Source organism: Cornus florida, unplaced genomic scaffold, assembly GCF_030987335.1.
Source record: "Cornus florida cultivar Cherokee Brave unplaced genomic scaffold, ASM3098733v1 CherokeeBrave_3.0.0_Hap2_Chr11, whole genome shotgun sequence".
Classification (NCBI taxonomy): domain Eukaryota; kingdom Viridiplantae; phylum Streptophyta; class Magnoliopsida; order Cornales; family Cornaceae; genus Cornus; species Cornus florida.
Window position 1 is genome coordinate 38,771,067 of NW_026775581.1, and position 72,089 is coordinate 38,843,155.

Sequence of the window (72,089 nt, forward strand, 5' to 3'; positions counted from 1 at the left end):
TTCCCACTCCTCCATCGTGGGCACGTTTCCGGGCTTCATGAGTTGTATTTTTCGTGGATTATTTCCCACCTTTAGCAACCTATTTGTATAATCTGACTTGTGTTTGCGCCAAGCAGCTCCCATCATTTGAAATGCGGCACTGGAATGGCTATCATCAATATCAAATTGAGTCTGCAATGAAATGACAATATCAAAAAACAATCAGCCCTTCTCAGCATTGTCACTAGTGTGCCCATAGGTTGATTAATCTTTATCTCACCACATAATTGAACACTCAAACCAGACTCTAATAATACATAAATTTGAAGGAAGCATCAAGCAAGAATATTTTAAACTAAATTATGAATATGAAAAAGATTAGTGAACAAAAAAAAAAATGAAATATACCTGTACATTCTCCTTCCATATCTCTTGAAGTAGATTTTTTGGCACTTTCTTCCATGTTTCAATAGTTACGGGCACCATCTCTCGTGCTAGTACTGGAAGGGAAGATTTGTATTTAGTACCAATTTCCCCAGTTGGTTGTCTCCTGTAATTAAACTCCACACGAGCCCTCTTCGGTAATGACTTTGTAAGACCCGCAATAGTTGACTTCCCCCTGCCTTTTCTTTTATCACTTGTTGCTTGGTCGTTGTGGTAAGGGACTTGATCGTCAGAAGTAGGTCTATGAGCAGAGTTTGAACCCCCATCAGAAATGACTAAGGCTGAGGGTGTATGCTCTAATGAAGCTTGAATTGATTGATACTCCCTTTGTTGTCTTTTCCCAGCCCCTCTGGATGACTTCATTTCAAGTACATGCAAATCAATTAAAAAAAATATAAAACCAAAACACACCCTAAGTATATTGTTAAATGAAAAAAACTCAAAAATCTATTGATGCTTACCTCAGCACATCCAGACATATTGAAAGAACCTGTTTACAAGCTTAAAAATCTGCAATACCTGGAATGACCAAAATCAGCAAATCACATTTTTTATTATCTTAAAGCAGTTGCAAATAATATAAACTTCATTCTACAAGACATAGAATAAATTGTGTACCAATTTAATATCAATAATAACTGCAAAATGTTTAATCTCATGAAATAATAAGAAAACATTAGTGATAGAAAGAAAGAACCCTAGACAAAAGAAAAATAAAAGCCACTAGTTCAACTCCAGCAAGTAAAATCATATTTCATTAATAGATTGATAAACCATATTACAAACAAAATAAGGGACATAAAAACCAAAAAGTAAAACCAAATTCTATACTATTATTTCCTCACAATCATCCGGTACATATGGACAATCGTCGTCACAAACAACTGACTCAAGCCCTGATATATCTAGAGGAGGATAAGGCACATCAACATTGCCTTCAAAATCCTCCATGTCATAAGATCCCCTAGGTGGTGCTTTAAGTACAACATACCAACTTGAAGTTTCGGTATCCCTAGAATAAAACACTTACTTAGCCTGTGATGCAAGGATAAACGGATCTCTTGCAAATTGACTTTGACCTTCTTGAAGGTTCACCAATGTAAGCCCTTCCTCAACTTTGATGCCATTTCTAATATTTGCCCAATCACAGTGAAATAACAGCACTTTAAAAGTGCGATAGTCCAACAAAATTATTTCTTTCAGAACACCATAGTAAGATATTTTTTGAACGACTTGATTTGTGTCTCTTGCACTAGATCGACAAATAGTTTCAGCTTCAATTGTAACCCCACTATTTTGTGTGCTTCTCTCGACATCCTTGGTGTGAAAACGTTGCCCATTCACAATGTAGCCAGTATAAGAAATTACTTCCTCCCTAGGCCCACGTGCAAGCCACCTTAACATACTTGAAACATTGCACATTGTAGGAATCACAGCTTTTAACCAAGAACTGAAGGTCTCCATATGCCTGTTTTGTAGTAGGTGTTCATACCTTGCTAGACGACCGTCAGAATTCTTGAGTTCCGCCAAATGCTTTCTAACATTTCAACAATATGGTTATGAATGTTTCTAATTAATTGTTATAAATAAAATAAAATTTTAGTAACATCTTACTCTATGTATGGTAAGACCTCGTCATTGTTGAATAATACATAACGGTGAGCAATGGCTAATAGATCAGCACGATAGGTTTTTGAAATTCCTTTAGATATATGGCGTCCTCCTTCCATACCCTCACATTCAATATCTTCGTTCCGAGATTGATGAACACCTATTTCAGCTAGTTTATTCATATGCTCACTACAAAATCAAACGCACTCTTCGACCAAATACTTTTCTACTATGCACCCTTCTGGTCTTGCTCGATTCCTAACATATCCTTTATAAACCTTCATATTCCTGAATACAATGAGAGAAACTTATATATATATAAAATAATAATTCCAAGTACATATTAAAAAAAAGTTATAAATAATATTACCTCTCAAATGGGTACATCCAACGAAATTGTACTGGTCCACAAAAAATAGCTTCTCGTGCAAGATGAATGGTAACGTGTACCATCATGTCGAAGAAAGACGGTGGAAAAAACCTTTCAAACATGCATAAAGTTTCCACAATTTCATTTTCAAGTTTTTCCAATTGTTTCCTAACAATCACCCTTTGGCATATTGTATTAAAAAAGGAGCATAAGCGAAATATGGCATTCCTTGGACCTTTTGGTAGTGATCCACGCAAAGCTACTGGCAATAATTGTTGCATAAGAACATGACAATCATGAGATTTTAGGCCAGTAATTTTACATTCATCCAATGCTACTCGTTGCCCAATATTTGAACTATAACCATCAGGTAATTTCAACTGTTTTAACCTTTTACAAAATTTGACCTTCTCTTCCTTCATTAATATATGGATTGCTGGTGGCAAGTGATATTTATTCCCTTTCTCCTTTGGGTGCAAATCGCACCTGATGCCCATTTCTACCAAATCCATACGAGCTTTAAGTTCATCCTTTGATTTTCCCTTTATATTTAATAAAGTGCCGAGAATACTCTCACAAACATTTTTTTCAATGTGCATTACATCCAAATTGTGACGGATAGGTAATACCTAATATTAACAGCAAAAAATAATTATTAGCAAGGAGTGTGAATTCCTAAAAGAAATATTAATGGCCAAAGAAATTAAAGGTAATAATGAATTCAAATCTGGTACCTCCCAATATGGCAACTCAAAAAATATAGATTTTTTCTTCCATGGCCAAAATGGGTCTTTTCCTTCTTGGGATTTCTCCTTCTCTTGGGGAGGTTTTCTTTGGGACCTCTTCCGCTTATTGGAAGATTTTTCTTGGGATTTAGGACTCTTTCCCCAATTATTTTTAAAATTCTTTACACGATAAAAAATTTCTGAACCAGATAATATTCTAGGTGGCAGCTTGAATTCTTCTTTTCCATTAAACCATGCTCTCTTCTTTCTAAATGGATAATTGTATGGAAGAAATCGCCTGTAATCCCTGTACACAGTCTTCTGACTACATGGCAACTGCTGAGAAGATGTGTCATTAGCACACACTAGACAACCACACTTACCCTTTGTTGCTTGGCCAGCAAGATTTGAATAAGCTGGTAAATCATTAATTGTCCACATCAAAACCACTTTCAAATTAAACATGGATTTAGTTAATGAGTCATAGATCTCAACACCTTTTTCCCACAACTCCTTTAAATCTTCAATGAGTGGCTCTAAAAACACATCAATGTCATTCCCTGGTTGCTTTGGTCCTGAGATCAACAATGTCAACATCATATTCTCTTTAGACATGCATTGTAAAGGGTCAAAATTGTATACAACTAAATTCACTAGCTAACAACTATGTTTACTGCTAAGGTCACCGAATGGATTAAACCCATCGGCTGCCAGCCCAAGTCTCAAATTTCGAGGATCTGATGCAAAACACGGCCACTTTTTATTTATCATATCCCATGCAAGTGAATCAACTGGATGTCGCATCTTCTTATCTTCACTTTTGTGAGTCGAATGCCACAATATTTGCTCCGCCTTTTCTTTTGATCGAAAAAACCGCCTAAATCTTGGTACTATTGGAAAGTACCACAACACTTTAGCCGGAACCCCTTCTCTAACCACCTTAGATTGCGCATTTGTTTTCCACCGTGAAGTACCACATTTAGGGCATGCATTCAGATCCTTGTTTTCTTTTCTAAACAAGCAGCAATCATTGGCGCACGCATGTATTTTTTCGTACCCTAAATCAAATTTCTTCAATAGCTTATTTGTTTCATAAATTCCCTTAGGAAGACTGTTATCCGATGGAATCATGACACGAATAATGTCAAGAAGCTCATCATATCCTGTGTCGGATAGGTTATGAGCAGTTTTATGCTTATATAAAGTAACTATTGCCGACATAATTGTAAAAGTCGAGCAACCATGATATAATGGAGTTTCAGCGTATTCCAACGCCTGTTTGAACTCATCCTCTCTATTTCCACTGGTGGGCTCTGTATGAGCATTGTCTTCACCATCAAAATTATATGCATCTCTAAACATCTCATACGTCTCAGGTATTTCCACACCATCATCACCATCATTTTCTAAAGTTGCACTCTGATTCTCTCCATGTAAGACCCATACAGTGTACTCAGAATTCATTCCTTTTATCACAATGTGCTCATACACCTTATCGAAGCGTTGATATATTGAATTTTTACAACGGATACAAGGGCATAAAATGCTTTCTCGATTCCCCGCATTAAGTTTAGCCCAATTAACAAAACGTTGTGCTCCAGCTTTATACTCATCTGAAGCTCTACAGTTGAAAATTAATAAAAATATTTTTTATTATCACAAAAATGACAAGAACAATGTCTATGAGTAAGGTTATTTAAAGTTATAATAACCTGTCATTAAGGTGCATCCAGCATTTATCCATTGATTATCCTGAGTAGCACCATATTAGTTGACATTAGCGTTAGCATAATTAATGTGACATTAGCATAATTATTAAACCTCTCATTTCTTGATCAATATTTTTCCAATTTCCTGGATCATTAATGTAAAAAGAAGATTATCATTCTCATTCAGATATTCTTCATTTATCAAATCTTCAAGTTCATTCACATTTTCTTCATTTTGATTCTCATTCCTATCTTCATTCATTAAATCTACATGTTCATTAAGATTTTCTTCATTCCTATGTTCTTCATTCACCAAAAGATTATCATTCTCATTCATATATTCTCCATGTTCACTCGGGCTACACATATAGATGGATAAAAAGAAGACGAAGAAAAGAAAAGAAAAGAAGTTTAATATAAGAAAATTACAAGTTATTGCAAACTTGTGCTTGTTAGAAACAACTTGTTGCTAGTGTCGTGACATAATCATAAACTATCCAGAATTGACAATGAGGCCAATTTTACTGATCAAAATTTTAATAAAGAAAAAGAGAAAAAAGAAATGAGGTCAATATTACACGCTTAAACTCTCAAAGAATATAAGAATGCACACAGAATTAATGTACTATAAAAAAATACTAAATACATCATACATATTCATTTCCATAATTTATTCTCTCGTGGTAGATAATCAAAAGGATGCCATGACAGAGGTCACATGGTCTACGGACATCAGGAAAACAAAACAATAAATAAATAAATAAAAATAAAACATTTTTATAATTTCATCTAAGTCTCATTGTGGTGTACTAACACTCGTGATACTTAATACTTCTATATCCATACATTTTTAAGTGATCAACATAGCTAAACTTTGACAGGTTGTGCGATGCTGTTTTAGACTCTCTGTAACTGGCATTGGGGCCACCAAGTGATAATTGTTTAGATAAAGATTTAGTTGTGTCCTCCTTTCAAGTTAGATAGTATTTCAAGAAACCTTTTGCATGTTGAGCTGCAAAGAGTTTATGCGTATTATATACTATTTTGCAGATCAAGAAGCAATTTCATCGTGCCGAAATTGTTCCTATATGTAGGGTGGATGCGAGAGGTTTGGTTATTGAGGTAGGTTGCTACATCTGGTTATGATGAACAGGAATGGTATATTGTATTTGTGTCTAAAGCTCAACCCCACAATGATCAGGCCCCCAAGCTGGCCAAAAAAGTATATGCAAAACTTGAAGTTGATTTCAGTTCAAAGAAGAAGGAAAGGTAAGCCTACTGCTGCCAATTATATGGCTTCTTTTGTTTTTCTTAATTATAGATTGAGTTTAATTTTTGAATAATCTAGTTCACGTATCATATATCCACTAGATACTCTTCCTTTCAGAACAATTATCTTTTTCTTTTTCCCTTGTGAAATTCAGAATAGCTATCTTCATTAAGATCTGAGTGTCATCATTTAAATTTTGTAAGAGAAAAATAGGAAATTGTAAGTGTCACTAAGTTACGTAAAGGATTATTTTAAAAGGTAATCAATTTTCAAAAACTTGATTTTCATCACTTCATGGTTATTGTCCTTTCAATCATCATCATCATCATCATAATCATCTTTATCTTATTCTTCTTTTCCTTTCCGGTGTAATTACCCCTTTCTATTGCATTGCATTTCTGCTAGTTCCCTCGTTCTGCCTAGATTCCTTTCAAATTGAAATGGCTCTTTGGCCTGGATTTGAATCTCAACAGTGTTGTGTTTGAGTCATCTAAAACATTTTGGCCCACGATTGGTACAAAAAGCATCATATTTTAACTAACATAATTTCATAAGGTTGAGGTCAAGGGTGATTTTAAAAGATTTTAATAAACTGAAGGGAAATATAAAAGGAGTACTTACAAAAGCCCCTTGTTCTCCCTGATGGTCTAAATTTTATTTATATATATATATTCACTCAGGTGCTGCAAATTTGATATACATGGACCCGAAGCAAATTTCTGGGATAACTTGGAATCCAAAATAGTGGAATGCATCAGGAACATACTTGACAGGCGTATTCAGTTTTATGAGGATGAGATTCGCAAGCTCAGTGAACAGCGTTTCATGCTCATTTGGAACTTTTGTAACTTTTTCATTCTAAAGGTAGTTGCAGGGGTAAAACTATCTTTATAGTGACTAAGAGATTGTTATGTACGGGCGCTTGGCTGTAAGGAGATATCTTACTTCAGTATTGTGGATTTTTTTTTTTTTTTTTTTTTTTTCAAAAATTCGTATTGTGGATTTTCATGATCCTTGCTCATGTAAACTTAGTTGAATTATATAGCACATCTGGAGAAGTTTTCAATAGAAAAGAAAGAATATGCCTCCCATTGAACATAGGTGGTGGCCGGCAAACTAACATTAACTCGTGTCCTCTCAGCCATGTGTTCATAATTACATAACATTCTTATTCAGAGTATTTTCTTTCTAGAATATTCCGAGTTATCTAGTGTTTTTTTCTCTATTTATAGTAAAGCTTGGCTTTCATATTTAAGATGGCTCATCTTCATGAAGATTCATTACGTGAATATGACGAATTGGAACTCTGCTATTTGGAAATAGGTGCTTAATGTTTATGTTTCATCTCTTTCTGCCGTCAATGTTTATTATTGTTATTCTAATTATGTTTCCAATTCCAGTTGCTTCTGAAATGTAATAGATATCATTTACCTGTCAACTATTAATGGTGTCTCTAGAAATTTGATTGGTCTTAGCCTGTTTGTCTTTTATGCATATGACTTATGGTAGTTCTCTTAAGGGGAAGAAAATCCTTAATGACTAAATATGAAGATAAGAACATGTTCATTTCTCTGTCATTTGAAAAGAATGATAGAAGCTTTGGAAAGTAATTATGTGGGAAAAGGTTCATCTCAACAAATTAAGGACAATAACAATGTCGGGACACATTTGCTAAACAAAAAGACAGAGATAGGTGATTGGCCCAGAACTAAGAGATGCATTGTAAACTAGAATGACAAAAACCAAACCCTCTCTTTAGATTTATTGTACAACTGAAGAAAGAGCAGAGATTCACTAAACCACCAATAAAAACCTTAAAGATTGGCTAATCAAACCAATAAAACCCCAAATTCCAAACCACATTCCCCAAAATCAGAGTCAAGAACGAGAATAGAGGCGATTGGGGAGGCTGAAATTAATGATTTGCCCTAAAAAAATTTATATTGAATAATTGAAGAATGACTTACCAGGGCCTTCAGCTTGTTTAAGACTCAAATTCAACCCAAATTTACCAATTAGTCTTTCAAATCCTGCAAAGGGAGATCCTGTTTCACCAAATAGGATTTAGTTTGCAAAACAAGAATTACAGACCTTATTAATTGATTTAGAAAAAAAATAATAAAACAAAACCCATACACACAAGTTCGTAGCTGCAGAGAGATGGCTTGAGAGTTGAGAGACACCGGGACAGAGCCTGAAGCTTGCGAAAGGCGAACCCAATCGAATTGGAACAGCGGGATTTGGAAACTGAAGGATATGGGTTTTGATTTTGAACAATAATATATGATATGTCGATATGGGTTCTGATTTTTGTAGATTTTGTAGTTTACACTTGCAGAGACAGAGAGAGGGTAACTTCAGAACAGAGAACGAGAATAGAGATGGAGGCGATTTGGGATGCTAAAGTGAGGAGAACGAGAATAGAGATGAGGCGATTTGGGATGCTGAAGTGAGGAGAACGAGAATAGCGATGGAGGCGATTTGGGATGCTGAAGTGAGGAGAACGAGAATAGCGATGGAGGCAATTTGGGAGTGAGGAGAACGAGAATAGAGATGGAGGCGATTTGGGATGCTGATCGAAGTGAGGAGAAGATGAGGCGATTTGGAATGCTGATCGAAGTGAGGAGAAGCTGAAATGATTTGCCCTAAACTATGTGGTATGTGTACGTGCGAGGCTATATATATTTATGTATATAAAAAAAAAAAGATTAATTTTTTCTTTAAGAAACTAGCAGGAATAAAACCCGCCTTCTATATTCAATTTCTACCACGGTGCTCCACCGTGGTAGATTGAATTACTACCACGGTTTTCCATTAACCGTGGTAGAAAAAGCAGCACAAAGGGCGCAACCTTATCCCGCTAAAATTTAGTGAAATAACCTCACTTTCTACCACGGTTAATGAAAAACCGTGGTGAAATAAATTAACTTTCTACCACGGTGCTTTTATAACCGTGGTAAAAAATATAATTACTACCACGGTTTTAAAATAACCGTGGTAGAATAAACTTTCTACCACGGTTTTGAAATAACCGTGGTAAAATATAAATTTTCTACCACGGTTATAAAATAACCGTGGTAGAAAATTTATATTTTACCACGGTTATTTCAAAACCGTGGTAGAAAGGGTGTGGTAAAAAACTGTTTTTCTTGTAGTGATTGTTATGCAAGTTCAATATTATTTTTATAAATGTTTACTTTTATTTGATACTATAATATTGAACTATATAGTTGAATTACTTAGTGTGCATTGTAATTCAATTTTACAACATAGTTTATTTAATATGTAATATTATTGAAATTGTATGAATTCATGACTGGTTTTGTATGTAATACAACAAAAAGAAATTGACTAGTCCAACTATGTCAATTCTCCCGATAGTCAAGGGAAAAAGATCTATACTAGTGTTTCAGACACGTATAGTTGTTAATGGGTTGAATAAGAAAAGATTTTCCAATAACTCTAAAGAGCTTAATGGAAAATGTTATGGATACACTAAGCAAGCTAAATAAAGCTAGTTAGCTCTAATGTACAATTTAGTTAAAAGCTAAAATGTTACTGAGTTGCAAACTAGTGCTTAATCTAAGCTAAAAATGATAACTTAAAAACTCACTTTTAACTAGTAATAATAGCTAAGAAGTAAGTGTTCACTGTGTGGTGATATATCCAAAGCTTAAATAATAAGAGAATTATTTGGTTGAGTTGTGTGACAGATGAAAGGTTATTACATATTAATATGACTGACTTAACATGAACCTAAACATTAATAACTCAATTCATAAATAGAAGAGATGTAGAATCAAATATTAGTTAAAGCCCATTATAATTAATATCTCTAGCATTAATTCACAATAACGTCTGTGACATTTATAAGAATAAGCTAGAGATAAAGTGAATACATATACACTAGAGATTGTAAATACATGTTTGTTGAGAAGCGAATATAGAACCTTGGAAAGGCAGATGAGGTGAAATATTTAATATATGGTATTTCAAGAGTTGGAAAACCATAACAAATATATCATATATAAAATTTCAGAATTATCCCAAAGTTGTGGGGGGATATTGTCCATAAATTAAATTTGTAATGAGTTACCTCACCAGATAAGAAATACTTATAAATATAGGGTTCTTAATCCTAAGAGATTTTGGATAGAACCAAAAATCATTTATAGTATTATAACAATAGTGCATGTTGTTTCCTATGAAGAAAATATTATGGAACAACTAGAAGAGTTCTTTTTCCAGCCGAAGAGCTGAGTTATTTGTTCTAGTTGAAGAGTAAAGTGTGCAAGGTTATAAGTCCTTGAGTGGATTAAAGCTGGTACCAAGACAATGACATAAATGTGATGTATAAGTCATTGTATGCCTTAAAAAAAAAAAAAATGATATACTAATTAATATATTTGATATAAAAGATTTAACATCTGATAACATAGTATATTCTCAATAGAATGAAATTGAGATAATACTAGTTATGATAACAAAAGCCTAACTAACTTTTATAGATGTAAATCTCAAATATAAATACTAGTCAAAGTATATTGTTTGTTTAGATTGTAAGGCATCTTAATAACTGTGTTTAATTGTACATTTTCAATCCAGGATCGAATCATTGAAAAACAATAAATTGGGTAGTTGAGATACACCCTAAATCCAATATTGCATAGATCGAGTATCTAACTAAATTGGAGGTGTAACAGTGATGCAATCTGGATATAGGATATTAAAGACTTCAAATCCAAGAGTGAATATGTCTTTTATATTAAAGGTGTAATTGTATGTTCTTAATATAACTCAAAATTAGAAACTTTGAATAAATCAAATAGGAAAGTCAATAGACTTCACCTAGAGGACATTTCAAAGTAAGTCTACACCTGTGCTACTAAAATGATATTGCTAACAATAAGCAATTTTAGGGCACAAAGTATACAGTTGCTCTCATCTGGAGAAATCTCTGCAGAGTGTAATATTTCTAAATACAACCTTGTGGCCACATATAAAATTGAGGGTTGTATTAGAGAGCAATTGTACAGATCATCGAGGGGAATGGGGTTTAAAGCCGAAAACTAACGAGTCATCTTAATAGAAACCCAACCTAGTTGACTGGAGATCCCAAGATCTAAGTTCAAAGGGATAATAGGAATTCTGAATGGCTCACCAGAAGCACTGGGAAGATAAAAATCTTCTGCACATTTCTATGATGAGATAGTGCTACCTACAGCGAGGATTAGGATAAGCTACGCTTTTAATGACTCTTATACCTTGGAAATTCAAGTGGGGTATGGTAGAATACTCTTAATAAGAAGTCACCTATATGAGTGTGAAGTGGGGCCGCTTCTATGAGAACTCTAAAGGCTAAGTTTTCTAGAGCACTCATTGAATACTAAGAGTTGTTCAGGGCCAAAATAAACACAACAATGAGAACCAACTTTGTGAGGAAAGGTACTATGTGTTTGTTATTGTCTTGGTTTACACAAACGGCTGAACAGTTCAAGACATCGCATTCACTGGTTAGCTAGTAAATCTGATAGCAATACACTAAGGAAGGTTCAAAGCCAAAAGCTACCTATCCTGATGCAGTAACTTTCTGACTATACTCTCTCTAGTGTCTGCATGATCATCTTTTGCATTTTACGCAAATTTCCATTCATGTGGGGATTGTTAGAAACGGGGACATTAAAAACATAAACTTTGGATGAGGTTTGAAATAGATTCCACTAATAATTTTTTGAGAATCTCTAGACGAGCGCGTTTTTCTCCGCAAGAAGATGAACGTGATATATTTACTTTCTCAAATCCGTTTCCGGGTGAATGAGAAATTAGCTCCAAAATGTGGTGTTTTGATAAGCCTTAATGGGTATGCAAAATGTGGGAAGTGTTTGTCCCACATGGAAAAATTTTTGAAACTAATTGAAATTTAAATAAGCCAAATTTGGGCTTGGGCTTGGGCCTAATTGTAAAGTCCAATTATTCTTTTTACTAAATGGAATCTTGGATTGGGCCTTTAATTTTGGGCTGGGCTTAAATGGGTGGTTAGTTTTTGAATTTAAATTAAAAGTTAATTTTTTTTCCAAAGGGTTGTATCTATTTCTAAAGGGTTGCATCTGTTTTTCAAAGAGTTGTATTTGTTTCTAAAGGGTTGCAACTCAAAACCAACAGACATAACTATTCATGTAAACCATTGCAACATATTGGAGTGGATGTATCTATTGGTAAACAGACACCATGTAAACCATTGCAACCAATTATAAATGGTTGTGTCCAATGATGAAGAGACATACCTAATCCAAAAATGCATATTAATTAAAAACTATTTTTTTTTCTTTTCAAAAGGTTGCACCCAATCCGAAAAGGCACCTTGTTGCCTATAAATACCCCCCTTTGGATCATTTGCACTTAATTCATTTTTCATTTTCTTCTATCTCCCTCTCTAGACTTGAACCTAACCCAAGTGGGTTCAAACGATAGGTTAAGTGGTCCGAGCCACTTAGACCCTAATCCAATTTCATCGAATCATATTAAGATTGGTCCGAACAATTTGGTTCGGATTGCATCCAATTCAGCATTTATATAGTATAGATGCATTTTTGAGTCAGAGAGAGTATTACACAGAGGAAGTTCGCCGTATCCAAGAGTTTGTAGTGCTGCTACTGGTGGATGTATACCGTTGTATCCTGGGAGATAGACGCAACTGAGTCCGTTAGTACCATAGCGGGGCGAATCTGTCTTACGAACATAATATCCAATACTAACTTCGATCTAGGTTCTTTATTTAGTATTATTATTATTTTATTGTTTTATTTAATTAAATATAGAGTTGCATATTTAATTAATATTTTTTTAGCATATTGTTAATTATCTCATGATATATTAGTATAAGATTTGTTATATCACATAAAGCATATATTTTACCAACATAAATGACACACCTGTAAGTTTTTATTTTTCCTTTTATGGTGTTTGTCCAAAACCACTCTGAAGAGATCTTTAATAAATTCTGTAAAACTAACTAATAGAGTGCTATGTAAATATCTGTCATTTTCTTTATTTTTTGGCGTGGTGATGTTACTTTTGGCACAACGTGTATTAATGTTTCGTTTGATTCAACGCTTCTTTATTATTATTTTTTTTTGTTGTACAGCCATAACCATCTTTGCATTTAGATCCCAATATCAATATTGGTTCACATAATATTGTTTTTTTTTTTTTTTTTTTTTTTGAAGTTTATGCAAAATTGTATAAATGTAAGGAAAGTACAGTGGGCTTTAACTTGGGCTGAAGAGCAAGGCTCAATAGGAATGGGCGGAGCCATGCTAGGCCCAATAAGGGCAATTGCTCCCACTGGACTTTTTCATTTTTGGTAAATTTCTTATTTAAATTTTAATAATTCTAAAAATGCGGATATGAAAGCCTAAAAATGCCACAAAAGCCCTTTACAAAACTTTTTAAAAAAAAAAAAAAAATCCCTCACTTTTTAAATCACTACCCAACAAAATTTTTAAAAATTAACAAGTGATTTTCCTCCTCGACTGAGTCTCACAAATTTTTTTAAATCAAAATTCAGAAAAGCGCCCTCATTTGTTATGTATTTATTTTGGTTCAAAATTTTTTACTATAATATTATTAACGGTTGACCCCTCTAAAGTGAATTATTGGCTCCACCAATGTCAATAGGCCAAAAAATACATGGCCGATGGAGCTATGTAGCTTTTTGGTGCTCCCATGTGTACATAAATTGATTAACACTTTCAAAATTCATTTTATTTTACTTTGGTACTTTCAATATTCCTTTTCTTCTTCTTTTTTTCTTGTTTTTTTTTTTTTTTTTTTTTCTTCTTTGATATCTACTTAGGATTAAGCCTCTTAAATATACAACTCTGACATCAATTTTAACTGGCTTGTACTTCGTGATTAGACCAAAAAATTTAAATTATTAGGTAAAACTAATACCCAACTAATTTTTTTATAGGGTTTCATTGTGAAAAATGAGTCAACACAAACATACAAATACGTAGACCAATCAAATGTGCGTTATCACTAGCATTAGTTTAATAAAAATAATCCAACAAGTGAAACAAACACTTGAATGCATTAATTCTAGAAAGAAAAGAAAAAAATAATGATAAAAAAAAAAGGTGGAACATTTGTTTTTTTGTTAAATAATGACTTTGCTCACAGTGGTCTTCAAAGTTTAGTCAGTTTGAATTGGGTGACCAAAGACCACACTCTACAGGGCATTCACATTAATATTTTCTACAAATTCTTCACCCTACCAACAAGGAACGAATGGTCAAAAACTTTGAATGATGACTTAAATTGGTGATGACAACATCCACGACGTTTAGCATGAAACTCGGCAGAAGTTGCTGGGCTTGACTCCCTTTGACTGTGTCCGTGTAGACCTTAATTACAAGTCTCCTCAGCTTTGATCCTAGCCTTAAGTAAAATTAATATATATATATTCTATATACAAGGATTTCTTTTGTTTTAAATTTTCTTACTATAATCTTGAAAAAAAAAATTGTGTACATACATGTATTAAATGCATAACACGCCCCTTTTCATTATAGAATATAGATATTCTACATGTAACACTTTCAAATTTTCTAATTTACTTTGCTACTTTCAAGATTCTTTTTTTATTTTTTATTTTTTTTATAACACTTTCTTTTTTTTGTATTTACTTAGAATTGAGTCTGTTAAATACATAACTCTAATACCAATTATAACCCATCGGTACTTCATAATTCGAATTAAAATTTTAAGTTATTAGGTGTAATTTCAGCACCAAAAACCACACTCCCATGGCATTCACATTAGTATTTTCTGCAAATTCTTCACCCTACCAGCAAACTTATTAAACATGAGTGGACCCCAACCATTACCCACGAAGTTTAGCATGAAGTTTCGCAGGAGTGTCTAGGCTTGACTGACTTTGCCTTTTGTAATATATATATTTATTCTATATACAACCACCAAATGCATCCATCCATTGATCCATTTGTGAAAAATAAGCATGGTTTCCTTCAAATATTGTGCAGTTGTACTAGTTTGGATAGCAACTAATATTATCTTAAACGCACCACCTATTCTATCAAAATATTTATCATACACATCTATTATATCAAAATCTTCATCATCAAAAGAGGAGGCACAGGCTCTTCTCCGCACTGGTTGGTGGGGGAACACTAGTATTCCATCAGTTCACAATTCCACAAGTCACTGTGAGTGGGATGGAATATCTTGCAATAAGTTTGGAAATGTCATTGGGATAGACCTTTCTCCGTACTGCCAATACCGTTATTGGAACTTCGAGGGGGGAGAGCTGGAGAAATTGAACATGTCTTCCTTTCCAAACTTAGTAACTCTCGATCTCAGCTACTGTCGGCTCAATGGAAGCATCCCCTATGAAATCGGAAGGTTGTCAAAACTCAAATACCTTCGACTTTTTGGCAATGATCTTACAGGTACACTACCTCTTTCTCTTGCTAACCTCGCCCAAATAGTTGAGCTCGACATTTCTGGCAATAGTATCAGTGGCTCTATCCCCTCAACAATTGTATCTTCCTTCCCAAACTTAGTAAGTCTCAATCTCAGTCGTTGTGGGTTCAATGGAGGCATCCCATATGAAATCGGAAGGTTGTCGAAACTCAATTACCTTCAACTTTCTTACAATGAGCTTACAGGTATGCTGCCTCTTTCCATGGCTAATCTCACCGAACTACTCGAGCTTGACATTTCTTACAATGAGCTTACAGGTATGATGCCTCTTTCCATGGTTAATCTCACCCAACTACTCCAGCTTGACATTTCTAACAATTCTATCAGCGGCTCTATCCCCCCAGAAATAAGGAATCTTAAAAATCTAGAGTACTTGGACCTAAGTTATAACAATTTCACCGGTCCCATTTTTTCATATATTGCTAATCTCACCAGGCTACAATTTATATACCTTAATTCAAATCATTTTAACGGTTCCGTCCCACCTACCATTGCTAATTTGACTTATCTTATTCATCTAAATCTTGCTGGTAACAACTTCACCGGTGAAATCCCTTCATCATTAATGGAGGAGACAGAGGCTCTTCTCCGCACTGGTTGGTGGGGGAACACTAGTATTCCAGTTGACAATTCCACAAGTCACTGTGAGTGGGATGGAATATCTTGCAATAAGCTTGGAAATGTCATTGGGATATGCCTTTCTGGGTACTACCTGGGGGGAGAGCTAGAGAAATTGAACATGACTTCCTTTCCAAACTTAGTAATTCTCAATCTCAACTACTGTTGCCTCAATGGAAGCATCCCGCATGAAATCGGAAGGTTGTCAAAACTCAAATACCTTCTACTTCCTCACAATCGTCTTACAGGTACACTACCTCTTTCTCTTGCTAACCTCACCCAAATAGTTGAGCTCGACATTTCTGGCAATAGAATCAGTGGCTCTATCCCCTCAACAATTGTGTCTTCCTTCTCAAACTTAGCAAGTCTCAATCTCAGTCTTTGTCGGTTCAATGGAACCATCCCATATGAAATCGGAAGGTTGTCGAAACTCAAATACCTTCAACTTTCTTACAATGAGCTTACAGGGATGCTGCCTCTTTCCATGGCTAATCTCACCCAACTACTCGAGCTTGACATTTCTCACAATTCTATCAGCGGCTCTATCCCCACAGAAATTGGAAGGATGTGGAAGCTTACCTCTCTCCAACTTTCTTTCAATAATCTTACAGGTAGGCTGCCTCCTTCCATTGGTAAGATCACCCAGCTATCCATCCTCAACACTTCTTCCAATCATATCACCGGTGAGATCCCTTCATCTCTTGGTCACTGGCTTTACTCTCTAGACCTTTCCAAAAATTTGTTAAATGGAACCATACCAACAGAGATAGGGAATTTGAAAAATCTAGATCATTTGGATCTCTCTCACAATCATCTCTCCGGCACTATTCCCATTTTTTTTAGCTATAATTGGCAGTCCATTGACTTGTCATACAATGATTTGGAGGGAGAAATCCCACAAAGTTTTCAATTTCGAAGCAACTCATTCCAGGAATTAAAATTAAGGGGAAATAAATGTTTATGTGGTTCAGTCGAAGGTTTCCCTCCTTGTAGAAAGAGAAACAGATTCGTGCACTTGGGCACCATTTTGCTTGTCATCATCATTTCCCTTGCCTTCTTAATCCTTGGAACTGTTTTCTTCTGCTGTAAAAAGGTTAGAAAAAATACGAAATTTGAAGAAAGAGCAATCAAGAAGGAAAATCTGTTCTCAGTGTGGAATTATGATGGACGCATTGTGTATGAAGATATCATTAAAGCAACAGATAACTTCGACATTAGACACTGCATAGGGACCGGTGGTTATGGCAGTGTTTACAAGGCACAACTGCCGAGTGGTGAAGTTATTGCATTGAAGAAACTTCATAAACTAGAAGCCGAAGAACCAGCTTTCGATAGGAGTTTTAGGAATGAGGTGCAGATGTTAACAGAAATAAGGCATCGAAACATAGTCAAGCTTTACGGATTCTGCTTGCATGACCGTTGCATGTTCCTAATTTACGAGTACATGGAAAGAGGCAACTTATTCTGTGCCCTAAGATATGATGACGAAGCAGTGGAATTGAATTGGACCAGGAGGGTGAACATTATTAAAGGCATTGCACATGCTTTGTCTTATATGCATCATGATTGCAATCCACCAATTGTTCATCGCGACATATCAAGCAGTAACATCCTGTTGGACTCGGAATCGGAGGCATTTGTCTCTGATTTTGGCACTGCTAGACGGCTCTATCCGAATTCATCAAACCAAACCGTACCTGCAGGCACTTTTGGATATATCGCCCCAGGTGAACTATTCTTTATATGCAATTCTTGGACTATTTTTTTTTTCGTTTTCTTTCCAAAAACTACAGGTCCATGAATAATATTCTAACAATTGATTAATTATCTTTATTGTTTGCATAGAACTTGCCTACACCATGGAAGTGAATGAAATGTGCGATGTTTATAGTTTTGGGGTTGTGGCGCTAGAAACACTCATGGGAAGGCATCCGGGAGAACTTCTTCAATCACTTGCATCAGCATCTACTCAAAATATAATGCTAAATGACATGTTAGATGCGCGCCTCCCAGCTCCAGAGCATGGAATGATTGCACGGGATGTTGTTCTGGCTGCTACCTTGACATTTTCTTGTTTGCGTTCTGAACAAAAGTATCGTCCAACAATGTTACGCGTCTCCCAAGAGTTTCTTGCTTGCAAATATTCACAAACTAAACCTCTACAGAAAATTTTACTAGGGCAGTTGATGAATCAAGATATATGTTTGATCAAATAATCCTATAATCTTTGTACTACTGACTACAAAATATAGAATGATAGGGTTCGTTTCTTGCTTGTTGGATTTCAAATCTTAGGCTAGTTATTTGACTTCTTGCATTTCTATTACAATTGTCTATTAAATCAAGATTTTCATCCGTTCAATTAATTCATTAAATTTGATGCATGTCAATAAAAGAACGAAATGATACATAGAAATTAAATGTTTTCCTATAGATGATAATCTTAATATGGCAATAATGGTACTATTTATATATATATTTTGTATATAAATAATAATAATAGGCAATATTTATCTGCGGGTATGTCGGTTAAATAATAATTTAGATGATTTTTAAAATGGACTTTTCCACGTAACGGCTATACATGAAACTTCTCATTTTGGTAGGGCCAGACATTATGCTTATGCGTCAAAGTCAAAGGATAGAGACTTCAATGGATTTATGGAAAATTTACCATATAGTGTGGTCTGGCTTGAGCTTGACTTGTGAAAAATGATGAAGTTTATAAATTGTGGCCTACTTCACGAGATGGCATGGCAATGGACCAGGAGGAGGTCCCCAACAATAAACCATTTTTTCCATAATCAAAATCAGAACATTAATTTCTCTATTTGAATAGATTCATGATATCATTAAAGGCAGTGACAGCTTTGACTCAACAAACAAATAAGCCAAACCTGAATATGTAATTTGTGGCGTTTAATCGATAGAGAAAAATAAAATTAGCAAACAAGAAAACAAAAAGAGTTTTTCTTGTTAAACTCTTCGTTCACTTTTTTTTCTTTCAAAAAAAAAAATTCCGGTGGTGCTAATTAGGTAGTAAATTTCTGAAGACATGTTTAATTGAAAGTGAGTATACTTTTTTTTTGTTCACAAGAGAGCAATTGAACATTACTGTATATATGTATGTGTGTATATATACACACATTCGGAAACTAAAGGTGCAATGCACCTGTTCAAAATCTTACAATAAATTTTTTTTTTTTTTATTACACAAATTATAAATAATAAAATTACATGAAAATAGAAAAATAATACTTAGACATTTTAAAAAAAAAAAAACCAAAAGCCATACTTGGACGTTGTTGAGAAGTGAGAACAATCACCAGAATAAAGAATACGAACATAAAGTGGTTCACGTAAAATCTGATTGCATCTTCATAGTTGTAGGGATTTCATGAGAGAAATAACATTATAAAGCAATTTAGGCAAGTACAGATAAAATGTATGCTTGAAAATTAATTTTCTTTTAATTCACTTTACTTTTCCTTTTAATTCACTTTACTTTTCCTTTCAATTTTCATTTCATTTTGTTTCTTTTCTTTTTATTTATTTATTTTTTTTTTTTATCATTTTTCATTTTTTTTTTTTTTTTTTCTTCTTGTTATTTCTATCTAACCAAACAGAAATTGTAGTCTAAGTTCAACAATCTTAAATTCTACATAACAAGTAAGATTATCTCCAATCTTTTTTTTTACAACATATTTTCTGGTGATTACTATATATTTTCTGTTGATTTCAATTTTGGTAATTTAACATTAAAATGATACGTCTAGATTATGAACATTTTAGGGTGTGTTTGTTAGATGGAAGTAGCAGGAAAGGTAAAACAATAATAATAATAATAATAATAATAAATAAATAATTTTTTTAACAGTTCAAGAAGGAAAATGAAAATTTGGAGGAAAGTTAGTTTCTCGCAAATTGTTGATTTTTCTTAAAATCTTTCCCATATAAAATAGGGTGAATTGTCAAAAAAAAAAAAAAAAAAACAAACCTGACTATTAGTCTGTTGCAAAAAACTCCCTTAAGAATTATTTTGACAAAAAAAACTCCTCAATTATCTTAAGGGGATATTCTAACTGATGTTCATTTAGCAATTTTTTGAGACAATTTTTAGACCAAATTACCCTTCAACATTACGGAATTGGTCATTGTTAAGTCCTCCATTAAATCGGTGAGCACCAAATTCTGCCAAACCCATAATTTCCGTTCAATTCACCAATAATCTCTCCAACCCAAATCTCTCCAACCCATCCCAATTCACCCTCCCTGATTCTCTGACTCTTCAATTTAACGATGGAGCTTATTTTTATTAAGTAAAAATCACAAATTTGGTATTAATTCATCAAATAGAAACTCACCAAATAATAAACCCCTTATCTCTCTTTCTAAAATCAAAACAGATTTGGCATTAATTCTACAAAGAGAATGAAAGTTTTCACTGCCAAGCCAATCATCGAGTGAAGAAAGGGTGATGGCATGTCGTTCGTGTAGCAGAGAGAACACTGAAGAACCCACCGGCGATGGCGAGCAAGAAGGGCGAGAATCGAGATGATGCTTCGACGGTGCAGAGACGACCACCGATAACTAGACGCACTCCAAACGCCGGCGTCTCTGGTTCTTGACGGTGGTAGAGAGTTGATGGTGAGGGCAAAGGGCGTGAAGAACGCCGGCTTCTCTGGTATTCTAACTGATTTCCGGTTTTTTTTGTGTGATCAATTGAATTTGTGTGCATCTTTTTGTGTGTGATCTATTGAATTGTGTGTGTATATATATATGTAGAACTAGAGACTTGATTGTGTGCATATATACATTTTGTTCTTCTTGATTTCTAAGCCTGTCAGTGTATTTAATAATCTAATTTATTCTCACTACAATGCGGAAAGTTTCCCAAAAAGTGGTTGTCAATACAGTTTATTTTGGCATAAATTGTAATAATTTTAGTATTGTTTGGGTGATCATTATCGGAAATTCTGGGTTTGGCAGAATTTGTTACTCACCTGATTTAATCGAGGACTGAACAATGCCCAAACCAGTAATGTTGAGGGGTAATTTGGTCTAAAAAATTACCTCAAAAAATTGCTAAATGGACATCAGTTAGAATACCCCCTCAAGATAATTGAGGGGGGATTTTGCCAAAATAATTCTTAAGGGAATTTTTTTGCAACTGACTAATAGTCATGAGGTTTTTTTTACAATTCACCCTATAAAATAAGAAAATTTTAGTTTCTTGTGAAAATTGTGAGTCTTATTTTAGTTACTTATTAAATCCTCATCAATTAGTGATTTGTATATGTGATTAACACTCAATATGAAAGAAAATTTGTCACCTAACTTTCCAAATATTTGCGTGTTACTATATATTTTTGGAGTAGGTCTCTATATTAATGGCTAAAACTTTTCTCACATATAAACAATTTAAAAATTAATAAAAATAATTACATTTTTTATAATTAATAATTTAATATATTATTATCATTATTTATTTATTTGTCTTAAAAAATGGATATAAATAATTGGGTGTACAAATGGAGCTGGTGTAATAGAAATTTATTTATTTTGTCTATTTGAAATCACAATTGTAGTTTTGATAGGTATAATCATTTTTTTTTCTATTTTATGCTTTTCAAACTTACAAAATAATATTTTCCCACACCTTTCTTGAAAAAATTTCTTCCGCTGTAATCATCAAATAATACTGTAATACAAACCAATGGGTTACCAAGCTCTTATTGCCAAAGGAAGGTCAAGAGTTCAAGGTATGAATATATATGGTTGTCTGAGTACCAATTAAGGATAAAAAAAAAAAATTACAGTAATACAACAACTTGAAAATTCAAATAATTTAATAATTTATAAATATCAATCATAATTTTAAAATATTCTACAGTAACAAACATATCTCCTATCCTCACAAGTAAAATTACTTGTCCTTAAATAATACTATAGTACAAAATATTGAAATTCAAATAATTTAATAATTTACAAATATCAATCTTAATTTTAAAATATTCTACAATAATTTTTACTGATAAATTACCTTTAAATTTCAAAATATTTACCAAAAAGTATTACTCACCTTACTTACCAGAAATAAAAACAAAAATAAAAGAAGTACATGCCTCGGACATATTTAGTTCATTGATTCACAAATAAAAATAAATTGACAGTACCTTTTCTTTGAACATATATTTATTATGGATGGACTTTTATAGAGTTCCCTCCTTTGTTAGAAGTCCTCCTGGTGGGAATTTAATTAAAATTGGTTGACTTGCCTTCACGAACGAGGTGAATTACTTGTTTTGGTAAATGCTTATTTCGTATTTTTCTGATTTTGACGCATCTCCATTTGCGCGCCATGTGGCCGGGTCCCAATATTTTTCCTCTATTTTTTTCCATTTATCTAGTTATTTATTTGGGGGATTATGATTATGAACTGGTTAGTGTGGTTAAGGGAGAAGATGATATTTTGTGGCACTGTGGTGGATGTGATGATCATTGATGGGCACTTTAGTCACTGTGGTTCTTTTGACTGTTGACTTTGGAGGGTTCTACAAGCCAAAATGGGTTGACTTCATTTTAGTCCACCCACTCTTTCTTTTTCTCATTTTCGGATGACACTTCTTCTTCCACTTCTTTTTTTCTCTTAATATTAGTCTCTATTCTCTATTGATTTTCCTCAAGCTAGAGGAAGATTTGTGTGATATATATATATATATATATATATATATATATATATATTTGTATTGATTAGTTTTGTTGTCAAAAACAAGTCCGAATTATAATTTATTAGTTCAAAATTTCATTACTTCCAAACATAATATATGAGTTTTCAATGTCTAGCTACTTAGATTATGATCAACCATATCAGAATTCAAATTGTAATGAAATATGAGTTTAAAGGAAGGAAAAATATGAAATGATTTGAAGTCTCTGGGAAGCAATGTCCTTGTCAAAGGAGTCTCCAAATCACTCAAACTTAGCAATACTCTATAGATGAATCTCAATTAAATCTGTAGGTCCCCATATTGGCCACTCCTTCACTAGGTTTGTTTGAACCACCAAATTAACCATTTTTAACTCTGGGTAACCCTGGATACGTGTAATAAGTGCTAAAAAAATAAATGAGTTGATATGCAACACTACTAAATAGTTTAAATTTTTTATTAAATGGACAAATACTCACCCGTTACAATACGGTACAAGAAATATGCAAAATCACTTTGACCATCAATTCTTGGCTCTAGTACTGACCTGGACAGTGGATTGAAGCAATTAGATTTTAAAAAAAATAAAAAAATAAAATTGATTTACATGAAGAAAATTCATTTTTCTTGCTTTTCTAGCATGTAATATAAGAAGGCAATTTAGGTTAGCAAAAACATTTTCAAAGTAACTTTCATACTATTTATAACTTTCTTGAAGATATTTCACACTATTACCCCGTTTGTTGGGATATAAAAAAATATATATATATATATTGATATTTAGTTGTAAAATATTAATGAAGAAAAAAATATTAAAAACCTGACAAGTTATTTATCACGCCCCACCGGATGAACTCGAACTCAACCTCACCTATCTTTGTCAACCACTGAAAACTAAAGTTAAAAATATATATTTTACTTTAAAAAAAATATTTTCAGAGCAAAATATTTTGCAGGAGCACGTGTTCAAGTCTGCACAAGGCACAGCAAAAGTGAGTATTTTTAGGAACAAAAAAATTACAAAATTGCAACTAATTAATCATGTTTGAATTAGCTTTGCCCTTTTCCTTATTATCTTCTTCCAAGTGGAAAAATATTAACAGTAAACTAACACTGTCGCGTTATTTGCAACTAATGACACAATTTATTCATAGGTTAAGAAGAATTTGCAACCAGCCGGCAGTTCAGGGAGGACAATTCATGGGAATTTTCTGCAATTAACTACCAAATGCTTTTCAATTTTCATCCTAAAACACTAACAAAAGAGGACCAACCAGTGGCAAAATGCCAAATTACACAGCCAACAATGCCCAAAAAAGTTCATCTAAATCAACAAAATTAGAGAGGAAAGCATATCCCACCTTGATTATCTTCTCTGTGACAGCAGAATACCAACCAAATCTAAATGCACAAGTCAATTGTAGGGAATTTTATCTTGAAAAAGTTCTCATCATCAACTTCTCTCCGTGCATGAATCAGTATTGCCGCTTTTCAAAAGAAGCTTGGCTACCTATCTGGGCTTCCTCCATAACTGATCTTCATACTGTGCCGCGGCCACTTTAGGACGCTCACAATCGCACTTCCGGCAGACCATGTTCCTTCTGTAATTCACAAAATCACATCTGCACAAGGAAATTGATTCGTTGATTGATATTGTATATTTTAACTTCCAAGTTTGAACTTCAAAACACAGAGACCGAGAGACTCACTTGGGGCACTCCCAATCTCCGGGAACCAGCTCTCTCTTGGGACGTGGCCCACGGCAACGCAAACACTTGGTGTTGCTTGCAAAATTCATAAACTCACACCTATACACAACTCGTTTTATAAGAACAAAACAAAATGAAAATACATTAAACAATTAACAGAACGCACACTCCATGTTAAAAAAAATAATTATATTCCCGAGCTGGGCAAGGGAAAAAAAGGTTGTATGCATAAATGTGCATCACCCAATGAATGTCCCATGCAATATGCTAGGGAAAAAAGACTCAAGACATAATATAAGCTTTTGGTATTATTTTACCTAGACAAATATAAGCTTTTGGTATCTAATAGACCACATGTTAGACCAATTATAGATATATAATACAACTATAAGCTTTTGTAGAAATCGTCAGATTAGTTTTATAAATATATTCATGATTAAACCCCTTCTCTGTTTGGAGAGTGTATGAGAGAAACAAAGTGATGGATCGAACCCGTGAGATAAAGGAACTTATAACTGATATGGATGATATAGATGAACATAGACTGAATCTAGAGACATAAGCAGTTCATACCCAAAATCAAAACAAATTGTACAGCCTTTTTTTTTTTTTTTTTTTTTGGGTACCACAAATTGTACGGTACAGCTTCATTGTCCAGAAATTTACAGCTGAGATGGGTAATATAGATGCACAGTGAATCAATAGAGATATAAAGATAAATAAACTAAGAAAGAAATATAGAGAGAGAATTACAAGGGGCTATATATGTGTGTGCATATATAGAGCGCAAATATATAGAGAGAGCATTGAGAGAGAATCCGTTTTTTAGAAAAAATATTTGTTTTAGGATGTTTTACTGAATCTGACATGTCCAAGCCACGTCATGTTCGGGTCCTAATTTGGTGGGAAACTTTTGGGTTTCTATCATTATTCCAACAGAAATAACAAAGACAGACTTGTATTTGAAGAAGCAGGGTAACACTTCTAAGAAGTTGTCAGTGTCAGAAAAATTTTATACACACTTCTAACACATTCCCAAACATATTTCGGACGTATCTATAATTTTGAAATATATATATATATATATATTTGTTTTGGATACATGACCAACATTTTATGGGCATGGAAAAGGATGGCACGATTATATGCAAATTCAAATTAAAGGTTCAACAAAATTCATATAAAGTACAACCATTTTTTTTAAAAAAAATTAGACAAAAAAACTACCACGTAGGAAGGTTTTATAGAAGGGTGGACATTGCATGTAGAAAACAAAATCATCAAATTTTGTGTAGCAGATATACATATACATATCCACATGCACACACAAACACACGCATACATAGACATTACATATATATATATATATTACAAGTCGTAAACTTCATGTTACGATCATAAAATATTTATTAGTCGTGTATAATAAATATAAAAGATAATATATTTTATTTATGTCATCGCCTTATGCGTATCCATTTACGATTTTCGAGTCAAACCTCATTGTGTCATATGCCTCAATCCCGTGTCAGTATCATTGTTCTTAATTAGTATTATAGTCGCATGCAGTGCAAAATGAATTCTAAATCAAATTTGCCAAAACTTATGCTATTTGCCCACCAAATGATTTTGACGAAATACAACATTTTTCCTAGGAATGTTGCTTAACATGTCAAAAGCAATAACTCACTTTGGGCAGTTCCAATCTCCTTTCTTCATTTCAACATCACCTACAGAAACCCTCTCAGGCCCATTCGCTTTGCATTTCAGGCATCTGGTATTTCTAGAAAAGTTCATGAATTTACATCTGAAACAAAATCCAAAAAGCATCATTCCAGTGAAAATATGCAATATTCTTATAATGAAAACTATATAACGAACCACAAATAAAAAGTAAATAAAGAAGGATGGTTAGGAGGATATATTTCACAACAAAAACACTTGCTTCCTGGTCGCTAATTCAAAGATCTTATGAACTGCCTAATGACCAATAATAGAAATGGCAGTTTACACCAGCCAGTAAATGCATATTTATTTGCACTGCAAACAATAGAGTTTCACGGCTCACTTAAAATGCTTAAAGCAGTAATGCATTTTCTGCATTTCTTTAGGATTAGTAGACAAGAGATTGTCTGGGGTGTGGCTTTTGTCTTCACTAAGCATCCAATTGTATGCACTGATTTGTTACAGGTAAGACTGAAATGGCAGTCACTACACAAAAAAAGACAACTAGAAGGATGAAATCAGTATTAGCCATGTTTTCCCAAATCACTAGATTAAAAAGGCTCTGAAAAAATTAGAAATATATGAAATGACATATGAAGACAACCATTTGCCAGCACGATATAAGTATTATATCAATTGACCACAAGGTTTCAACCCAATGGCATTTGAGTAATTTTGACGATAACAAACAATTAAAGTGCGAATTTAATATTCCACTTGAGTTTGTGTTAATCAGGTTTTGACTTTAAACTCAATAAAATATCATGGACAAATCATAAAGCTCAAATGGACCGTGCCTCGTGGTGATGGAACTTAAAGCAATTGAAGACAAAGTTCACGACCACGGGAAGTATAGGCATTTGGTGAGAGCTAGATTCAATGTAAAGTAATTTGTGATGCATTTTGATGAAAGCTCAATCCGAAGACAAAAGAGAGACTAGGACTTAATAATTGAATAAATAAATAAATACCATCTTAAGGTCTCTAGAAGCATTGACTTAAACCATAAACGTAGATGACTCGTATATAAAGGGTCATTTGGCAAGTTGGAAGAGACTTAAGACTTGAAAGAAGTTTTCAGTACTTTAGATGATTTAGACGCCTAAGCGGCTTACTAAGACGCCTAAATGACCTTGAATAAACTTGATATTATGGAAAAGATGACTTAGATGCCTAAAAAGCACATTTAAATGTCTAACTTGACATTCCAATATGTGATCAAAAAATTTGTAAAAGACACTTAGTCACCTACGTGGTCAAACTTAGATGCCAAATTAGACATTCAAATAGCTGAGCCAAAATTCTGAAAGGGCAACTTAGATGTCTAAGTGGCACACTTAGATATCTAACTTGACATTCAAGTAGTCATGCCATTTTTCAGAAAAGGTAACATAGCGAAGATAAAGAACAGGGTTAAAACCCTTGAATTCACAAAGAACACACTCACAGGAGAGAAAACTTGAAATTACATTGATAAAATGTCTGCTTGCAAACTACATCTCTTGACTTTATATAGGCAAGTCAAAATAATTTTTTAAAAAAAGTAAAGCATCCGTCAAATAATACTCTACTAAAGGGGAAAGAGGCATCTGCTGAGATTTGATGGAACAGGATCCTCCTTAAATCTTGCAATATAGAATAATTCTTCAATCAAGCTATCTATTGTTGGCAACTACACCAATCATGGTGTTGCCTATTGTGAACAACACCACCAATCTTCTTCTTTATTTTCAACTTTTCCATTTTCTATTGTTGACTTTTCCTTATTTATTTTTTCATCTATTCTCATTACCTTTTCAGCCTCCCTGATTTTCGATGACCCTGTATGCTCAGATACTTGTGACTCCCCTGCATGAAAAGAACTCGTCCACAAGTTACCCAAATCTGGCAAATAATATTCTTGAATGTCAGCCACGTTGAAGGTAGGATAAATGGCCATATCAGCAAGTAAATCAATCATATAGGCGTTGTCATTGATTTTCTTTAGAATCTTGTAACGGCCCTCACCCTATCCAGACACAATATTATCCACTTTTGGCTCCCCCACACCAGAGACTTCCCAGAAGGTCACCCATCCTGGTACTACTCCAAATTAAGCACGCATAACTCCAGAGTAATGATAGGATCACGGCCATCACAACTTTAAACTGCGTAGTGTCAAAGAAGGGTGATGAACCTCAATCATAGTTGTTAAAGGCTCAAGGCGCACAAAAGCGCAAATGCCTCCTGAAGCCTGAGGCGCAAGGCGAGGCGCGCGCCCGACTGAAGTAAAGCGCACGTTGAAAAAAAAAAAAACAAAACCCACCCAATAAAATATTAAAGATGCAATAGTATATTTAAAGATGTAAAAGTCAACTAAATGAATTACTTTAGTTAAATATTCAACATAAAGATTGCAAAACCAAGTAAATCAAGTACTTGAGTTCAACAGTGAATAATCAAACATATTAAAACTAAAACAAACAAACATAAACATCATATATGGACTGCATAACATGTTCATACATTTATATACACACACACTTATTACTTGCATATACTATATGAGATTTATCTACTATATGAGATGTAATATATATGCATATATGGACTGCATGATACCATATACCAACTGATATGTATACTACAATTTATTCCAGCAGCACAGAATATAAAAAAATAAAAAAAATAAATAAAAGAAGAGGCTGAACTCTGAAGAGCAGAAGCACAGAGAGCCGAGAAGAAGAGTAGAAAAAAAAATATACAATTGAAAGACACCATTACGTTGGACAAAGATGTTTGGACTGACACTAAGGGGATCCATTACGTTGGACTAACCCAAGGATCCATTACTGATTTTTAATTAATTGTGTCCCAGAATCAAATTTTAATATAAGAAAATATTGTTGAAATTTGCGCGAGCCTTTGAGATTTTATAGAGAAGAAGAAGAAGAAAAGAAAAAAAAAAAAAAAAAAAAAAAAGACGAAAAAAACTGGAGAAAGAAAAAATAAATAAAAAAAATAAAAAGAAGACAAAAAAAAAAAACAAATCTGCCAGGACTCAGGAGAGAGCCGAGACTCGAGAGAAGAAGAAGAAAAGAAGAAAAAAGAAAAAGAAAAAGAAGAATAAAACTGGAGGAAAAATAAATAAATAAATAAAATAAAATAAAATAAAAAGAAGAAGAAAAATAAAAATAAATGATATAAATCTGGCAAGAAAGAGCCGAGAGTCCGAGAGTTGAGGGAAGAAAAGAAGAAGAAAAGTAGAAAAAAAAAAAAAAAACTGACAGATCCGGCAGGTCCGAGAAGAGGAGGAGAGAAGAAGGAGAGAAGAAGGAGAACTTACCTGCTGAGTGTTTGCCGACGGCGCGACGCAGATCCGAGAGTCCGAGTGAGCACTGTATTGCCTTCACTGCCTCTGTCTTCTTCTTTCCTTTGCTTCTCTTTTTTTTTTTTTTTTTTATTTTTATTTTGCAAGGCTTTCGGCTTTGAGCTTTCTACTATATTAAGTAATAAAATAATAGAATACAATAATATAACAATACACACTTACACAGAGTCACAGACAATAAACAAACAAAAAAAAAATAGCAAAAAAAAGTAAAAAAACTACAGTTTCATGCAGGCGCGCCTTTATAGCGCCTGTAGCCTGGCGCCTTGGTCAGAAAGGCGCACGCCTCTCTTAACACAGACGCCTTAAGTGTACCCAAGGTGCAAACATGGCGCCTGGAGGCGCCTTGCGCCTCAGGCGCCTTTGACAACTATGACCTCAATATAGCACTTCACGCTTCCACACCCAGGCGATGTGGGAATTGTGAGCACACGTAACTCGCACCAGAGCCTTGCCTATCACACGCATGCTCCCACCCACTGAGCCTCACAATTCCACCCCCCTTGGGAACCCGACGTCTCCGTCGACACACTTCTAGTTGGGTCAAGCTCTGATACCATTTTATGACGACCCGAAAATTCATAACACAATAGTTACATTAATAATCTCACTTACATCAAAAATCTCCAAAGACCATATCAATTACATCAAACATCCTCAATATACATAGATCAACACAAAAAATACATGTCCAAAATAATCACCAAATAGGCAAAATAGATCCGCAACACCTCCTCCTCCGCATTCTTTCCATTTCCTAAAAATGTTAAGGAAGGGGTAGTAGAGAGTGGCTAAAACACTCTTCCTAAGGACCCGTGAGCTGCACATAAAGAAAGGGGAAGAAAAAGGAAGGGATCATGCACTTGGGAAGGATAAGAACTCCATATAACGACATTTAGATAACAAGGATAAGAAGGTCAGCAACACAAGCAATAAATAAAAATATGTACGCCTCATGCCATGAATGAATGCATCCCCAAGCACCACACTCGCTCCACACAACTCACGCCAAAATCGTTAATACAACCTGGCACGAGGCGACTCCCCGTCACCACGAGGGAAGATTGGCTAGCTATCCTTGGCCTAGGGCAACTCCCTAGCACCATTTGGGGCATAGGTAACTCAACCGTATACAACATAACCTGCTCGTTCTCCCCTCTAGGTTGGATTAACACCCAAGACATGAGGCGACTCTCCTTCGTTCGGTTTTCACAAACTTTTTCACCAAAACTTTTTAAAATTCATTTCTCGCATACAAGCCTCCACACAAACCCACACCGATGCATGCGTGATGAATGACATGGCATGCCTGAGTACCAATTCCATAATTTCAATCATAATGATATTCAAGAATACAATGAACATGCTTTCTCCATAAAATTTACATATGCTTTCTCACAGGCAATTTATCATCTATATAGCATGTGCATTGGCAAGTACTTAACGTGATCATGAAGGGTGTATATTTGCAACTTAAATAACCTCGTACTTATACTTTCACATAATGGAACATAGTAATTCATGAATTGGCACAATAACAACATATTAATCATGCTAGGCTCACCTCATCATCACAAACACATCAATTGTCACAATTTCAACACCAAGAAATCATGAGAACAACACTTGCTCAAAAATTAAAACTAAGACTACGTCAATTATGAAATTTAGCATGCTACAACAAGAGAATCACACAGAAAACTCACTAAATCCTATAAATAAGTGGGTTAGACACCCCTACCTCAATTTTGGATGTAAACCCCAAAATCCACCGAAATAAAAACACTCCAAACGAAAAACTAAATCCATAGGAACACTCCTAACTTTCTGTCCAAAAAACAGAATTTTTAGCTTGTTACCTCCAACTTTGAAAATTCAATTCTTAAGCAAATTGAATGAATCCAAAGCCCATTGAAAGCTTAAACACTAAACTTTGAAAATGTAAATTTAGTTTAACCAAATCATTTCCCGGTTGAAACAGTTTTGTTACAAAAGTCCAGAGAAATTATGTCCGAAAATCAGAATTTCAGTAAATTGCTTCCAATTTTGAAAATTCATGAAAAATTCGATTCTTAACCAAATTGAGTGAATCCAAAGCCAATTGAAAGTTTAAATATTATACTTTGAAACTATAAATTTAGTTTACCAAAATACTTGGCCATTTAAATCAGCTTTGATGAAAAAGGTCAGAGAAATTCTGCTCCCTAAGCAGAATTTCCAGCAAGATCTCCAACTTCATAAATTCATAGTAAATTCATTTCTCAACCAAAGAGAGAGAAGCTTGTGAAGCATAGTAAAGGTTTGCTCTCCACCTGTGAAGGAGAGTTGATAGTAGTGGATTTTGGAAGCCTCGAGAATTGCTCGAGGTGTGGACGTAGGCAGGCGTGCCGAACAACATTACGTTCTTGGTCCCCCCGCCTCTCTCGGAGTCTCGGGTCATTGTTTGGGCAATAGTACCCCATTGATTGATGGACATACTATGTAACTAAAACACATGACAAGTGAACAAACATACTCCTGATTGCCATAGGTAGAGCTACCCCTGTAATTATAAAAAAAATAAAAAATAAATAAAAAATAAAAAATAAAAAAATAATCAAGAAGCATTTCTTGCCTTGATTGTTTATGAATTTTTTGAAAGCCCTGAGCAGCAACCTCTGATGAAGAACTATACCCTCCTGATCCTTCAAAAAATTCTTACACAAATAGGAAGGCGATGGACAAGAACAGACAAAAAGAAATGGGTTGCTCACAAACGTAACTCTGGTACGCCCTCCTCTTCTTTGAACTCTCGGAGCCCTTGATCTGCTCCTTCTTCTTCTTCTACTCCTTCGTTGGGTGTTGAGAAGTGGTTTGGGATCGGAGTATGATGGGTTGTCGGTGGATGCTCGGAATTTATCGCCTGTGGTTGAGGTAACTTCTGAGGATGGCTCGCTAGAGGAGGGTGAGATGACACTGACCTGTGCCCACTAGTTTGTGGAGAGAGTTGGGGGTTCGGAGTTTGCTCATATGGGTGGGTCTACTGTTGGTATGCATAGAGTTGCTTCTGATCAAGGTGATGGAACGGATTACAGAGGGGAAACTTGTTCCGGTTTAGCTTTAGAAGTTCCATATTCTCCCAACGGGGATTTAGGCTGCACGATGGAGGATCACATCCAAAGGAGTGAAGTGTTACCAACTGTTTTTGGTTCACCAGATTCTAAATTCAACGGTTTTATGGTAGGTCTGCCATTATTAATCTGAAAGAAGCACCTGAGTGTGATGGTGGCTGTCAGAAGAAGATTTCAGTGGGAGTTGGCAGAGATATCCGTATTACTCTTACTGATGATGCTGCAGCTTCGTTAGTTCAGGAACTGAATAAGCACAAAGAGCAGTCTGATGTAAGGGTGGGGGGTGTTCCGGACACTGGTGGACCTGTGATGAGACGGACCAGGGGCTGGAATGCAGCGATGGCAATGCAATGGAGGACCAGAGGGATTATCCGTTGGATATTTTGCCAGGGCAGGGAGAGGAGATTACTGGTTTGGGGGTGATTACTCCATTAGCGGTGGTGCGACCGGAAGAATTGGGGGTGGGTTTTACTGAACAGCGATGTGTGGATTTAGGCAAGGAGTGGGTAAAGGAGAATATTGGTGCAACTAGTGAGCTGCTGGGTGTCTCTGGTGAAGGATATAAAGAACAGGTTTCGTCAGTTCTTCATGCGATAGTGGAGGGGAGGAGTGGGGAGGTGAAGAAGAAGGCAAAAGGGGGTGGTAGAAGACAAAAGAGTCCTTCAAATTGGAAAGGGGAGAGGGAAGTGAGGAATCTCATCTGTTATGTTAATTATGAAAGGAAGGAGGGGTTGGTTAGGGAGACGGGAAGTAAGGGGATTAGAGGGGGGAGGAAGGGGCTTGGGCATGACATCATTTTTTTATGAAGCTTCGAATAATTTCATGGAACGTTCATGGTCTCAATGACCCGGACAAAAGAAAGGTGGTGAAGATGGTAGTGAGGAAATGGGGGGATCAGGTGGTTTGTTTACAAGAGACTAAGTTTGATTTTATGTCGGATAGGGTGGTGAAGAGTCTTTGGGGTGGAAGATTTGTCGAGTGGAAAGCGTTGGATGCCATGGGCACTTCAGGGGGTGTTCTTGTTATGTGGGACAGGAGATGGGTGTCTAGGGTGGATGTATGGAGCGGGAGATTCTCCATTTCTTGTGTCTTTGTTATGGATGAGGATGGTTTTAGGTGGACCTTTTCCGCTGTGTACGGTCTAGTGAATGATGGGAAGACACACATCCTTTGGCACGAACTTAGTTATGTGAAGGATTTGTGGGCCCTTCCGTGGTGTGTCGGTGGGGATTTTAATGCGGTCAGATCCCCCTTGGAGAGATCTACTAGAGGAAGATGGTCTTCTGATATGGAACACTTTTTGGTTTGCCTATGGAGGGTGCGTCATTCACTTGGTCTAGTGTAGGGACTATGGTACTCTCTCACCACTGGACAAATTTTTGGTTTCTGGGGATTGGGAGGAGAGTTTTCCAGATGTGGTTCAAACGGCTTTGGCTAGACCTGTCTCAGATCACATTTCGTTGTTGTTGGATTGTGGGGGGATGAGATCCCAGAGTACACCCTTTTGGTTTGAGAACATGTGGCTTAGAGCAAACGACTTCCAGGGGAAAGTACGCTAGTGGTGGGATGAGGCTACAGTCATCGGTACTTCGAGTTTCGTGTTAGCAGGAAAGCTTCGGTTCTTGAAGACAGAAGTCTAGGGCTTTATGGCTCAAGGAGGGTGATCGTAATACAAAGTTCTTTCAGAGGTTGGCCAATACTCATAGGAGGGGCAACCACATTGGGAGGATTCGGGTGGATGGGATGGAGTTTTGTAGAGAGGATGAGGTGTGTAGGGGGATTGGCTCGTATTATCAGCAATTGTACACTGAGGCATATGGGTGGAGACCTCAACTGGGAGGTTTACACTTCGATACGATTTCAGATATGGATAGAGATTGCTTGGAGATGTCCGGATGGCTTCACCATGAGATTTTTGTTGGCAAGTTGGGGTGTGGTCAAGGGAGAGGTGATGGGGATATTCCAAGAATTCTATTCTCATGGGAGATTTGATAATCTTTAAATGCAGCTTTCATCGCTCTTATTCCTAAGAAGGGTGGGGCATCCGATGCTAAGGATTTTAGACCGATTAGTTTGGTGGGATGTATGTACAAACTTATAGCTAAAGTCCTTGCTTTGAGATTGAGGGATGTATTGGATGGAGTTATTTCCGAATCCTAAAATGCTTTTATTGGTGGTCGACATATCCTAGATTCTTCTCTTATTGCCAGTGAGTGTGTGGATGCTAGACTGCGTAGTGGTATTCAGCTTGATGTTAAGAAAGCTTATGATCATGTTTGTTGGAGCTTTCTGCTCTATATGTTGGAGAGGTTGGGCTTCGGAGAGAAATCGAGGAAGTGGATTGAGTTCTACATTTTGTCTGTGAGGTTCTCGGTTCTGGTGAACGGGTTCCGTCTGGCTTTTTTTGCCATTCATGGGGATTGAGACAAGGGGACCCTCTCTCGCTGTTTCTGTTTATCATTGTTATGAAGACTCTCAGGTTGTTGAGGAGGGTTGTGGACTTGAGGTTCATTAAGGGCTTCAGGGTGGGGAGAGATTTGGATCATCAGCTCGAAATCTCCCACCTGCTTTTTGCGGAAGATACTTTGGTGTTTTGTGATGCAGATGTGTCGCAAATGAGATATCTGAGGTGTGTTTTGGTGTGCTTTCAGGCCATTTCTAGGCTAAAAATAAATATGGGGAAGAGCAGCTTAGTCCCGGTGGGGGAGGTGCAGAACATTTCCAATCTTGCAGCGGTTCTAGGGTGTGGGGTCTCGTCTTTCCCCATCTCTTACTTGGGATTGCCCTTGGGTTCACCATCGACGGGGGGGGGGGGGGGGGGGGGGGGGGGGGGGGGGTTAGGGATCCTGTGATTGACATAGTTGAGAAGAGGATTGCCGGGTGGAAGAAACAATATCTGTCCGCGCGGGGGGGCGGGGGGGGGGGGGGGGGAGGTGATGAAAAGTACATTGTCAAGTCTTCCTACATATTTTCTCTCTTTTTTAGATTCCGGTCTTAGTGGCCGAAAGGCTAGAGAAGCTTCAGCGAAATTTCCTTTGGGGTGGTTTGAGGGATGAGTTTAAATATCATCTTGTTTGGTGGGAGCAAGTATGCAATCCTTTTCAATTAGGTGGTTTGGGTATCAGGAGGGTGATCCCTTTTAATAAGGCTCTTTTAGGGAAGTGGTTGTGGAGATTTGGAGGTGAATGCCATCGGTTATGGAGGTGGGTTACATCTTGCCGCTTTGGGGAGGAGAGAGGTGGGTGGTGCTCCCGAGTGGTTAGATCGTCCGCTTGTGTGGGTGTTTGGAAGTTTATCCGAAAGGGATGGGATAATTTCTCAAAACAAACCAGATTCAGAGTTCGAGACAGCAGGGATATTAGGCTATGGGAGGATGTATGGTGTGGCTAACATTCGTTGGCTTCTTTGTTTTCCAGGTTATTTAGGATTGCTACTGGCAGTCATGCTTGGGTGGTCGACTATTATCGGTTTGATAGTGGGAGGATCACTTAGGATGTGTGTTTTTAGCAACATGTTCAGGATTGGGAATTGGATGACATTGTCGACTTGTTGGACCTGCTGTATAGAGAGACGATCTTTCTTCCGCTGCCTCTCAGGTTTCTCAGGGGCTGATTTTCCTTGGAAGATGGTATGGCGGTCGAAGGCTCCCTTAAAGGTGGTTTTTTTTGTTTGGACTACCGTTTGGGGCAAAATTCTTACCCTTGACAACCTTAAAAGGAGAGGACGGGTAACATTCAATTGATGTTGTATGTGCAAAAGGGATGAAGAGTCGGTCAATCATCTTCTTTTACATTGTCAGGTGGCCCACGACTGTTGGAGCCTCATCTTTGGTCTGTTTGGTATGCAGTGGGTTATGCCCCAGTCTACGAGAGGTTTGATGACTCATGGAGAGGGTGTGGTATGGGTCCTCACAATATTCATTTTTGGAGGTAGTACCACTATGCGTTTGGTGGTGCATTTGGAAGGAACGTAATAGTAGATCTTTTGAGGGGGAGGAATCTCCTATAGGAATGCTAAAATACTGTATTGGTGGTGCATTTGGAAGGAACGTAATAGTAGATCTTTTGAGGGGGAGGAATCTCCTATAGGAATGCTAAAATACTGTATCATTAGCTGTCTTTTATGCTTGGGGGGGGGGGGGGGGGGGGGGGGGGGGGGGTGGTTGTTGTTGGAAGTTGTTCATCATTGGATGAGATGATTTATCTCTTAGGATCCCTGGGTCCTTAATCCCTATGTTTATATTCTTTTGTATTTCTTTCTTTCTCAAGTTTGGCTTGTTGTACTTGGATGCATTCCCCTTTTGAACGCTCTTTAATACATCTTTACTTATCAAAAACAAATGATCTTCACATGATGTAGACACCCTTAAATAATGAAATATTACTGTAACAATCTTCTTGGTGCCACTTAGGTAAAAAATAAATATATAAATAATAATAATAATAAATAAATAAATAAAACTTTGTGCCTATAAAAATAGTTTTTGGAGTAAAAGGAGGGTTGCATGGATGAATCCGGTAAAGGACTATTAATCTAAAACAAAACTAAATGAAAGAAAGTAACATTGCATCAGGTTCTTACTAGTTCAAACTACTTTATAATAGTTTGAATGAAATAGTCAATCATCTATCACAAAGGGTGGACAGCTCTGGCACAGGAGATGCATACATTTATGTTACTCATGTGCTTGGGTGTGATTTCAATAGTTGATACCAGACATGTTATTCTGTTTGGGGTGTTTTGATGTGATTTCAATAGTTAATACCAGACCTGTCCTTAACTTAATAAAACTCTGGACATCATACAGATGTAATTAAGTCTGCCCAGAACTAAATTAGATGCAAATTGAGTTGATGTTTCGGCAGCATCAGCCAATGAACTGCCTGACTGAAGGACCGAAATCAAGTTTCGACTAACTGATTCATGGAATAAAGTTCTATCCTGGCCTACTGCCAGAGTCCGCCACTGATGGACACAACACAGAGCTCTGTAGCAGTGGTTAAGCACCCACAAAGCAAGCCCACAAATGAAGGTGTAGCCTGAAAAGCGCACAGCAGTTTGGGGCAAGATCTTGACGCTTGATAATCTGAGAAAGAGAAGACGGGTTACTGTCAATTGGTGTTGCATGTGCAAGAGGGATCAGTTGATCACCTCCTTATGCATTGCCCTGTAGCTTATGACTGTTGGGTCCTTATCTTTGGCTTGTTTGGTGTTCAGGGGTCATGCCTCAATCTTCAAGAAACTTGATTGATGCTTGGAGAGGGTGTCATGTGGGTTCCCACGCTTGTGATTATTGGAGGGTGGCGCATTTTTGTGTTTGTGGTGCTTACGGAAGGAGCGGAATAGAAGATCCATTGATGGAGAGGAATCTTCTATTGGGACTGTTAAGTTTCTTATTATTAGCTCTCTTTTTAGTTGTTGAGTTATGGGGAGAAATTGTAAATCTATAGAAGAGAGTTAATTTTTTTGGGTCCTTAGGGTCCCTCTTGGCCTTGGTCTTTTGTGTAGCTTTTGGGTTGCGTTCCCCTTTTGAACGCTTTCTAATACATCTTTACTTATTAAAAAAAACAAGTGGTTACGACATAGTGACCACAAACAAGGTCCCAGCACTATGCCCTGACTACAATTACGCAGAGTAGGTGCAAGTGAGGGCCTCAGCACATACCCAACTGAGCCTCTCTCTTTATATGCAACAGTGATCCATGCACGATAGGAGAAAAGATTAGCCGTCCAAGGAGTCTTGGTCCGAACTGATTACAGGAATACCACCGACTTCTTATGTTTGCCACTACCAACCTCAGGGCATTGTTGGTCAGTGTGTGTCAGGTGTTGTATGTAGCATGGACTCGGTATGTCAGGGGTTGTATGTAGCATGGCACACAACATGGGGTGGTGGCATGCCTGATGTACATCCCATGACACAGTCCAACCAAAGCAATACCCCATACCTGTCTGCGGGCAAAGGAGAACGATGATAAACCAAATAGTGAATTAACTTAAATTTATCCCACTGGTGCCTGATCCACAAGCATGAGAGACCAAAAGAAACAAATCTTATGTTACAAGGACATTTCAAAATGTAACAAAATTACAATGAAATAAATAACAGAAGAACATTAAGCACAAACATGACATACCTAATCTTTTCTGCACTTTTTAATTACACTCCAGCATTTTTTCTCAGGTTTATCATATTTACTTGGTGACAAATATATCTTTTTCACCAAATTCACTATTCTTCTGTATCCATTTTGCAGTGGATATATATATATATATATATATATTGATAAATACGCAATTCATTAAAAAAGCGTTCAAAAGTAGAACGCGTCCCTACAAAACCACCAAAACTTGGGTACCCTAAGCCCCAGGGAAGCCAAAAACTCAACAGTCTCCTCAGTAGAAGAGCAGAGTCTACCCGAACCCCAAAAACAGAAAGACTAATAACAGAATATTTCAAAACACTGATGGAAGATTCCTCTCCTTCAAAGGATCGTCTCTTCCGCTCCCTCCACAAACACCACCAAAGACATAGAGGCGCCATCCTCCATAACCCTCAAGCTTGTGCTCCCACCCAACCCACTCTCCAGGTGTCTATCAAACCTCTCGTAGATCTAGGCATGACCCAATAAACTCCAAATAAACCTAGCAAAAGGTTCCAACAATCAACCGCCACTAGACAATGCAAAAGAAGATAATCAACCGACTCACCATTGCACTTACACATGCAACACCAATTCACCGTGATAAGCTCTCTCCTTCTCAAATTATCCAGCGTCAAATACCACCCCATCCGAGTCCAAAAGGCATCCGAAGAAAGATCTCACACTAAACATTCCCCTGGCAGAAGGAATCCAAACAAGAGAATCCCTACCTCCTCCCCCAGATCACCTGGCTATACAACAACTCTAAAAAGCCAAAAACATAATCCATCTCCTAATCCTGAAAAGATCGCTGAAACAGCACATCCCAAACCGGTCTCCCGCTATCAAGGCAATAGCAGTCAGCCACCCAGGCATGCCTATCCACCGCAATCCTAAACAGTCTAGGGAAAGAGCATGCTAACGTGCGATCTCCATACCATACATCCTCCCAAAGCAACTCATTCCATCCCTTCCGAATGTCTTTCCAAACACTGACAGCTCCAGGTATAGACAACAGAGCCGAGCACCGAGGACGGAATCTAAAAAAGGGATAAATAATATGTGGGAATGCTCGACAAAGTGCTTTTCAACAAGGTAACCCTCCCCCCTTTTGATAGCCACCCTCTCCACCACCGGATCCCAAGCACCTACCCTCAAAGGCAAACCCAGGTAAGAGATCGGAAAAGAACTAACTCCACAACCAATAACAGAAGCTAATTCCTCAATCTCCGGAACCTCACCCAGTGGAATCAAAGCTCTCTTCCCCACATTCACTTTCAAACCCAAGACTACCTGAAAACATATCAACACTGACCTCAAATATCTCATCTGAGACAACTCAGCCTCGCAAAAGACAAGAGTATCATCTGCAAACAACAAGTGAGAAATCTCCAGCTTATGCATAACATCCCTTCCCACCCTAAAACCCCTGATGAAGCCCACCTCCACAGCCATCCCCATCAATCTACTAAGCCCCTCCATTACAATGATGAACAGAAGTGGGGATAATGGATCTCCCTGACGCAAACCTCGCGAACTACCAAAGAAACCAGTTTAGACCCATTCACAATTCACAAACACCGAGAATCTCGCTAAAGAAATGCAGAACTCAATCCAATTCCTCCATTTTCCCCCAAAACCCATCCTTACCATCAAGTAAGCAAAAAACTCCAACTAACATGATCATAAGCATTCTCTACATCCAACTTACACAAGACCCGCTGGAACCCACTCCTCAATCTATCATCCATACACTCCCTAGCAATAAGGACATCCAAAATCTGACGCCCTCCTATGAAAGCATTATGAGATTCCGAAATAACCTCATCCAAAACCACCCTCAACCTCAAAGAAAGAACTTTGGCTATTAGTTTATATATGCATCCCAACAAACTAATAGGTCTAAAGTCCTTCACATCTACGGGTCCACCCTTCTTCAAAATGAGGGCTATAAACGATGCATTCAGAGATTTCTCAAATCTCCCCTGAGTATAAACAGCATGAAAAGTACACAACACCTCGACCCTGACCATGTCCCAAGTCTCCAAGAGAAACCTCATAGTGAAACCATCCAGACTCGGAGCTTTATCCCCATTAAAATTTCTCAATGCCTTCAGCACTTCCTCCTCAACAGAAATCCTATCAAAATTAAGCCAATCCAGCCGGGGTCTCGTAGGCACAGGCTCAGTAAATAACATATTACCTATGATAAAATCGAGCGATCCCCCTACAAACATCGTCCTCCCAACTCAAGACCACCCCATCCACAGTAAGCCTCCCTATGTGATTACCCCTCCTATGAGCATTAGCCAACCTATGGAAAAACTTAGTGTTCCTATCCCCCTCCTTAAGCCATAACGCTCTAGATTTCTGCCTCCACGAAATCTCCTCCGACACAGCAATCTCACCCTGGCACGCCACTCTCCTACTTCTCTGCTCATTATCAATGCCACCCCTACCTTCCCGACGATCAATCTCTGCAATCTCCACCAAAGCCCTACTCTTCCTCCACTCGAGATTCCCGAAAACCTTTTTGCAGTGGATATAACTAACACTTCCCACTAATAATCAAGATATGTAAGCAGTATTTGGATTACTGCAAAGTATAGCACATGTTATATTGAGATATTAAGTAAGAAAGATCGAAATGCAAGTTGTTTTTCCAACAAGATGATGGCGCTAATTATTACTTATCAAAAAAAAGATGATGCCGCTAATTATTAAGGATAAAGCAGTACTGGTAAAAAGGTTGATTCATAGGAGGTCCTATTAAGATAGTTGAGAACTTACTCAGAGCAGACCCAGTCTCCTTTCTTCATTTCAACATCTGCACCAACTTTTTTAGGGCCGCCTTCGTTACATTTAATACATTGTATATTTCTAGAGAAGTTCATGAAATTGCATCTACAACAAAAAACCAAAGAAGGCGTCAATTAATGGACCAGCAAAGAGAATGTGACAGATTTCAAATGCAGGCAACAGATGATTACAATTACAACAAGAGCAAAGAATTGGGCAGATGGAAGATATCTTTGGACAACATTGAATTTAGACCACCTTTTGTCAATAACCAGATATTCATAATTCGAGAAAGTTACTCATCACCAAGAATATAAAGGAATGTTCTTCAACAAATGGTCCTTGGCTTCCAAATGAGGCATATTTGGCCCCATCATTTATTTGGACCAAATAAACAAAACTTATTTTAAAAAGATTATTACCCCGTTGAAGAACAAAGCCTTCAAACAGGGAATTAAAATGCAGGCATGGCTGCTTACACAGGTGCAATCTCATCAAAGCGGTTTGTAACGTAGGGAATGTAAAAATATTAGCCATTGTGGTTGTTAATTCCATTTAGTATCACAAATCTTGGCCAAATCAAACCAAAACATAAATTTTTACTCCATAATCCAATAAATATGTAATTATCTGGAATAAGAAATGGCCTCAACATTAAACTTTAAAGTGTTGTCAGAAATAAAGTTCACTAATATTTATTTAATGGACTTTATTGAATATATGTGAAACTTTCATATTTTCTTCTTTTTTCTTATCAAAAACATTTTATGTAGGGTAGCATACGTGCAGTATAAAGAATTTATTTATATCTGAATTTTTTAACAATTTTCCAAAACAAATCTCATAATTTTATGTTATGACAAACGCAGCGAACCAAACAACAAACAACAATTACGAAAAACAACAGAAAAATAAAAACACCACACAAAGATTTATATGTGGTTCTGCAAAGCCTACGTCCACGATGGAGATCCGGCAAAAGTCTTCACTATATGTAAAATCGAAAATTACAAGTTTCAGCCCCTCACTCTCTCTATGTACGATTTTCAATGTCTCTAGATCATTCATTCCAAACCCTAAGCGTCCTTATATATCGGGTTACAAGAGTACTAATTAGGGTCCACAACCAACAAGCCAAAAAGGGTCAAAAAATTTCCTCGGGGCTTTGGTGGGCTTAGGCCCACACAAAGCTCGACCCAGCACCAAATTCGGACCACATTAATTGGATGTCGTGTGCAGATGATGTGGAGGGGCTGGAGTGTTGTGAGGGAAGTGGGGTGAGGGACCAGCAAGTTGGGCCTCTCTGGATGTAATATTGTGGGCAGGGGAGGGTCATCCTAATTTGGGGGTGGTTGATCCTTTGGCTGTGGTGAGACCAGAAGGTTTGGAGTCGGATTGTTTGGTGCAAGAGAATGTTGACTTAGGTAAAAGGAGTGGGTGAAGGATAATATTGGGATCCCGAGTGAACTGCTGCGTGTCTCTTTTGAGGGAAAAAAGGAACAGGCTATTTCGCTTCTTCATGCTACTGTGGAGGGGATAGCAGGGGAGGTGAAGAAGTACAAAAGGAGGGGTGATAGAAGGAAGAATCCCACTTCATGGAAAGGGGAGAGGGAGGTGAAGAATCTTATTTGTTACATGAATTATGAGGGTAAGGAGGGAGTGGAGGGGTGGTGAATGACTTTGTTTCCTTATGAAGCTCTGAATTATTTCGTAGAACTTCCGTGGTCTAAATGACACAGACAAGAGGAAGGTGATAAAGTTGGCGGTGAGAAGTGAGGGGCTCATGTGGTGTGCTTACAAGAAACTAGGATTGCTTCTATGTCGGATAGGGTGGCCAGAAGCCTTTGGTGAGGTAGGTTTGTGGAATGGGTGGCATTGGGATGCTTCAGGATCTTCTGGTGGTATCCTTGCCATGTGGGATAGGAGATGGCTGACTCGTGTGGACATTTGGAGAGGGAGGTTCTCTATCTCTTGCGTGTTTACTTTGGAGGAGGATGGTTTTAGATGGGATTTTTCCAAGGCTTATGGGCCAATGAATGATGGTGAGAGACAGTTACTTTGGAAGGAGCTCAGTTTTGTGAAGGGGTTGTGGTCTCTTCCTTGGTGTGTGGGTGGGGACTTTAATGTTGTAAGGTCCTCGACAGAGAGATCTATCGGTGGGAGATGGACAATGGCTATGTCACAATTTTTTTGAGTTTATTGATGGTCATCATCTTATTGATTTACCTTTGGAGGGTGCGGTTTTCACGTGGTCTAGTGGCAAGGAGTCGCCTACTCTGTCTAGGTTGGATAGATTCTTGATTACAGTGGACTGGGCGGAGGAATTTCCGGATGCTGTTCAGGCAGCGTTGGCTAGGGTGACTTCGGATCACATTTCGTTGGTTTTGGATTGTGGGGGTTTGAGAGCTCGAAGATCCCCGTTTAGATTCGAGAATATGTGAGGGCTCTTGTTTCCAGCTTTTGATGAGTCAATCTGCTCGAAAGGAGGATGGGTTGGATCATGGGTATACCTAGGCACCCAGAGACGAGGAAGGGCGTAGTAAGCGACGAAATGCTTTGGATTCTGTTCTTATTGCTGGGGAATGTGTTGACTCTAGATTAAGAAGTGGGGTTCCTGGCGTTTTGTGTAAGCTTGATATCGAGAAAGCTTATGATCATGTTAATTGGAAGTTTGTTTTGTATCTTCTTCGGAGGATGGGATTTGGTGATAGATGGATAAAATGGATTGACACTTGTATCTCATCAGTTATGTTTTCTGTTCTTGTGAATGGCTCTCCTGCGGGTTTTTTTGCTAGCTCACGTGGTCTGCGACAAGGTGATCCATTATCTTCTTTTCTTTTTCTCATCGTTATGGAAGGTCTGACTAGATTAATGAGAAAAGCGGAAGATTTGGGTTACATTAGGGGGTTCAGAGTTGGCAGAGATGTTGATCATCAGATCCAGATTTCCCATCTTTTATTTGCTTATGATACTTTGGTATTTTGTGATGCTGATATTTCTCAACTCAGATATCTGAGGTGCACTCTTGCTTGCTTCCAAGCAGTTTCTGGGCTTAAGATTAATGTCGGAAAGAGTGTGCTTGTTCCAGTGGGGGATGTTCCAGATATTTCCTCCTTAGCTGCTGTTTTAGGGTGCGGAGTTGGTTCTTTTCCTCTTCCTTATTTAGGATTGCCTTTGGGAGTTTCTTCTACTCTGGTTGGGAATTGGGATTCAGTGATTAATAGATATGAGAAAAGATTAGCAGGATGGAAAAATCAGTATCTATCTAAGGGTGGGAAAGTCACACTTATAAAGAGTACTCTTTCATCCCTTCCTACCTATTTTTTATCTTTGTTTCAAATTCCATGTTCTGTTGCTGATAGAATTGAAAAAATTCAGAGGGATTTTCTGTGGGGTGGAATGGGAGAGGAGTTTAAGTATCATCTTGTTAATTGGGATCAAGTTTGCCAACCATTGAGATTCGGAGGGTTAGGCATTCGAAAAATTGTTCCTTTTAATCATGCTCTCTTAGGAAAGTGGTTATGGCGATTTGGAAGGGAACGACATCGTCAATGGAGAAGAGTTATCTCGTGTCGTTTTGGTGAGGGGAGTGGGGGTTGGTCATCTCTTCCAGTCACTATTACGAGAGGCGTTGGTTTGTGGAAATTTATTCGGAAGGGATGGGATGTCTTCTCTACTCTTATTAGATTCAAAGTTCGTAATGACAGGCATGTTCGTTTTTGGGAGGATCTTTGGTGTGGCGACCAGTTGCTTTCACACTCATTTCCTAGGCTTTATAGCATTGCAACTAATAAGCATGTTTTCGTGATTGATTGTTATCATCTTGATAACAATGGAGTTACGTGGGATGTGCGGTTTAGGCGGTCTTTTCAGGATTGGGAAATGGAGGAAGTCTCTGCTTTTTTGGATATTTTGTATAGGCAGAAGGATATTGGCAGAGGGTGTGATGATATTTTGTGGGTTCCTTTGGCTCATGCTCGGTATGATGTCCACTCTATGTTTATTCATTTATCCAATTTCGTTGGTTCCGAGTTTCCTTGGAAGTCCGTGTGGTGCTCTAAAGCCCCTCTTCGAATCACGTTCTTCGTTTGGACAGCTACATTGGGGAAGATTTTGACTTTGGACAATTTGAGAAAGAGAGGCAACATCATTGTTAATTGGTGTTGTTTATGCAAAGATGATAGTGAATCCGTGGATCACATTCTTTTGCATTGTCCTGTGGCGTTTGGTTGTTGGAGTTTTATTTTCAGCATATTCAGCATTTTTTGGGTAATGCCTAAGCACTCCTCTCAATTGATTAACGCTTGGAAAAGCTGTCCTGTTAAGAAACAAGCTCGTGCTTATTGGAAGATTGTTCCTCATTGTGTCTGGTGGTGTTTGTGGCGTGAGAGAAATAACAGATCCTTTGAAGGAAAAGAATTGTCCTTAGCTAATTTAAAAATTCATATTCTTCGTTCTTTATTCTTTTATGTTAGAGGAAGTACATGCTCCTCGATTGATGATTTCTTTGATCTCTTGGATTCTATTGGTCCTTAGATCTTTTCTCTTGTATTAGGAATGCGTTCCCCTTTTGAACGTTTTTCTAATATATTTTTACTTATCAAAAAAAAAAAAAAAAAAAAAAAAAAAAGCAGATAACTTTCAGGGGAGAGTTCGGTCATGATGGGAAGAGGCTCCATTGGTTGGTTCTCAGAGTTATGTTTTAGCTGGAAAACTACGCTTCCTGAAGTCTAAGCTCAAAATATGGAATAAGGAGGTGCTCGGGAATTTAGAATGGAGGAAGAATAGGGCGCTTGCTGATATTGCTGAGATTGATAGGTTGGAAGAGGTGGGCGGTATTGTGGATTTTCAGTGAACCCGGAGAGCAGAGTGGCGGGCGGAGTTGGCGGAGATTACCATTATAGAGGAAATTTCATGGCGACAGAAATCCCGGGCTTTATGGCTCAAAGAGGGAGACCGCAATACGAAATTCTTTCATAGGCTCGCTAATGCCGATAGGGTGGAGTTTCTAATGTATAGAAATTTTAGACCAATAAGTCTTGTGGGGTGTATTTATAAACTTATTGTTAAAGTCCTTGCTTTTAGAATGAGGGATGATTTTCAGAGTCTCAGAACGCTTTTGTTGATGGTCGACAGATTCTTGACACCGTTCTTATTGCCATTGAGTGTATCGATTCTAGGCTGAACAGTGGTGATCCGGGAGTTCTGTGCAAGCTTGATATCGAGAAGGCGTATGATCACGTTAGTTGGAGCTTTGGAGCTTTTCGTTGTATATGCATACGAGGTTGGGTTTTGGAGAGAGATGGAGGAGGTGGATTGAGGCTTGCATTTCCTCGATTAGATTCTCTGTTCTGGTCAACAGATCTTCTACGGGTTTCTTTGGTAGCTCTCAGGGTTTGAGACAGGGCGATCCTCTATCTCCATTTTTATTCCTTATTATTATCAGGCTCTCGGTAGTAGGTTGATAGGAAGGGCCGTGGATCTGGGTTTTATCAGGGGCTTTAGGGTCAGTAGAGAATTGGGTCATCAGATGGAGATCTCTTATTTACTGTTTGCGGATGATACCTTGGTTTTCTATGATGCTGACATACCCAGTTGAGATATTTGAGGTGGGTCTTGGTTTGTTTTCAAGCAGTTTCTGATTTGAAAATTAACATAGGAAAGAGCGTGCTTATCCCTGTAGGGGAGGTTCAGGACACCGTATCTCTAACTGCAGTTCTTAGGTGTGGGGCGGGCTCTTTTCCTATCTCCTATTTGGGTTTGCCGTTGGGTGTTTCGTCAAGGAGGGTGGGAGGTTGGGATCCTGTGATTGAGTGATTTGAAAGGAGACTGGCTGGTTGGAAGAAGCAGTATCTTTCAGAGGACGAGAAGGTTACTCTTTTGAAGAGTAGGCTGTCGAGCCTCCCTACTTACTCTCTCTCCCTTTTTTCATATTCCGGCCTCGGTGGTTGAAAGGATTGACAGACTTCAACAGAACTTCCTTTGGGGTGGACGAGGGGAGGAGTTCAAATATCATCTTGTTCATTGGGATCAAGTGTGCAGGCCAATTCCATTGGGAGGTTTGGGTATTAGGATGTTGGCCCTTTTCAACAGGGCTCTTTTAGGAAAGTGGTTGTGGAGATTTGGAAGTGAGCGCCATCGGCTTTGGAGGAAGGTTATTTTGTATCACTACGGGGAGGAGAGAGGTGGTTAGTCCTCGGATCCGGTCAGATTCGCTAGAGGTGTGGGTGTTTGGAAATTCAAACGTAAGGGATGGAATGAATTTTCTAAGCATATTAGATTCAAAGTACGGGATGGCAGGGGAGTTTAATTCTAAGAGGATTTATGGTGTGATGATCGCCTGTTGGCTTGTTCCTTTTCCAGAATTTTCCGGATTGCCATGGATAGACATGCTTTGGTGGCCGACTGTTATTGGCTCAATAATGGTATGCTTGCGTGAGATGTGCGTTTTCGGCGTTCCTTTCAAGATTGGGACTTGGATGAGGTTGCAGGTTTGTTGGAGTTGTTGTACGGACAGGGGGTAGATGGTAGTGGCACGGACTTCTCTGGTTTAGGTGTCTCCCTCTCAGGGGAGGTTCAAGGTTCATTCCCTATTCCGTTGTCTCTCTGATTTTCATGATTTTAATTTCTCTTAGAAGACGATATGGCGTACCAACGCTCCCCTCAGAGTGGCCTTCTTTGTCTGGACTGCTGTTTGGGACAAGATTTTAACCTTAGATAATTTGAGAAAGAGAAGACAAATTACAATCAATTGGTGTTGTTTGTGCAAGAGGAGTGGCAAGTCTGCGGATCACCTTCTTTTGCATTGCCATGTAGCTCACAACTGTTGGAGCCTTATCTTTGGCCTTTTTGGTGTCCATTGACACTTGGCGAGTCTATAGTGTGGGAGCCCACACCCGTGAGTGTTGGAGGGTAGTACCCCTTTGTGTTTGGTGGTGCTTATGGAAAGAGCAGAATAGAAGATCTTTTGAAGGGGAGTAATCTTCCTTAGGGGCTTTGAAGTTTCATATTATTAGCTCTCTTTTTATTGGGTTTTGGGGAGAAATTGTATATCCATTGATGAGTTTATTGACTTTTTGGGTTCGGTGGGTCCTTAGGACCTTGTCTCTAGCTTCGGCCTCTGTATAGTTCTTGGGATGCGTTCCCCGTTTGAATGTTTTCTAATACATTTTACTTATCAAAAAAAAGTATATGATGAATTACTTTTCTTTTTAATAAAAACAAATTAATGTAGACCATTATATGTGTAATATCAAGTATTTATGTATAATACACGTCTTTTAAGTTAATAATGGCCATTGTGAAAACACCTATGCTACATGGACTCGAGTACCGGTATGTATCCATGCATCGGACGTGTCAAATCTCCAAACAGAAGGACACATGAACACTGCTAAGTAATTATTTTATTTTATTATTTTATTTTATTTTCTAAAGTAAAGTAATGTTTTATCTAATATAGTGTTCAATATAAACATTTAACTCATTTTAAAGTAATAATATAATATAATTGAATGATTGGATATGCTTTTTAATTACGTGTCCACTCAAAAGTGTCGGACACATATCCTACACCCATGTCCAAGCAATATATGTCCAACACGGGTAGTGCACTACTTTTGAAGAGTCCATGTAACATAGGAAAACACTAAATAGGTAAGGCATCGGCCCCCACCCCAAAAAAACAAAAGAAGCCCTGAAACCACAAATCTGCTACCGAAATGATCATTTTGACTACCTGTCTCAAATCTGACAACCGAAATCTGCTAAGTACAAGGCTGCTATAGATAAGCATCGGGGATTTGGTTATGGTGCACCTTCGAAAAGATAGGTTTCCGGTAGGAACTTATAATAAATTTCAAAAGAAGAAAATTGGGCCATGCGCGATTTTGAAGTGCATCAATGATAATGCCTATGTTGTTGACTTCCCACCAGGGACAGGGATTTCTAGCACTTTTAAAATCTGAGATCGAGTTGAACAACATGCGCCCTCTACCAGTTTTGAACTCAAGGGCGAGTTCTATTAAAGAATGGGAACATGATGTAGTACATGTGAACAGTGCATGAATAGTGTTTTCCAGCGTATTTTCTAGCTAAGAGTCTGTTTTAGGAAGTTTCCATTGTTTTACTTTCCTAAATAGTTTAGGGTCAGTTTTTCAAAGTTTTCATTGTTTGTTTTAGAAAGTTTCCACTGTTTTAATTTCCTTAATAGTTTAGGTTGTTTAGGCCTATATAAATACATGTTATTGTAATAATTTAGTAATTAATTATTTCTTTTATTATTATCAGAAAATCAAGAGTTTCTCCCAACCTCTTCTCATGGATTCAAGTGTTTAAAAGAATACGTTGCTATTCTTAATTATTTTAATTGCTTTCATTGATCCACTACATCAAAAAGCAAGCTCATGTATTCTGAAATACCCCTAAAATATACAACACCTTCTACTTGCAGCTCTTCACACCAATACTAGATTTGCCCACTAAAGATCCCTAGGAGTACCAAATCACGGTATACACTTAACAACCCTTGTGCACAATGGTTGGCATCTATTGAAACTTCTTAATACTTGCTTCGGTGACTGCTCTCATTGGTTTAAAATACTCTATCTTAAGCCAAGACAGTTTTGCCATCCCCAAAATCCAATATAGGATGTCTCCTACATGTAATAACCACAAGCACCAAGTATTAAGAAAAACAAGAAAAGGCACGTGGAACTTTCTTTTTCCATTTTTTCTAACGTAGATCAACCCCAAAAAATCATTATCCAATTTCTTCCATCATCACAATAGGAAAGTTTTTAGATTGCTTGTCCAGTTCTGTGAGGACTTTCTGTTGGGTTAATACCTTTTCACATTAGTTTTTGATCCCCTTTCTTACTTTTCTCAATCAAAAGACGCAACCCTTGCCGAATTCTTGTCTTATTTCCCAGGATTGTGTCCAAGAACTTTAATTATGTAAGCAATTTATACGATGCAAAACAAACTGAGGCAGATTATTCCTTTGATTCTAGCAATACATACTGATTATTCTATAACAACCCTCTCATCTCTGAATAAACTTACTAATTGGGCAAAGAATCCTCTGTCCCAAAGAAATTGCACCCATGTATGAAACATGTAAACAGCAACAGGTTATACAAAACTAATCTCCCATCTCTCCAGTTTCCAATAAACTATAAAAAATAGTTTGTTAACAAAGACAAATTTCCCAGATAGGGTACTCCACATATTACGCTGAAGAACCTAAATAGAAGATTCCACTCCTTCAAAGGACCTCTAAGGCTCTGATTCTTCTCATCTAAATGCTGCACCAAACATAGTTAAGTGACCTCCTGCTCTACAACCTCTCTAGCTAACAAGCACATCTCTTTCCAATCACTGCATCACACAATAGAATCCACAAAGAACCAGAGTTACAAATCTCCTACACTGTTATCTAGTCATAGTGCCTGCTAAAATCTTTGTTAATCCGTCACAAGGATTCCAATTTCCAAAATCAAAGCCACTCAAGGTAGTCCTCTAAAACAAAGGATAACTTGCCTCTGTCTGGACTACTTGGAATGTAATCAGAAACAGATAAGTACAAGAAATTCATTCCAATTTTAGAAATTTTCAATCGACAACTTCCTTATCGGTCCGAATCACAAAAGAGTGGTGCCACATCCTTTTAAGTTCTTTTAAGTAAGTTTCCTTCCTTACTAGCCTACCTTCGCGGTTTCAATTCCAAAATTGTCCAGATATTTTGTATCTATTAGGGCCTGAATGGCATTTACCCAAGCAAATGGAGTCCTGCTATGTGAAGATCATTTACCAAGCTATGAAAAATGAACTAAAAAAAAAAAAAAATTCAGATAATAAGTTCAAGTTCAGATTATCAAAAATAAATAAATAAATTCAAGTTCAAGAGAGATAAGAGGGAGGGGGAAGACTTCTAAGGCAACTTACTTGGGACAAATCCAATCTCCTCTCTTCATTTCAACCTCTTGAGATAATTCATCATGCGTGGATTGTTTCTTTTGCTGGGGAACTTTTCCAGCAGGTTTTGGAAGTGTGTGATCAAGGGTCGTCTCGCTCAACTCAATCAAGTTAGAAATCAAACTTCTCACTGACAATTCAACAAGTTGTCTACCAGGAGGCTTTTCTCCTCCTTCAATAACAAGTGGATCTAGTGCATAGAACAATACAATCCGCACAATATCCACTGTGCGTGCCGGTGTTCCGGGTTCCTTTAGTGTAACATATGCTCTATCACATGATCCTCGAATATTACAAGCAGCACATACCTGTACTTGGTATTTCAATAAGACCAAAAATCACAATTGTCAATGATCTAGATAACAACAATATATGGTAGTGCACATCTCTTTTCATCAATGAAGCAAAAAAGACACATACTTAAAAGAGGGGAAAAGAAAAAGTAATGGAGGAACTTACATCTGCTTCTTCGAGATTAAGGTATGCTCTCAACCTTTTTGCTGAATTAACAGATTTTCGGAAAAGATTAGGGCATCCGGCCTCAACCACAGTCTTAATATCCTTTTGAGGCAATGATCTGCATTACACGGCAGAGAAAGAATGTCGAATTTTAAAATGACATATACAACCATGTAAGTTACAGTCATAATTCTACATAAAATTAAAATTTTAAGAATTAATCCCTGTTTGTGAAATAAATATACGATTGAGTTTCTCAGTTTAAGGAAAACCTAAGCAACAACCATAGGACTCACAAACTTTCAAATTATTCGATTTTTCTCATAAACAAAATGGATAACAACAAATGGGGAATACGCAAAGAACCCTTTTGAAGAAACAAATGGATAACAACAAATAGGCAAAAGAACCCATACTTGAAAATGTCAAAGCGTTCATGAGCAAAACTTAGACAAGCGTCCTGCAAGGTGTTGAGGTCCTTGTAAGAAATCACATCACTCATTGCAATTTCACCACCACCATCGCCGTCGTCTTCCACCACCACCGGTGTCGGCAACAAGGAAGGAGTTTGAACCAAGTAGCCTTTGGCATTCAAGCGGTCGACCAAAGTGACCCATTCAGGCCACGGGTGCGGAGGATCAGCATCAGAATCAGAAGAAGAATCAGAATCAGAAGTTTCTCTGTTGTGGGTACTGACAGAATCGACTGTTGCAGCAGAAGAATAAAAAGAAAAGGAAGAAGGAGACCTGTAAAGGTGGAAACGGAGGGTTTGGGAAGAATAAGAAGAAGAAGGAAAGAGGTTTGTGTTGTAGCGGAAGATTGAGGCTCCAACGAGTGAGAATAATCTTGAAGCTGTTGACATCATCTTCTTTTTTGTGGGATTTATATAGAGAAACGGTGGTGTCTCTGAAGATGGGTTGAGAGGATAGTTACGAAGCCATAGACGGTGGCGGAGAGAGAGCTCGTCGCAGGGGTTTAAAAAAAAGAAACTGTGGAGGTGGATAGGGTTTTTTATTTTCATTTGCATTTGAAACTTTTCTTCTTTTTCTTTTCTTTTCTTTTCTTTTTTTGTTTTTTTAACCCGAATATATATTAACCAGTCATTTATTTTTTTTTCATGGCAAACAAGGAGAACACTGCGTAGACCGATGTTTACAATCATCCTGCAGACATACATAGCCATAAGGATACAAACAAGGACCACTCCGAGTACTGCCCCAAAGCATAGCCACATGAATAGTAGTATTCACAATATGATCCACTGGGCTTATTGTCACGATCCGATTCCTAAGACGCTTGGAGGATGGAAGACACGCATGCTGGTTGGCAAAGAGCAGAGTTTGACTGGGAATGGTTCCAGGGAAGGGGCGTGCAGGAGCACAGGATGGTACCTCTTCAGAGTTCAGGCAGGTCGACTCGGTTCAGTTCGAGGTGCTTGTCGCTAGTCTTGGACTTGACTATGAAGAAGGGAGTTGGCCATCCCTGCACAAACTGGTCGGGAGCTGGAGCCGTTCCCCTGACGAGGCCATGGCAGGCCGAAACCAGTCAGCATGTATCCTTGGGAGGGCAGGTCGTGGTGGCTGACCAGGGCGCTTGCGCGAGCTGAAGCAACGCCTTGGTGCCGCACGGGCCGTGCCGCTGCGCCAAATCTCTAGGCCCGTGACAAATGGTATCAGAGCAGGACTTGGGGTAAAGCACGGTGGGATGCCCCCTTGTCGGTCCGGGAGGGGTCAGAGAATGAAGACGGTGCATTGAAGTTGCGTCGATGTGGAGGAATCAATGCAGTTGGGGGGGAGAGCCTCCATCTCCCCAGGAAGAAGCGTCCGTTGAAGTTGCGCATTGAAGGGCCGGAGGGCCGCGCGCACCAAAGTTCGTGCTTAGTCCTTGGGTGATGCAAACCATGGTGAAGGGCGAGCATCAAGTCGGCAGAAGGCCATTGCTTGCTCGGGATGTCGCGGAGGCGGCATGACGGAGAAGAGTCACGTCCTTGAGGAGTGGACGTCCCCTTGGTCCGAGGCCTATCATTGGGCGAGTGCAGTGCAGGGAGCTGCACAAGGAAGCGATGGTGGGAAGGCGAGCATACCGCATGGAGGCAGACTTTGGAAGGGAGTGGACGCAGTAGTGAAGCGCCGCACTGCGACGAGGACGTCGCAGGATTTGGGTGGGGGAGAATGTCACGATCCGATTCCTAAGACGCTTGGAGGATGGAAGACACGCATGCTGGTTGGCAAAGAGCAGAGTTTGACTGGGAATGGTTCCAGGGAAGGGGCGTGCAGGAGCACAGGATGGTACCTCTTCAGAGTTCAGGCAGGTCGACTCGGTTCAGTTCGAGGTGCTTGTCGCTAGTCTTGGACTTGACTATGAAGAAGGGAGTTGGCCATCCCTGCACAAACTGGTCGGGAGCTGGAGCCGTTCCCCTGACGAGGCCATGGCAGGCCGAAACCAGTCAGCATGTATCCTTGGGAGGGCAGGTCGTGGTGGCTGACCAGGGCGCTTGCGCGAGCTGAAGCAACGCCTTGGTGCCGCACGGGCCGTGCCGCTGCGCCAAATCTCTAGGCCCGTGACATTATGCTAACTTGCACAGGAACAAAGTGTTTTGAATGACGCACATAATCCACCTTTTGGCGAGGCTCAATGACATCAATTCGACTCGACACAACGAAGGAAGCCCATCTGGTCTATGTAAAACTGGGCCCTCCTACAGCTTCTACAGTAGTCCACCGACTCCAATTCTCCACTCCCACGTGGCGAACACACAAAAAGGAAAACACAATCATGGTTGCTTAACCACGCATCATCCTCAGGACGCCTAGAGAATGAGACCCCATCATCGCTCAGCCGGCAAAGAGGGAAACTTTTATGGGATGTGAATTGGAATAGGTAGAGCCTCGATAATTCAGTGAATTAGTGTTTAACTTTGAAATGACAGGTTTCGACTCTTTACATTTACTAATCTAACTTTTAACCCTTCTTATTTTGTTAAAAAAATAAAAAAAAAAACTGGAATAGCATTGCCAACATAAAACCCACGACGATCGTTGAGAAACTCACCAATCAGAGAATTCTTCGGATTCCATTTCCGATCAACTAGAAATGGTTGCCTCGCAAAAGGTTGAGTTTGTTCAATCCAGAGCTGCCCAACAATGCGTGGATTACAAACTCAGAAGCGTGGACTATTACATGATTGGAGCGTGTGAAACCAACACAACAAAGACGAAGGCTTCATTGGCGATTTTCCATGAACAGAGTTTCCAACAACACGAGAGAAGCACTACCAATGACAACGAGATTAACTGAAGATTCATTCCCCAAAAGCTTGCCTTCCGTACTAAGAAGTCTTGCAACACCCATACTGTTAGGATATGTGTGCCCTAGCATAGCAAATTCTAATTTTGGATTGTAAAAGTCATGGTTCCTTATCTGAATATTATTATTAAAGCATTATACAATTGGTGAATGTAATGTATTATTTTTCGATTCATTATGGAATTGATTATGTCCACTAGATTACAAGATATATTTATCTATGTATGTAATGGCAATTAATACTATGTTATAAATTAGTAATCATAAATGGTTTAAAGTCGATAATTATAGATGGACATTTAATTAGTTAAGACTTGAACCTAGTCCACGATAGATTGAGATATATTGCGAGAGCTATCGTATGCAATTGCTCTCTATCACAGTCATGACTTTTGACTCTTAAGCATGAGAGAAATATAGACTCTTTTATTAATTAATAATTACTTTGATTTGTTCGGCGGATACCTCGGGATCCTTAGATCGACACTTTGGGTAGTTATATAATTAATAGTTAGAGGTCTATATTCTCAATATTTGCATCAGTACTATTTGTATTTATTTTGTTTTGATTATGGTTGATCACAAATTAAATTCGAAGGCCTTCGTATGTTTTAGAAAAACGTTTTCTATATATATTTATTTAGTAAATTATTATTTTTGTCAAATAAATATTTTATTGTGATCGAGCCGGAAATAATCAAAGGTAACAAAATAATTATATTAATTATGTTGTTGGATTGATGGGTTTAATTATCCGATAAATAATTAAGCATAGAGGGGTCAAAGTGTTACATTGACTTAGAGGTTATTTACTATTTAATTGGAGTGCAATTAATTTCTTTTAGTGGAGTAGAAATTAATTTATGAATTAATTAAATTGGATCCATGGTTTAATGGACCGGACCAATTATTAATTTATAGGAGCCAAGAAAATAGTAAGCCCAAAAGGATTCTCACCAATAGCCCAAGTTGATATTGGAGTTCTGTTAGAATTGAGAAAGTTGAATTAGAGATGGAGAATAATTTATTATTTCCTTATTCTTATTTTTATTTTGCCTATATATACATAAATTCATGTATATTTTAGGGGTGACTTTTAGAACAAGAAAAAAGAATACACTTTGTCTCTCTAGATTTTAGGGTTTTGTTTTCTCTTCTAAAGGAGGCTACCACAAGCCTAGATTCCAAGGTCATTCATCAAGGCATATTGGTGATTCCTAAAGGGAATATTATAATCAAGAAGAAGGAGAAAGGATCTTGCTAAAGGGATCTACAATAAGTGAGAACATTCACTTTAGAGGAAAGACTAAAAGGTTTATTCAGACCTTTGATGTAAGTATTCAATCTGTTTATTGAATTATACATCATCTTTTATTTTTCTTTACATAAAACTTATCTCTTTGTGATGAATCAAGATCTATGATTGCAAATCCCTCAAAAGTTTTAAAAACTTGCACGTTTCTTAACACATACATGGTCCAGAGGCCATGGAAAATGATTTTGTGGCTTCACTTACAACCGATTAACCTGCCATAGAACCCCAAAGAAAAGAGACAGATGAAGGGAAAGAGAAAAAGGCAGGCAACTAGAATGAATTGAAAGCAAAGAAATACAGAAAAAACATGAGAACATATAAGAAAATAAAGGAAATATATACCCGGATCAAAAGAAAAGATCGGCAAAAGTTTGCCATCAATAGGTCCAGCGTGCAAAAACCTCGAGGTTACACCCCACAACGCATAGATACCCATCCGACCATACAACCCACAAGACCTTTGGATTAGAGAGAAAAGAAAAGCCATCCCATAGCAAATACATCACTTCAGAGGAATCTCCAAACTCTGATGCAGAGAAGACCTCAACATAGTGAAGAAATAGTAAACTTTGATGAACAGTACCCAAGCTACTACCGATGAGGAAATAGTAAACTCTGATGAACAGTGCCCAAGCTACTACCGATGTCTGTTTCTTGCATTTATTTTAAAGGCTTATTTGATTTAATTTAATTGCATTATTTATCTTGTTTGCGTTATTTGATTTAATTGATTAATTTAAATTATTTTATTATTTGTTTAATTTAAATGTTATATTTAAGTTATGCATATGTGTTTAATTGCTTAAGATGTAATTACTTGGTTTATTTAATTATTTATTTTATTTTAATTTAGTATGGATTGGGGTTAGAGTTAGTAGAATCCAAAGTAAAGGATTTGGACTAGTTGGAGGAGGCCATGTGTTAAGAAGGATTTGGACCATGGGGAATGTCTTAGTTATATAAAGAAAGAGATTTTTATGATATATATATATATGTTTGTACATTTGTGTGTGTATATATATATTATTATTATGTTAGTTGGATTTAGGTTATGATTTGTGGTAACTTATATATATGTGTAATAATTAAAGAAGAGGCCAGGTTTTGGGTTTCTACATGAGTTTTGAGAGAAGAAAAAAAGAGGGCTTGGCATAAGGAGAGAGAGAATGAAGAAGGTGACCGGAATCATTGCTAGAGTTGAGGAAAATGACCGGAGAAATTATAATTGATTTTCGATCCGAAAATCAAAGGGACAAGTTCTATGTTCTACTCCTCCCCTTAGTTCTTATAAATTTTAAACCTTATACTTAACTTTAGGGTTTAACTGTAATTAAATGATTAAATTGTTCTGTACAATTATTAAACAATAATCTTCAGACGAGTTAAGGCAGAATTTTGTCTGTCTGGACAGAATTCTGAATAGCAGTTCGATAAGTTCGTTTTTAACTAGATAATAGTATTTTTTGTGTATAAACCATCGATTGAGAAAAACCCACTAGCAATTGCTTATGGGCTATGTCAGTTTATGACCAAAAACCATTGTTTAGGGTTTCAAAATCGTATTTTGTAATTGTTAGACATCATCGCAACATTTTTGTGATTTTGTTTTTTAAACTAAAACAAAGTTCGATTGTCCTTATATATTAAATTTGATTATTTTTGTTGATTATGTTTCTTATTCTATTTTTTCAGAATTTTTAGAAAAACTTTATTTTTAGGCTTATTTTCGAAATTCCGTTCGTCATACTAAAACTCGATAAGTTTGAAATAATGAGTTAAATATAAGGTGTATATTTGATAAATAATATTAATCATATTGAAAATATAATGGGTATTATATTATAAGATAATAATCATAGTTGGAGTATATGGTGTAATGTGAGAAATGCTATTAAGCGTAATTATTCATTAAATGATACTTATTATATCATTGTTATTATTGAATATTTTGATAAATGATATTGATAATATTTTAAATGGTGTTAATCATTATGTGATTTATGTGATACCCCCGGATTTCCGGATGCGAGTTGGCCAGGCCCACGCCCGATAACCCAAGGATATCAAACCAATTAGCAATAATCGAACACATAATATAATTAAGATAAACATGAGTAAATAAAATTCGCTGGAAAGAAACTAAATGAAAATCCTTTATTGAAAACTTCAGAATAAATCTTATAAATAAGAACTAGTATGTTACATCCAACTTCTCCAATTATAATACAACTCGGGAATCCATCTGGTGGACCCCTAACCAAAAGCCAATACTGGAAAGCGAACAACTAAAAAGAAGTCCACTGCTAAACCATGAAGAACCCCCTACATCGTCGGTAGAATGAGTAGTCGTCTCTGCTCAGCACGAACAAGCTCTAAGACCTGGAACCGTCCGTTACCTGAAAAATAATAGTGGGTCAGGCCCACGAACAAGTTCTATCCTAACTACAATCCAAACAGAGACCCGATACGCAGATACATCCTAGACGTCTCAAACATATCTATATAGTCCATAATAGATAAATATATATCCACACTACAGGACTCTCACTAACTATGCTGAGGGTCTCAACCTGAATAGAAGGTAACATGCAATACGCACCTGAGTGGGCATGACTACCTAAGCCTAACAGGGTATACCTCAACCAACATAGCTAACTACGTATCCTACTGCATATACGCACCCTAACCGTCGACTATGAGACTCAAGCTCAAATCGCGGTACCATAATTTATATATAAAAATTCCTATCCAAACCAATGTAGTGTCGCTCAACTGATTCGTTGCCATGACACGACATAAAATTAGGATTTAAATGTTTTAATTAAATCCCTACTCCAATTATATATATAAGTTCCTTCCAAATACAATGTTGTGCCGGTCAATAGTTCATTGGTTAAGACACAACATATAATCAGGATTTAAACGTTTTAGTTAAAACCCTATCCATCCTAACGCAGAAATATAAACAACTATCCAGTATGTCGTTCAACTGTTTTAGTTGATAGGACATGAAACCATGTAGGATTTAACTATTTTAGTTAATCCATTCCGTATGTATGAATGGGTTGGAATTAGTGTTTTGATCTAATCCGTCCCTCCGTATGTCACCGTCCCATACGGGTATCCATATAAGCAGTACATCAAATAAGTCCACAGTATCTATATAGTTGATAAACACAAAATTTAAACAAGTCATCAACTAAAAATTCAGAATCCATCCATGTAATTAAACAAGACAAAGTTTACTAATTCGTCAAGTTAAAATCCAAAATCCGTCCATGTAATTAACGAGACAAAGTTTAATGTTTCATCAAGTTAAAATCCAGAATCCATCTATGAAGTTGATAACTTAATATATTTAACTTAAATTTCAACTAACTTAAAACACAGTCCGGCAGTTGACAACATTAGCAATTAGTAAAGTGTCAATTATGTCAAAGAATGATTTAATATCATTCCGGAAACCCACAGAGCATATCATATTCAATTATATTTATTATATATAAGAACAACCATACAAATCCTTTTAACTTGCTAACATCACAATAGGCAGTTAAATATTCCTTATCCGGTTACAGTATGCGATTAAATAACTAACAATCCAGGGACTGATATATTACAAATCCGATACCTAACAGAGCATATTATACTAAATTATATTTAGAGTATAATCATACCAACCCGTAATACTTGCTAAAACAGCAACCTACAGTTAAATCCTTCACTTCTATGAACAACATACAATTAAGGGATTTAAATTTCATGATGTCAATTTAGCTTAATTGCATAGACTAACCATCCTGGGACTTAAACATGTTATTTAAAATTATATAGAAGCCCAATTACAATTCCAGATTTGCCCCACAGCCCCTAAAAATTAAAAAAAACCTCAAAACTGCACCTACAGGTGCAATTTTTGCATGGAGCCGGCTCCCCACAAGAGGGAGCCGGCTCTCCCTAGCCTAGAGCCGGCTCTCCCACAAGGGGAGCAGGCTCTCCTTGCCCTAGAGCTGGCTCTCTCCTTTGGAGAGCCGGCTCTCACTCTTTTGAGAGCCGTCTGCACTTCTGCAACTTCTACGCCCTTCTGCCTCGTCTCTGACTGCTTCCACCTCTTCTGTTCTTCTTCTATACTGAACTTAGGAGTCTTATCTAATCCCAGTATCATCCCCATGGTTTGTTTACAGTGATTAGAAGCAATTACAGTAACCAATAACAATAACAATTTAGCATGCTTAAAGAAACGAACTGAACTAAACATGCACTAACTGTAATAGAATTTAATTAAACACTTACAGATCATCAATATAGCATATTGTAAACATGTAAATCCCAGTTACTGATTAATTAAACCCTAGAGACTGTCTAGGGATGCACAGAACACAGGCAACGGGAGAGAGAAAGGAAAGAACTTGCCTTAACCGTCTCTGAATTTTTCGATGAAATCTCCGACGACCGTTCCACCTCTGTTGCTCTTGGTTTTATCCATGAGCCAACCACTGCTCCTCCTCCTCCTTGGTTCAACCCTAGCCTAAGGCAAAACCCTAGACTTCCTCCCTTTATCTCTCTCTGTAATTCTCCCTGTAACTCTCTGTTACTCTCTCTGTTTTTCTCTCTATCAACACTGTACGTATATAGGGTTCTCAACCCTTTTTGAAGACATACTATAGTATATATATAGGCACTAATCAAAACCCTAAGCCTAATCTTAATCCACCATAGAAAACCTAATTGAGGCCCAGTTTAGTCGGCGTGAGATAGTAAGAGACTAAACCCTATTTTTTTCATTACAACTAGGAATATTCCATTACTCCAATTAATTCCATTCAAAAACCAATAAAACATTTACACAATTAAAAAAAAAACTATTTAATTTAATTAAAGAAAACAAAAATACAAAGAAATAATCAAACAAGTCAATTAAATAACAATTTATCAATTAAATCAATTAAAAATACAAGTAAAGAAATCCACAAAATAAAACAAACACTTAATTTAAAAATAAAATCAAACACATAAATAATTTGACACATAAGCACCTAGCCACAAAATCAAAATAAAATTGCACATAGAACAAAATTTAAATTCCAATCTTATCCTTTTGAAAACTAGGGTTATTACAATTTATGATATAAATTATATTATAAATGATATTTATCATAATCGGATTAAAATGAATTTATTATATTAATCATGTTACTTATGATGATTAATCATAATGAGATTGAACTTGTATTTATGATACTAATCATATCAGAGTACTATGGGATATTGTAATAGATGATGTTAATCATGTTTTTCTATTCTTAAATGATGATTATCATATTAATGATTTGTACTATGCCCAAGGACGAACTTATTTAACTTATAAGTTGTAAATTATAATAATCACTTATATATGAGTTGTGTGCATTGTGGAGAACATGTGTGTTGGCTAATAAGCGTAGACTCACTTTTATTATATGGTTTGATTAATTGTTTTGTTGGAGCCATTGTCAAGATATGGCCATGTTATATTGATGAGTATAGGTGGACTGGCTAGTGAGTTAGATCCATTATATTATATGCCATTATCAGGACATGGTTGTGTGATACGTGTTGTATGGATGAGCTAGCTAATAAGTTTATACACACTCTATGTTATGCCATTGTCAGGATATGGCTATGATATTTTATATGATTGTTGTGTCATTGTCAAGATATGGCTACGATATTTTATATGTTTGGTGTGCTATTAGGATATGGTTATACTATATATTTATATAAATGTCATGATACGAGCTTAAGGTCTCGGGATTAGTGGTTAGGACTAAGGTGTATATTGCCAGTTGAGATGGGTAGCTGGATATATTAGATGTGCATGCCCTGGTAAAGGGGCACTCTAGACTACCTTGTATGCGATTTTTCTTAAGATACCCACTATCTGGTTGAATCTGGTATCGACTATGTAGTTATGGCATGAGTTTGGCTAGGGGTGTATCTTTTATCGGTTTTCTAATTGGGTTATAGTAGAAAAAACTTGTTTATGGGTTTGACCTATTATTTATTTTTCAGGCCCACTTCAATCCTAGAGTTTATTCGTGGTGATCATAGAGCTTTCACATTTACTCTTCCGGATTATTGATGTACCTTAGATTTCATTTATTGTTTGGACTTTATTAGTATTTTAGTTTTTGAATTTATTTAGGAGTCCTGTAACTATGGATTCTCGAGTTGTACATTGGAGGATTTTTATTTATGGTTATTTATGGTGATTCAATATCATTGGATTATTTTTCGAAGAATATTATCAGAGGAGTTTATTTATTTATTATTTTATTTTCCTTTTAGTGTATATTTCTTTATTTTTATTTATCCTCTTGTATTATGTGTTCGTTTATTACTAATTGTTTTGATATCCCCCGGTCGTCGGGTGCAGACCTGATCAACCCGTGTTCAAAAATTGGGGGGTATCACATTTTTATTTGTTTTATTTCTTTTTCGTCTTCTGGTTGTGTGGGCCCAAGGCTGAGTCAATTGCTTGAGAATACTTCTCGACACTTCATTCATTCCATTGGGGTATATTTTTATCTTCATGACATTGTGGTATTTGTTTTACACTTGTATGTAATTATATATATATATATATATATATATATATATATATATATATATATTTTAGGGCATTTGTGTGATTATCTTTTGAGATATTTTCATTTAGGTCATTTGTACGATTTTCTTTTTAGATATTTTCATGTAGGGACTTTTGTGCAATTTGTGAAAGTTGTGTGACATGTGTAGGATGGATTAGTGATAAGTGGAGGGTGGATTTGTGCGTGTGTGAGAGAGGTGTTTGATAAGCGCCGAATATTGCATATTCAAGCGCCCTTATTTATATTAGTTAAGTCCATTAGTTGATCATATTGTATATATTAGCTTCATTTGCATGCTTTTGTTTATTTTCAGGTTGGTTCCCCAAAGAGAGTTAAAAGAGACGCTTTGATGAGTTCTAGAAGAATCAAAGCATGCCGTTGCTGGGGACATTCATTTTTGCCTAAGCCAGTGTCCCATTGAACTCCTAGTTATCCCTACAAAAAGCGCTAGCTGCGATCATCGCGTCAACGAACCGAGCCAAAAATAGCCTGGCAGCAGTGAAGTTTGACTTTATTCTTCATTTTTTACCTACCACACTTGAGAATTGGACTTCCATTAAAACATGACGTACTTAGATCTTTGAGTTAGCTTTCCAAATCATCAAACGGTTCATCATTTGGAGTTTGGAGTAGAGAGTTATGGCCTTTTTACCAAAGATGCGTAGAGTTGAAAACAACCTGCGGGCGCTCGCAAGAAAGTTGCAGGCGCCCGCCAAAATGGGCAGCGGGCTCGTGAAGCCGCGGGCGCCCACCTCACGCCTGCGGGCGCCCGCCGATTTGCAGACAAGAGTGCATGGCCCTCTCCTCTTCACCTAATATTATCCCCTTAATTAGGGGATTGCTCTGTATTTTGTTTGAGGGCTTTGGACCACGAAAATGGAGTGGTTGGGAGGCTATCTTGAGTATATAGAAGGCTTGTATGATAGGGAAGAGGAGATCTCACATTTTTGTAAAGTTTTAGAGAGAGAAATATTGGGTTCAAGAGGGTTTGTGTGTCTTGTGGCCTTGAGGAGCGAAAATGGTGGGGATGATGATCTCTTCTCCTTCCTTTCTTGCTCTCATCGGTAACTAACTCCCTTTCTAGGAAGGTGATGAAGCCCTCCCTTGTAAGCATGCCTTAGTTTTGGTTTATTTTGGGGGAATGATGTATATATTTGGTCTTTCCATAATCTAGAGCTATACACATGTTGTAATGGATATTAATGTTTATGAATGATTATTTTGAGTTTATTATCTTGTCTTAAATTATTTTCTCTCATGATCATATGGCTTGCATTTTCATAGTGACAATGGAAATGAGATTGTGGAATGGTTTAATGGCATGTTGTTTAGGAAATTTGATAGTCCATAGCTTAGGGCCTTCCTTTGATGGACTATACTTGGTTTTTAACTTCATGTACTCTTATCATTTGATTAAAGGTTTGATAATCTCTAGCTTAGTAAGCATGTCTAAGGTTACACCCTAGTTTAGGTAATTCAAGCATGTATAACTTTGATATGTTATTATTGCCATTGATTTCATGAATTTCTTGAAGGTAATGTAGCAACCATGTGTAGCTACATTTCATAGCCACTTTGATATGTTATTTCCCTAAGTTAATTATATTCTAGTATGTTTAGAGGGTTGGTAGTGGATTCACTTCCCTAGTCCTCTCTACCTAGATTTCTTTCCTCTTTAAATTCCTTGCATTCATTGTTTTATGCAATTCTTAATTCTAGTTTCGAAGTGACAACAAAACCAACTCGTATACCCCCTTTTATCAAACTAAAAGTGATTTTACAATCTTGGTTGCCATAAACTAGCAATCTCAGTGGTTCAACTTACCCGTCCAATAGCCCTATTTTACAATGATTTGTGCTATTGCAAAGGGTTGATTATTATTGATAGTCGACGAGACTGATCAGTGTTGTAAGAGTGTGTGTTTTTTGATTATTTTATAAATATCATCTTTTCCCATTTCTTTCTCCTACACTTCATCTTTCTCCTCTCACCAAAGACCACTATTGTTGCCTAAGCTTTAAGCTTTATTTATATTGTTTTCCATTGATTTTCTTGCCTAACCGTAGAAGGGAGAAAGGTTGGGGATACAAAGGCTAACATAACTCTTCCATCATCTTCGGAATTGGAGCTTTTTTCACCTTGGGTTCTAAGGTTTGCTTTCTCTAATGAGGCAGGGGTGTAATATGGCTTTAACCTAGATTTTTTTTTTTTTTGGAGTGTGGTGTGTTATGCATTTATAATGTGAGTTATTTATGATGTGTGATTGTTGATACCTAGCTCTTAAATAATGATATTGTGCATGTCGTTGTCTAGCTCTATGTTACGGATACTCACATAACACTACAACATGTTAGGTTTTTACTAACGTTTTTTTAAGAGCACTGGTGTAAGAGCGCTGGTATAGGTGGAATAATACCAGCGCTTTTTTAAAGAGCGCTGGTATAGGTCCTTTCCCTCCGTTGATTTATAGACATTTGACTATTTGGGCCCTAAACTACGTCATTTTTTTGGGGCAATTAACACTGTAAAACACTTTCCCATTTCATTTAGCCCTAACGCTCTCACTTCTTCAGCTACTCTCTCTCCTTCCATCACTGGTCATCGCCCGATCTTTGAATCTGGTTTGTTTTCCATCATAACTCTCTCTCTTTCCATCACAGCTCTCTTTTTACAAACCTTTTCAGTTCTTCTCAAACATTCTTTGGGCTTGATTTTCACTGAATTCAATAGCTCATTTAAAGCGTCTTCAATTTTGATCGAAGCAGAAGACGATGATCCTGAGGTACAACGTTTTTATTTTTGCAAAATTTTAGGGATTATTCAAGTTTGAGCCTCTTTCTTCGATATTTAGAGAACCTCTATGTTCAGTTTGACGTTCATGTTTTGCTTAAGCAAAATACAACTTGCTTATGGGCTGAAAAATTGAAAGCCTTTTTAGTAAGGCCCCCTATCTGAGGAGATTGTATAGACACACTCTCTCCCCCCTCTCTCTCGTTCTCTCTCCCTAGAACTCAAACTGCCGTCCAACACCTCCTACGTTATCCTCTCCCTATGCTGGAAAATCCAAATGGTATGTCTTCTGATTCTATGACGCTCGAACCACTTTATCTCATAAATCACAAAATTTTATTTAGAAAAACGTATAAATAATATATTTATATGTAAAACAAATCTATATATGTTGCTAGATTTTTACTCATATTTCTCATTATTTCTTGGTAACAATTTTGGAGTTTCAGCTCTTAATTGCCTCCGAAGAATCCCATATTATTCTTCGACTCTTGAACTTCAGTGCACAAATAGTAGATTACATTAAGGACGGTATTGGGCAGATCTTTGTTGAATTTTTTTGTTGCAAATCCAACCTTGATTTAGTCAATAAAAGGTATGCAACTTTAAACTCTTTGGTTAGGTGTTATATATGTGTGTGTATATATATTGATTTTGCTTCTGCTTGAACTATATTTAAATTTTGTTGGAATTTAAACCAAAAAAGAATCACACACATCATATTGTTTTACTTTGATTTTGTCTCACCATATTTTAGAATCCAAGGCATTTATGTTATAGTGGTATACATTTCCACTATCTATAAGAATGTATCTCCATTTTGATACACAAATCATCTATAGATTTGCTCATAATGCAATGGGTTAGTACCTGCTACAAACAGAATGAAGGTTTGTAAATTTGGCTTGAACTTTCTTTTGGGGTGTATTTGGAGGAAAGGAGCATTGTGAATATTATGAAAAATGTATCGAAAATCATATTTTGGTATGGGGTCAAATCAGGGTCAGGATTCAATTTTGTTTATTTATTTATTCTTATTTTCCTTTAGTTTGTAATTGTCTTTGTGTTTTCGTAGCCTTGATTACATGGTACTTTCCCTTTCAGTTTATAGTTTATTTTATTCAGAAAATACGCATTGCTAATTTTTCTTCTTCTTCTTTTATTTGTTTTGGAAGAATCTTGTATGTCCTTCTCATATTTAATGGTTTGTGCCAGAAACATAATTTTTTATCACTTAGTCACTTGATCTATTTTTTTTTTTTATTTTCGTAATTTCTAAACTTTATATTTGGGACTTCTAGGCGCGATGGGTTACTGCCTTGTACTCTTGAAGATATCATTACAGCTGTTTGATGAGCGTTGAAAAATGCGTATTTAAACCCCTTAAGCTCGAGTATTCTAGGACATTTATCTATCTTATTTTCCCGTTTTAGACTAAATTTATGTTATTGTCCTTTTCAAGAGCTTATCCCCAAAATAAGTCAATTCAGCCAAATTAGAACATAAAAGAAGCAATCTCAAGCTAAATGGAAGAAATGAGCAAAAAGGAGAAAAATGGTGGAAAACAGCAAGTTTCGATCGATTAGACCAATCTGCGATCGATCTCACAGTGATCAATCCAGCCTCACCAAGATGGATCAAACCCCTTGTCCTTATCCTCAAGAATTTCCATCTTCGATCGATCCAACTTCCTTTTTGATCAATCGAACTTCTTTGATCTTATCCCCACCTACCACTTTTGTCTTTTTCCTAAAATATCCCAAAAATATCTCAGACTTGTCCTATTCCAAAAAGGCGCCGCCAAGGTTTGATCAATCTAGCCATACTTTGATCGATCTCATCAGAATTCAATCGATCGAATCTCCTCAAGTTTGAAATAAAATAGAGTCTAGCTCATTAAAAGATGGCTCGTGGTGCAATCATTGAAAGGGCCCTAGTGCACGAGATCTGACCATTTGGGTGTGACATTGGAGCTACCTATATAAGGATTTTGAGCCATTTTTACACCATATATCATCATATAACAATAGAATAGGAGAGAGCTTAGAGATTAGAGAGATACACACACCATTTGGGAGTTATTCCATTCATCTAGGGTTTCCATCAAGGAGAAGAAGATTAATTCTACCATGAAAATGGCCCTTGAGGGTTAGATGACTACATTAATGAGTAGCTAAACATATTCTTGGGGATAGAGTTAGCCCTAAGCATGCCTTCTAGATCTTGATGTTTTGTATTTTAAGGGGATTTATGTTGTGATTCTTATCTTGACATTTGATTCATGTATGAATCTTGTTTCTACAATGATTTATGTTGATTAATACTTCCAATTGATCATTTCATTCTATTCATATGTCTATGTATGCTAGAATAGATGTTCATGTATTTATCTCTTGGTTTTGTGATATTGATGCATGTCTATGTGTGTTAATGTTATGAATATAGAGATTGTCAAGGCATGGTGCTTTAATGGAATACTCTTATGGTTTGTTTGATGGTTCATACTCATTTCTTGATGGATTGTGCCTCTACCATAGTTTAGTTAGTTTAATTTGCTTGTCCCTAGTTTAGTTGTAGAGTAGTTGCCTTATTTTCTTAGATAGAAGAACAATTCATGCTTGTTGTTTGATATTCCATGCTTATGAATGCAAGTAGTATAATTTTTTGGCTTGTTAAAGTGTTTGATTGTGAGCTTAAAGGAAGGAATAATGGCTTAGTTTGACATATTGTGCTATTCATTAGGTTGTCTAGACAATGTATACTTAATTAGTCATCCATTCTTGTTGATTCAATCAATCACACATATTGGTGTTGCAACATATATTTCCCCTCTTTCATTACACATTAACTATCTAGAAAGATGATATTTAGTGGTGACCTCTAAATCCCAAGATCCCTCTCTCTTGTTCTCTACTCTTTACTTACTTTAATTGCTTTGTATTGAATTTATTTACATTGCAGTTTAATTAACTAATTAAACCACCTTTTGATCACTCGACCTACTAGTCCGACCTTATTTCCATATTAACATTGCCCCCAATCCCTTGGGACGATCCCTACTCACCCTAGCTATATTAGTAGTTAGAGGTAGTAGTGGCACTTTACAAATTCAAACTTGGCCACTCTTTAACACATTTTAACTTGTTTTTCCGTTGCGACACACCACTGTTGGTAATTAATACTAGCAAAAAACTAAAGATTGGTTTCCATAGAACAAGGGTCATGACGATAAAAGAGATCTACGTGCAGTTTTCAATGTGTTGGATTCAATGCTGAAGGGTAGCTTGGAACGGTTGAAAACAATAAGGTTATTTTTTGCCTATGTTGTTTTGGCTGGTAAATTAGTGCAGCTTTCTTGTAATTTTTTATTGGAGTTGCCGAGTTGTTATGGAAGCAACCAGATAGCTGTAACAATCCTTCTCGTTTTGAAAGTGAAGTTGAAAAAATGATACTTAACTACTTTACATCTTTCCTGCCTATTCTTTTAGTACTTCCTTTTTTAGTTTTTAGTTTCAAATTGCTGCTGAGTATAAAAGCTCCAATTGATTCTTGTAATTTCTCAAATTGGTTAAAGTAGAAACTCTATTTACAAGTAGTTGTGGAATCATAGCCATAGACTTCAATGACCTTTGAGAAATAGCGTTATCTCAAAATAACCTCAAATTCCTTATAAAGTAAGCTGTAAAAGTACAAAACAAAAAATGGAGTACAACAATAATCGAGGGTTGAACTTGCATGAGTTTTAAGAAAAGTTCCATCTGAAGTTATTGTTGCTCAAATTAGCTAAAGTGTAATAAGAAGATAATTCTTTAGGTTTTGAGCTTGTTCCATCTGAAGCTATTGTTGCTCAAATTAGCTAAAGTGTGACGTTCGCATACTTTTTTCATTCACAAAATGCTAAATATACATATCAATCAAGTCTTAATTTCACTTGTATATATATGCCCTGCCTTAAATATGCAGTAGTTCTTTTTATTTCTCATGAAAGGTTTCTAGTTTTCTTTTCATTGCTACATTGGTGTTCCATTGTAGGATTTGGAGGGATAGTGAGGGAAAATAAAAGGTGTACATTGTGTTTAGGTTGTTTAAAATGAGATAAAGGAAACGATAGCTATCATTTCTTTGCTTGCCTTTGTTGCCTACAAAGATCATACTGTATTGCTTTTGCTACTTGCAAAAGGTTTCCATAGAAACAGGTAAACTATACTAACCAACTATAAGTTTTTATAAGCAAGTAACCTCACATTGTTTGGAATAATGAGTAGGTATTATAATAGGTATGTTCTATAAAGTTGTTGAAACACTTGGTGCACATACCTTCACAATATTGTAATACTCTCATGTATTTACTGACATTGCCTAATAGAGGTTCAACTTTAGAATTAATTAATTCCAAAAAGTATTACTCAATAGATATTTTCAGTACTAAAATTTTGTGTTAATGGCAATGGTCTTTCTTTGTAATGCACTCTTTTTTGAGAATACAATGTAGATTGGTTGATGCATTTAATTAACCATTACAATATTCCTGACATGTATTAGGTTTATCTCGATTTTTTGTTATTAACTTAAATATTTGGTTTGTTTTTATAGGGTATGAGTGAAGTTTTTTTGTTAAGTCTCAAAAAGACCAATGTCATAGTAGCCCGAGGAATTATTTTAAGTAAAGACGCACGTACAAATTGGGAAGGAAGTGTTACTATGCCAATCATGCGAGCAGAACCATTATGTCTAGTTTTTCTACACGATTCAAAACTATTGGAGATACAGCTGAAGCTAGAGTTTCTTAGCCTTCTGCTTGTGTAAGAATAACTTTAAGTTATCTCCTTTTAGTAAAATGAATGAATAAGAATTTTTCTTGCCAAATATAATATAATAATTAGGAATAGAGGAGCTGAACCCAAAACCAATTGCAGATTGCTATAACAGTGGACATGAATTTTTGATTGGTTTTGTATGCTCAATTGTTGCTTCTTTTTGGGAGAAATTAATCGTTACAACTTGTTTTTGGGTTCATCATTATACAATTTCCACAGAAAGAATTTGATCTCTGCATATAAACCCTTTAGACTGTCTCACTAATCACAATGAATTTGTACACAACATCAAGATTTAAGAAGACTGCACCAATTTTAGGCCCTACTCTAAAGGTCACATTAATCTGAAAGCTAGCAAACATTTACTATGTGAAAGACCTAGTAATATTTGGGACTTAATTGATGTTGCTTGTATTCATTCTCTTATACGGAGCAATATATTTCTCTATTAATTAGTTATTTTACTTGAGAATAATTTGCTAATGTTTTATCTTAGGTTGCACGGGAGAATGATAATACTTGGAGAATATCGAGAATGTTATTACATGGAGTCTCATTTGACGCAAATTCTCAGGATTTGAGACATTATAATTTTTTTTGTTTTTTTTCATGGCTTGTTTTTGAGACATAGCTACACTCTATATCAAATTTCATTATTGCACCATAATTTTTTTTTTTTTTTTAAACTTTGATGTGGATTGGGTTTATCTCGTTAGTAAATTTTGTTTATGAATAGACTTGATGTTTGATTACAGGTTAACTTGTGGTTGTATTATGTAAAAACAATTTGGATGGTATTTTCATATTGCTAACTTGTGTTATATTGGATAACATTTAGCAGCCGTAAGGATATTTTTGCAAAAACAATAAAGGGGAAAAAAAAAAAAACATAAAATGACAGCGCTTTTTTAAGAAGCGCTGGTATAGGGTCTTTGCCAGCGTTTCTAAAAAAGCGCTGGTAAAGGGTCTGTACCAGCGCTTTTGAAAAAGCATTGGTAAAGACC

At 36.8% G+C, this 72,089-nt stretch overlaps 3 protein-coding genes and 1 non-coding gene across 4 annotated transcripts; 2 read left to right on the plus strand and 2 right to left on the minus strand.

Moving 5' to 3' along the window:
- Window positions 1-1,449: 1,449 nt before the first annotated feature.
- LOC132280982 (uncharacterized) lies at window positions 1,450-4,593 on the minus strand. Its single transcript, XM_059782726.1, has 4 exons — window positions 3,804-4,593; window positions 3,139-3,704; window positions 2,405-3,033; window positions 1,450-1,960 (listed from the first exon to the last, which is right to left on the minus strand). The coding sequence occupies exons 1-4, from the start codon at window positions 4,591-4,593 to the stop codon at window positions 1,450-1,452; spliced, it is 2,496 nt and encodes an 831-aa protein (XP_059638709.1).
- A 4,472-nt stretch (window positions 4,594-9,065) lies between these two features.
- LOC132287574 (small nucleolar RNA SNORA72) lies at window positions 9,066-9,191 on the plus strand. Its single transcript, XR_009473073.1, has one exon. It is a non-coding gene; the product is annotated as a small nucleolar RNA SNORA72 (small nucleolar RNA).
- Window positions 9,192-15,111: 5,920 nt separating this feature from the next.
- LOC132286366 (probable leucine-rich repeat receptor-like protein kinase At1g35710) lies at window positions 15,112-18,605 on the plus strand. Its single transcript, XM_059788693.1, has 2 exons — window positions 15,112-17,957; window positions 18,076-18,605. The coding sequence occupies exons 1-2, from the start codon at window positions 15,128-15,130 to the stop codon at window positions 18,444-18,446; spliced, it is 3,201 nt and encodes a 1,066-aa protein (XP_059644676.1). The 5' UTR covers window positions 15,112-15,127; the 3' UTR covers window positions 18,447-18,605.
- Window positions 18,606-24,157: 5,552 nt separating this feature from the next.
- On the minus strand, window positions 24,158-53,360 carry LOC132286367 (zinc finger protein VAR3, chloroplastic-like). The gene is made up of 7 exons (XM_059788694.1): window positions 52,644-53,360; window positions 52,228-52,345; window positions 51,739-52,076; window positions 41,785-41,898; window positions 26,337-26,453; window positions 24,650-24,748; window positions 24,158-24,562 (listed from the first exon to the last, which is right to left on the minus strand). Exons 1-7 carry the CDS (start codon window positions 53,252-53,254, stop codon window positions 24,451-24,453), a joined length of 1,509 nt encoding a protein of 502 aa, XP_059644677.1. The 5' UTR covers window positions 53,255-53,360; the 3' UTR covers window positions 24,158-24,450.
- Window positions 53,361-72,089: the final 18,729 nt, after the last annotated feature.

What these genes read in the sequence shown, in the direction of transcription:
- LOC132286366 (XM_059788693.1), top strand. Translation starts at nt 15,128, where the DNA reads ATGGTTTCCTTCAAATATTGTGCAGTTGTACTAGTTTGGATAGCAACT. An exon ending in TTTTGGATATATCGCCCCAG is followed by an intron (nt 17,958 to 18,075) that starts GTGAACTATTCT and finishes TTGTTTGCATAG; the next exon opens with AACTTGCCTACACCATGGAA.
- LOC132280982 (XM_059782726.1), bottom strand. Translation starts at nt 4,593, where the DNA reads ATGAATTCTGAGTACACTGTATGGGTCTTACATGGAGAGAATCAGAGT. An exon ending in TCCATTCGGTGACCTTAGCA is followed by an intron (nt 3,705 to 3,803) that starts GTAAACATAGTT and finishes TGTTGATCTCAG; the next exon opens with GACCAAAGCAACCAGGGAAT. An exon ending in TGGATGTACCCATTTGAGAG is followed by an intron (nt 1,961 to 2,404) that starts GTAATATTATTT and finishes TTGAAATGTTAG; the next exon opens with AAAGCATTTGGCGGAACTCA.
- LOC132286367 (XM_059788694.1), bottom strand. Translation starts at nt 53,254, where the DNA reads ATGCAAATGAAAATAAAAAACCCTATCCACCTCCACAGTTTCTTTTTT. An exon ending in GAACGCTTTGACATTTTCAA is followed by an intron (nt 52,346 to 52,643) that starts GTATGGGTTCTT and finishes CGTGTAATGCAG; the next exon opens with ATCATTGCCTCAAAAGGATA. An exon ending in GGAGATTGGATTTGTCCCAA is followed by an intron (nt 41,899 to 51,738) that starts GTAAGTTGCCTT and finishes TTTTTGTTGTAG; the next exon opens with ATGCAATTTCATGAACTTCT.